The sequence below is a fragment of the Pseudonaja textilis genome, chromosome 5, assembly GCF_049901715.1.
Source record: "Pseudonaja textilis isolate UNSWEBS1 chromosome 5, rPseTex1.2, whole genome shotgun sequence".
NCBI lineage: Eukaryota > Metazoa > Chordata > Lepidosauria > Squamata > Elapidae > Pseudonaja > Pseudonaja textilis.
In genome coordinates, this window is record NC_141994.1 from 73,302,686 (window position 1) to 73,373,750 (window position 71,065).

At 45.6% G+C, this 71,065-nt stretch overlaps 2 protein-coding genes across 2 annotated transcripts in view; both read right to left on the reverse strand.

The window, feature by feature from the left end:
• The window catches only part of LOC148125704 (calmodulin, striated muscle-like), a 4,699-nt gene extending 614 nt beyond the window's left edge, over positions 1-4,085 (reverse strand). The window contains exon 1 of the mRNA XM_087935360.1: positions 2,597-4,085. Coding sequence (XP_087791486.1) covers positions 2,621-3,067 — 447 coding nt within the window. The 5' untranslated portion in view covers positions 3,068-4,085 and the 3' untranslated portion in view covers positions 2,597-2,620. The remainder of the gene's footprint in view (positions 1-2,596) is intronic.
• Positions 4,086-17,751: 13,666 nt separating this feature from the next.
• On the reverse strand, positions 17,752-43,322 carry NET1 (neuroepithelial cell transforming 1). The gene is made up of 10 exons (XM_026722894.2): positions 43,018-43,322; positions 32,730-32,837; positions 29,740-29,907; positions 28,116-28,178; positions 26,618-26,714; positions 25,524-25,600; positions 23,976-24,233; positions 22,935-23,105; positions 20,484-20,670; positions 17,752-20,019 (listed from the first exon to the last, which is right to left on the reverse strand). The coding sequence occupies exons 1-10, from the start codon at positions 43,108-43,110 to the stop codon at positions 19,622-19,624; spliced, it is 1,620 nt and encodes a 539-aa protein (XP_026578679.1). The 5' UTR covers positions 43,111-43,322; the 3' UTR covers positions 17,752-19,621.
• Positions 43,323-71,065: the final 27,743 nt, after the last annotated feature.

Sequence of the window (71,065 nt, forward strand, 5' to 3'; positions counted from 1 at the left end):
GGAAAATTTCCAACCCCATTTTCCTACCGATCGATCGTTCTTTATTTGGGATCGCAGGATAGTTTTTCCAGCTCCATTCTCAGGGAGAGAGAGAGAAAGAGAGAGAGACTTTTGGCTTCATGCAAGAAAACAGAAAGCAGCAGAAGCCGCAGAAGTCTTTCTTTCTCTCCCCCAAACGCTGCCAGAAATGAGTCTTTGCCGGCGCATCCTCTTGGAGCAGGAGGCCTTGCACAGACTCACTTCTGGCAGAGTTTGGGGGAGAGAAAGAAAGACTTTGGCTGCTTCCCTTGCGTGCAGCCAAAAGCAGAAGAAGGAAGAAAGAAGCAGAAAGAAGCAGCCCGGTGGACAGGACAGGCCCGTGGGGCACATGGTTCAAGTTCTCCCCCTCCACCCTTTCCCCCCTCCCCTCACTACCTCATGTTGTTCGCAATGCAAGCCTTGTGTTCCCACGGAACATGTGGGCGGCACAGCCTTGTGTTCCCGCGCAGCCTGGATTAATTGCTTTGGTGGTGACATTTCTCTGCGGACCATCAAAATTTTCTCATGGACCACCAGTGGGTCTCCAGCCCACTGGTTGGCAGCCACTGGACTAGAAGATCTCTGAGGTCCCTGTGTTCTACGTTCCAAATCTAAGTACTGTTTCTCTGTCCTGGGCAATGTTTTGGAATCTGGGCAACTTTTAAGATGTGTGAAAGTTCAATCCCACCATTCTGTGGGAATTGAAGTCTACACATCTTAAAGTTGCCGAGATTCGGGGAAAAAAATGATCCAAGATTTGTTCCTGAAACACAGCAGTTGCTAGAATTCCTTCATTAGAGAATAGACTAGAGTAGAATAGAATTGGAATAAAGATTAGAATAGAATAGAATAGAATAGAATAGAATAGAATAGAATAGAATAGAATAGAATAGAATTAGAATTAGAATAGAATAGAATAGAATAAGAATAGAATAGAATATAGAATAGAATAGAATTAGAATAGAATAGAATTAGAATTAGAATAGAATTAGAATTAGAATAGAATAAAATAGAATAAGAATAGAATAGAATAGAATATAGAATAGAATAGAATTAGAATAGAATAAGAATAGAATAGAATAGAATTAGAATAGAATAGAATTAGAATAAAATAAAATAGAATAAGAATAGAATAGAATAGAATAGAATAGAATAGAATAGAATAGAATAGAATATAGAATAGAATTAGAATAGAATAGAATAAGAATAGGAATAGAATAGAATAGAATAGAATAGAATAGAATAGAATAGAATAACAGAGTTGGAAGGGACCTTGGAGGTCTTCTAGTCCACCCCCCTGCTTAGACAGGAAGCCCCACACCACTTCAGACAAATGGTTATCCAACATCTTTTTAAAAGCTTCCAGTGTTGGAGCATCTATAACTTCCGGAGGTAAGTTGTTCCACTGATTAATTGTTCTCACTGTCAGGAAATTTGTTCTCAGATAAATTATAGTATCCTAATTTTTCTTCGCTATATTATTGTTCTTTCCACCTCGTGCACTTGACAGATTTCTTATAGTCCTGCCTGCTGTGTGAATGTTGAGATTGCCCTACTATGTCTCCCTTCTGGATTGCCTTTGGCTTACAACCAAGTGTTGGATGGCACACCGAGGTGTTCAAAGCATTTTTGAATATGAATCACGTTGAGGTCAATGTGTATTGGAAGTTTCCAACTTTAATGGAAGAATCCCGGCATTGTTCTGACTACGGAAGAGTTCCGTGCCTGCTGGATGCGCGTTTCAAATTTGAAACGTTTCGAGTTCAAATCATCTTTTGTAAACAATTTGCATTTATTTATTCAGCATATTTATATACTCCACGAATACCTCACAATCACGTGACTCGGGAGCATACAACACCACAACAGTGTAAAAACTCCATAGCAAACCAATCATCTGCTTTGATAAAAGAAAAAGAAACACAATTACATTTGCTTCTCCTTGGAAACCGCTTCTGGATTTTGTGCTCGGGGGGGGGGAAGAAACTTTGATTTTGGGTTTTACTGATTAGATAGATCTCTTGTTAAAGAAATGGGTGCCTTATCACTGGAGGTTTTTAAAGAAGAGATTGGACAGCCATTTGTCCTGAATGGTATAGAGTCTTCTGCGTGAACATGGGTTAGACTAGAAGATCTCTAAGATCCCTTTCAGACATATGAGTCTATTACAAGGAAGGAAGGAAGGAAGGAAGGAAGGAAGGAAGGAAGGAAGGAAGGAAGGAAGGAAGGAAGGAAGGAGAGACAATGGATGGAAGATCACTAAAGACAGATCCAACCTAGAACTAAGAAGAAACTTCCTGACAGTGAGAACAATTAATCAGTGGAACTACTTGCCTCCAGAAGTTGTGAATGCTCCAACACTGGATGTTTTCAAGAAGAGACTGGACAAGCATTTGCCTGGAATGGTTAAGGTTTTCCTGCTTGAGCAGGGGATTGGACTAGATGACCTCCAAGGTCCCTTCTAACCCTGCTATTATGTACTCTGTAGTATACGTTGGACTTCTCCTCTAATTATTGGACATAAGGTGGCCATTCCAAACATCCGTTTCACAACAGCACCTTTGGAAGAATCACCAACCTGAGAAGAAATTGTACCTTGACGTTACTTCTCCACCATTATTCGCGCAAATTCTTCATAGTTGACCTTCCCGTCCCCTTTCCTGTCCATCTCCTTGATCAACAGCTTCACCTCTTCGTCCGTCAGCTTCTCCCCAACGGCGGTCAAGACGTGTCGCAGCTCTGCCGTGTTGACGTAGCCGTCTCCATTCCGGTCAAAGACGCGGAAGGCAGCTTGGATCTCTTCCTTGGTGTCGGAATGCCTTGTCCTCCTGGCCATCACGGAGAGGAACCTTGGGAAATCTACTTTGCCCTTGTAGGCCTCGATCTCACCGACGATGCTCCGCACCTCAGATTCCGTGGGGTTTTTCCCGAGAGATCTCATCACGGTCACCACCTCCTTGGAGGTGATCAGCCCGTCGCCATCTTGGTCGAAGAGCGCAAAGGCATCCTTGAGTTCTCTCAGGTCTCCCTCCGAGAGCCGGTTGGCCATGTTGCTTCTCGGATCCCACACGCACGTCAGTCATTCTTCTCAAACACAACACACACACACACACACACGTACAACTCATCCTCCTTGGAGAAACAGGAAAAACTGGTGGAGGATGTGGTGAAGGAATGAGAAGGATCACTCCTCTCGCCCTGCAGGCTTGGATGTGGGTCAGTCAGTGTGAGAAAAACATCACTTAGGGAAGGTAGGCCTCCAGAAATACGTAGAAGTTAGTTTAGTTAGTTCATTAGTTTACTTTACTGTCATTGCACCTCATACAATGAAATCAAACACCATCTTCGATGCACACCATGACCATGAAAATAAACACAAGCACACCTCCTTCACACTCCACATATTGAAATGAAAACCCCTGATATCGCACCAACACTACACTATACAGCAGAATTCAACAGAGCTCCTGCCCTGGGATAGAAGCTGTTTTTCAGCCTATTTGTCCTTGTTTTTATTATTCTCCTGTACCGTCTTCCAGAGGGTAATAGTTCAAAAAAAAGGAGGTGCCCAGGATGAGATGGATCTTTGAGGATGTTTTGAACTTTCTTAAGGCAGCAGGAGCTATGAAGCTCTTCCAAAGAGGGGAGAGGGCAACCCATGATCCTCTGGGCAATGACATTAACTCTCTGGAGCGCTGTCCTATCTGCCCCGGTGCAATTGGCAAACAGGTGCAGAAAGTTAAGATACTCTCTCTGGTGCAGCGGTAGAAGGTCACCAGCAATTTTTCACTCAGTTGTTGTTCCCTGAGAAGTCTCAGGTAGTATAATCTCTGTTGGACCCTTTTGACCAGGGCTGCAATGTGAGCCCCCCAGGTCAGGTCCTCTTTTAGGGTAACACCCAGAAACTTCAAACTGGCCACTTGCTCCCCTCGGTCTCCCTTGAGAAGCCAGGGCTGGAGGTCTGATCTGTTCCTTCTATATAGTCCACTATCAGCTCCTTGGTCTTATTGGTGTTGAGGACCAAGTTGTTGTCTCCACACCACGAAAGCAACTGGTCCACCTCATCTCAGTAGCCAGACTCATCCTCCGTGGAAGTGAGTCCCACCACTATTGGATCATCTGCAAATTTAGCAATAGTATTACTAGCATGAATGGGAAAGCAGTCATGTCCATAAAGAGTATAGAGTAAGGGACTCAACACGCAACCCTGTGGTGTACCATTGTTAAGAATAAGGGCTGAAGAGGTATGATTACCTAATCTGACCCTCGGTGAGCGGCCAGACAGGAAATCCATAATCCAAAACAGATTGAATAAGGAAGTCCACTAATCTATGTGGAAGGTACCCCGTGCTAAATTTTCAAGGTCTTTCACTTCATTCCACTTCATTATTTGGATATACAAATAATCCTCAATTTATGATCACAGTCTAGCCCAGAATTTCTGCTGCCAAGTCAGACAGTTGTAAAATGAATCTTTTCCTCATTTAACAACTTTTCTCACCATAGTCGTTAAGGGAATCAAGGCAGTTGCTCAGTTAGTAACATGATTGTTAAGTGAATCCGGCTTCCTTATTGACTTTGCTTGCCAGAAGGTCGCAAAAGGGGGCCCGTGAAACAATGCCGCTGTCATAAGTACATGCCAGTTGCCAAGTGTCTGAATTTTGATCACGTGACCAGTGGTGGGATGCAAATTTTGGAACAACTGGTTCTCTGGCTGGGTAGGCAATGTGTGGCCAGTTGGTCATGTGACTGGATGGGTGATGTCACCCATCACACCCAGCCCCGGTTCTCGGCCACCCGCCTCAAAGGAAGAGGGAGGATTCAGCTGGTTGGGGCTAATCCCACCAATGGCTGGCCTGAAAACGACTTTAAAAATGGCCAGAAAATAACCTGGAAATAGCCAGAAGGCCTGAAAACTGCCCCCAAAATGGCCTGAAAATGTCCAGGAAATGACCTGAAAATGGCCTGAAAAATGGCCCCCAAATGACCTGAAAATGGCTCAAAAATGGCCTGAAAAAAATGGCCTGAAAACAGCCTGGAAATGGCCCAAAAATGGCCAGGAAATGACCTGAAAGTGGCTCAAAAATGTCCTGAAAAATGTCCTGAAAGATGTCTTGAAAAATGGCCTGAAAATGGCCTGAAAATGCCCCCAAAACAACCCCCAAATTGCCTGAATATGGCCCGAAAACTGGCCTAAAAACAGCCTAAAAACAGCCTGTTTTTCAGGCCTTTTTCAGGTTGTTTTTCACCTGAAAAACAGCTGAAAATGGCCCGAAAAACAGATGGGGCGGGGCCAGACGGTGGTCCGATTTGCCGATTATCCGAACTGCTCAGAATTGGAACAAGGGGTTCCGGCGAACCCGTCCGAACCTGCAGCAGCAGCCCACCTCTGCACATGACCTTGGAAGATGCTAGAATGGCTGTGTGGAAAAAAAGTTCTTAAATCGCTTTTTTAAGCGATGTGGAAACTTCGAACGATCACTAAACAAATAGTAAATGGAAGAGTGTCCGTAGTTTGGGCTTTATGTTTTGTCAGTGGTTCTCCTAACAAAATTATCTTTCCCACGCAGCAGCAAATTGGTTAAAAATAGATCTGAAGAAATGAAAAGTTCTCCAAAAAGAGGCCAAAGTTTGAAGCTTTCCATGTGGATGCAAGATGGAAAAAGCGAACAAGTCAGCAATGGGCATATCGGCGTGTTTAAAATTCTTCGAGCGCTGTTCTAATTAAAAACCCATTGCGCTTAATTTTGCCTCTTCTGTTTTCTCTTGCGTTCACTTTCCTTTGCAGAAAAGCAATGTTGCTTGCAAAGATGCAGCTGCAGAAATGATCCAGATAGTGTTAAGTATCAGGGGGTGCAGATAACTAACAATCAGAACTAGTCTCTCTACATGTTGTCCTTTGTGAAGCGTGCAAACCAGCGCCTGCGTTTCCTGCGTCGGATGAGGAGACCACCTCTTTCTTCTACTGTCCTGGCTACTTTTTACCGAGGCGCGATGGAGAGCGTTTTAACCAGGGGTGGGATTAACTGGTGTTACAACCGGTTCGGTGAGAGTGCATTTTGCGTGCACATGGACAGCGTTTGCAAAAAAAATCATCAACTGTGATGCTCGGATAGCTGACAAGCACCATGCGCAGGTGTGCAGCATTTGAAAATCCACTTCTTTCCTGCTTTTTCAACCTCTGCTGTGCCACGTAAAGCAGTTGAGGTTGAAAAAGCGGGAAATAAAGGACAGCCAAGAGCCCGGGTAGGCGGGTGGACCAAACAGACAACCAGAAAGTCGTTGCAGTGAACCGGTTTGGTGTCAGCTGCTCTTTGAAGCTACCGGTTCTATAGAACCGGGCCGAACCAGTAGCATCCCACCCCTGGTTTTAACAAAACCACATCCCTGTTTGGTTTGGTGGCAGCAGTGCCTCAGATCAAAAGTCCCTACGGAAAGTGGTGAGGACAGTGGAGAAGAGTATAGGAAGCCCACTTCCCATTATTCAAGATGGAGCTTATAAGCGCTATGCGCTTAGAGCTTGAAGCATTGTTAGAGACCCCGCACACCCACTTTATGGCCTATTACGGTCTACAGTCCACTTTACGGAACTGCTAAGTTGGCAGAAGCTGGGACAAGTAACGGGAGCTCACTCCATGACATGGCGCTTAGGGATTCAAACCGCTGAACTGCCGACCTTTCTGATCGACAAGCACGGCGTCTTAGCCACTGAGCCACCAGGTCCCACACTACATCACACTGTATCACACTATAGCCATGTCAAATTTAGTTCTATAAATATAAAGCATAGCATGAACTAGCTTCAACACCCAGAATATTTTTGCAATTTCACACTCACGACTGTCGTCGCATCCACGCGCTCATGTGATCAAACGGGCAACTGACTCGTATTTACGACGGTCGCAGCGTCCCAGCCATGTGACTGACTTGACAACCGTGGTGCTTCACTTAATAACCGGGGCAAGAAAGGTTTTTCCAAGGGAGGGAAATTCAAGTGACTATTGTCTCAGCAACAGAAACATTGGGGTCCTTTGTGGTCATAAGTCGAGGACGGACCAAGCTTCTGTTTTTTGAGGAATTTTCCACACAATGGGCAAGTTCTCCCCTCCAGACAAAAATGGTTGGACATAATAAAAACAGGGAAAGTATGCTTGCCAGTGGAGATAATGTTCCACGCCGTTGTTTTACTTTTCTTTGGAAATTCCTGACCTTCGCTCTCCGTTTTAATGAAGGCCACGCTCACTTCTTTTCCAAAACGTGAGCGTGCCAGGCATTAAAAAAAGGAGGAAAAAAAAAGAGAGAGAAAGGGAAAAAAACTGGGGTTTTATTTTTCCGACATGGAAAGCTTCAGGCAGACCCCTGCCTTCCATTTAATTCCCTCCAGATGTATTAAATCATGTCCTGGAACCGCTCACAGGCTGAGGGAGAAAAATATGACATTTCTCTCCCCCTCCCCCCAGAAAAGTTTCCCTTACACCCCCCAAAATGATTGCAGTGGGTCCCCGAGGAAGGAAAAGGTCTGGGGTAGCAGCAAAAGAGAGTAGAAATCACATCCACCCAACTCGTGGCCGGGAGCCAAATGACCTCAACCCAACCGTAGACTTCCTTCCATCTCTCATTGTGGATTTGAGACAGGTTTAAAAATGGGGGACTTTGGGGAAACAGAGCATCAAAAGTTCTGATTTGCACATTTCCACGGCTTATTATTTTTTTAAAAAAGAGATAAAAGTAGAGGCTCCCCTTGTAGATATGTGCTAGTTATTTCTGGCTTTAGGGGGGCGGTGCTCACCTCCGTTCCAAAGCCAGAGAGCCGGCGTTGTCCGGAGACATCTCTGTGGTCATGTGGCCAGCAGGACTCGACGCCAAAGAAGGCAAATGGAGGAACGCTGTTACTTTCCCACCAAAGGGGTCTCTATTTTTCTACTTGCATTTTTTTTACATGTTTTCGAACTGCTAGGTTGGCAGAAGCTGGGACGAGTAACGGGAGCTCACTCTATGATGCGGCGCTAGGGATTCGAACCTCCAAACTGCTGACTTCTCTAACAATGCTTCAAAACTCCTGAGCTGCTCAGGCAGGGAGAACATGGATGCAAAGAGAAGAGGAGGAGGAGGAGGAGGAGGAGGAGGAGGAGGAGGAGAGAAGGAGGAGGAGGAGGAGGAGGAGGAGGAGGAGGAGGAGGAGGAGGAGGAGGAGGAGGAGGAGGAGAGGAAGAAGAAAAGGAGAAGAAGGAAGGAGGAGGAGGAGGAGGAGGAGGGAGGAGGAGGAGGAGGAGGAGGAGGAGGAGGAGGAGGAGGAGGAGGAGGAGGAGGAGGAGGAAGAAGAAAAAGGAGGAGGAGGAGAAGAGGAAGAAGAAAGAGGAGGAGAAGGAGGAGGAGAAGAAGAAGAAGAAGAAGAAGAAAAAGGAGGAGAGAAAGAAGAAGCAGAAGGAGGAGGAGAAGGGGAAGAAGAAGAAGGAGAAGGAGGAGGAGGAGGAGGAGAAGAAGAGGAAGAAGAAAGAGGAGGAGGAGGAGAAGAAGAAGAGGAAGAAGAAAAAGGAGGAGGAGGAGAAGAAGCAGGAGGAGGAGGAGGAGGAGGAGAAGAAGAAGAAGAAGAAGAAGAAGAAGAAGAAGAAGAAGAAGAAGAAGAAGAAGAAGAAGAAGAAGAAGAAGAAGAAGAAGAAGAAGAAGAAGAAGAAGAAGAAGAAGAAGAAGAAGAAGAAATAATAATAATAATCTAGAATAGCCAACAAATATCATCCGATAACGTTGAATTCTCGGCACCTTCCAATGACATATAAGAATGCTTTTTTAGTCAGAGCCTGGTGCAGATGCCAGGAAAAGCAAAGACTACATACAGTACTTTGAGTACAGCTTCCATTTCTGGCTTGCTTGCTAAATAAAGAGGTGTGGGAATCTGACAGCCAGGCCACCGGGCGCCTCTTAATGCGGCTGCAGGTCTGGCTCTCTGGAGGGAGCAAGGAGGGTGAGAAGGACCACAGGCAGTCATTCTCCAGGGGAGCAAAATTCCAGATCTTTTCTGGGAAAAAGGGGTTGGGAATGCTTGGGAAACTGCAGAGGGGAGAGGCGCTTATCTGCCGGCCTCTCCTTTTGAGTCAGATTTCCCAGGGTGGCTGAAATTCTCCGCTGCCAGAATAGCCACTTGCGGCCACGAGGTTCAATTATGGCAGTTCCGAGCTCCGATGGGCTTTATTTCCTTTCGGTTTAGCACAAAGTTTCTCAACGTTGGTAAGGTTGAAGACATAGGGACTTCAACTCCCAGAATTCCCCATTCTGGCTGAGTTGAAGTCCCACCCACCTCAAAGCCTGCTGGCAGGGGAATTCTGGGAGTGGAAGTCCACCCGTCTCAAAGCATTTTGGTTGGGGGATTCTGGGAGTGGAAGTCCACCCATCTCAAAGCATTTTGGTTGGGGAATTCTGGGATTGGAAGGCCACCCGTCTCAAAGCATTTTGGTTGGGGATTCTGGGACTGGAAGTCCACCCACTTCAAAGCATTTTGGTTGGGGGATTCTGGGAGTGGAAGTCCACCCACCTCAAAGCATTTTGGTTGGGGAATTCTGGGATTGAAAGTTCACCCGTCTCAAAGCATTTTGGTTGGGGGATTCTGGGACTGGAAGTCCACCCACTTCAAAGCATTTTGGTTGGGGGATTCTGGGAGTGGAAGTCCACCCGTCTCAAAGCCTTCTGGCTGGGGAATTCTGGGAGTGGAAGTCCAACCATCTCAAAGCCTTCTGGCTGGGGAATTCTGGGAGTGGAAGCCCACCCATCTCAAACATGCTGGCTGGGGGATTCTGGGAGTTGAAATCCATTCCTCTTAAAGCATGCCGCCATCTTGACTTGCAAGGCACCATCTCGCTGCCTTGTGGTGGGGACGTATGAGCGTTTCAAGATCAAAGATGGAAGCCATTGATCTTAGGTTTTTCAAACTTGGCAACTTAAAGATGAGTGGACTTCAACTCCCAGAATTCCCCAGCTGGCTGGCTGAGGGAATTCTGGGAGTTGAAGTCCACTCATCTTAAAGTTGCCAAGTTTGAAAAACTTTGTAATAAGGTACGCAGAAATAACTTCCCAATTTAATATGCACCCAGGTCCAGATTTAGGCGAGTCAAACAGCAATGAAACCCTCAATTTAAGGTTCATCAACAAATTAGCAACAGTCACAAGGCAGGAATTTAAATAATCGATGTTGTTGAAGACTGTTTATGCCACTGGCATCTGGAACATCACAACTTCACGGTTACATAAGTGGAAGGTTAGGTTTGTAAACCATACCTCCCTGCTGACAAGCGATTTATACCTTAAATAAACGAATAAAAACATGCCAGAAAATTCAATAACTATGTCATAAGATCATGTCCAGGCATTTATTTGTTTATTTATGCATGCCAGAAGCCTCACAATTCAAATCAGGCATCCTATAGGATATAACATTTAAAATACAAGATGAAAACATGTGCAAGTTAAACAGGTCTCCGCCCAGAAATTAATAAACATAAATTACATTTTGTCACGTTGCCATGAAGTCCTCAAACAATACACTAGTCAGGACACAAAAAGCAGGTATACCAAAGTTGAGAAACATTGTGCTAAACTGAAAGGAAATAAAGCCCATCAGATTCCCAGAAGGGCAGAAGCCATCGGATCGCCCCATTTATTCAGAGGGTTGAACCCGTTGCACAATCTATTCAACATCTACGGAGATTCTCAGTCCTCCAAAAAGATGCTTTTATTTTTTTTCTTCAAGAGGCAACTGGACTTTTTTGTTTTTTCTTCTGAAGACCTTTCGCTTCTCCTCCAAGAAGCTTCCTCAGTTCTGACTGGATGGTGGGGAATGGAAGGACTGATACTCCTTGCAGACAGCTGGTCATTTGCATCCTTCTAGAGGGTCATTGAGGCCTCTTGGAGGTTTCTCTCTGTCCTCAGGGTCACACCTGAGTGGTGCAAATGGGTGTGGAGCCTTCTTGGAACTGTGGAAAGGACTGTGTTGTAGACTGGTCACAGATGTGTCACATCCCTCCTCCTCTGTGGAGGGAGGCCTGTTCAACTTTGAGCTAGATGGCCTCTTTGATCCTCTTTCAAACCAGTGGTCCTTTCTGATCCAAGCTCTGGATCATCAAGCTCATCTCTAATGACCGAAGTGCTAGAGCCCACTGTAACTACATAGCCAAAAAAGGCATGAAGAGTTGTTAACCTAATCCTACGTAGCTTTTTTCTCTGGAAATATACAAAACATTTGTATATTACAAAACATTTGCTAGACCAATACTTGAATACAGCTCATCAGTCTGGAACCCACATTACGTATCGGATATTAGCACAGTTGAGAAAGTCCAGAAATATTTCACAAGAAGAGTTCTCCACTCCTCTACTCGTTGTAGAATACCTTATGCCACCAGACTTGAAATTCTAGAACTGGAAAACTTTGAATTACGCCGTCTTCAGACCGATCTAAGTATGGTATATAAAATCATACATTGCAATGTCCTACCTGTCAATGAATACTTCAGCTTCAACCATAACAACACAAGAGCACACAATAGATACAAACTCAACGTTAATTGCACCAAACTCGATTGCAGGAAATACGACTTCAGCAACAGAGTGGTCAATGTCTGGAATCCTCTACCTGACTCTGTGGTTTCGTCCCCAAACCCCAAAACTTTTAACCCTAGACTGCCTACTATTGACCTCCCCACTTTCCTAAGAGGTCTGTAGGGGACGTGCATAAGTGCACCAACGTGCCTACCGTCCCTGTCCTATTGTTTCTTTTATTTTTTATTTTTCTCATATGCATCCATTTCATGTATTCATAACTATGTATACACTTATACTTATTATCTTGTAAACAATTGACAAATCAAATAAATAAATAGATAAATAGAGATAGATAGATAGATAGATAGATAGATAGATAGATAGATAGATAGATAGATAGATAGATAGATGGATGTGGTCTTTGCTCTCTTCCAAAGAGCATCCTTTGTCTTTGAAATTCAGATGGACTGCTGAATCTAGGCCTGATAGTTGACCCAAAGAAGAGGTGGTATTCAGCCGGTTCTGACCAGTTCTGGAGAACTCGCAACGGAAATTCTGAGTAGTTCAGAGAACCAGCAAAGACCACCTCTGACTGGCCCCGCCTCCATCTATTCTCCGCCTCCCGAGTCCCAGCTGATTGGCTGGGTCTTTTTTGGTTGCCCTGCACAGGAGAACGGAGCTGGAAAGCAGGTTAGTCGGGTGGGGAGGGAAGGGGCATTTTGGAGTAACCTTCCCCTGCCACGCGCACCAAGCTACGCTCTGCCCACCAAGCCACGGCCACAGAACCAGTAGTAACATTATTTGAATCCCACCACTGTCCCAAAGGTGCTTTTTTCAGAAGGCAACTGGACTTCCTTAGCTTTTCTTTGAAGACAGAGAACAGATAATCAGAGTTGGAAGGGACCTTATAGGTCATCTAGTCCAACCCCCTGCCCAAGCAGAAGATCCTACACCATTTCTGACAAATGGCAGTCCAATCTCTTCTTGAAGAGCTCAAGTGATGAAGCTCCCACAACTTCCGAAGGCAACTTCTGTTCCATGGGTTGATTGTTCTCACTGTCAGAAAATTTCTCCTTATTTCCAGGTTGAATCTCTCCTTGATCAGTTTCCATCCATTATTTCTTGTCTCTGGGGGCTTTCAAAAATAGCTTGACCCCTTCCTCTCTGTGGTGTTTCGCTTCTCATCCAAGAAGCTTCTTCGGTTCTGACTTGGACGGTGGGAACGGAAGGATTGATCCTCCTTGCAGACAGCTGGTCATTTGCATCCTTTTCAGAGAGCCGTTAAGGCCACTTGGATTGAAATGTCTGCAAGAAACAACCAAGGATCTGCCCCCATCATTTCAACCCCGAGCTACAAATATTCTACTTTACCAATTAGCTCTTGGATGGAAGGACCATCGTGAAAATTCCAGAGCTACGGACAAGATGGCTGGAAGTTTTTGAGTCTGGAATATCAAAACAAATTTCTCTCACTGAGAAAGCCGCCCCGTTCCATAACAATTTGGAGATACAGTTTTCTCCTGAAGGTTGAATATCGAGGCTAAGGTTTGTTTCTCTCCCCCGGCCCGGTAAAACCAAGTTTAGTCATGGTTTCATGAAAAGCAAAAATCTCTGTTTTCTGGCATCAACCGAGCACCGTCAAGTGGGGTCCCTTCTCATTTTATGTCCTGTCTGACGTGCGGCCCAGCAGCTGGAGACAATTACACTTTGGATTGTTTCAATTTCATTTCTTTTTCATACAACATGTCGGGTCTGCGCCAGATGTTTTCTGAAGGCACATCACGCACAGCCAGACACGGAAAAAAAAAACCCAGACGTTTTGCTTTGAACAGCGTTTCTGAATCCAGATCGGCTTGAACAAAATAACTTTGCGAGGATCCTGCGAGCTTTTGTTGAAAGGCCGCTTGAAAACAGAGCTCATTCTTTCTTTCTTTCTTTCTTTCTTTCTTTCTTTCTTTCTTTCTTTCTTTCTTTCTTTCTTTCTTTCTTTCTTTCTTTCTTTCTTTCTTTCTTTCTTTCTTTCCTTCCTTCTTTCTTTCTCTCTTTCTTTCTTTCTTTCTTTCTTTCTTTCTTTCTTTCTTTCTTTCTTTCTTTCTTTCTTTCTTTCTTTCCTTCCTTCCTTCCTTCTCTTTCTTTCTCTTTCTTTCTTTCTTTCTTTCTTTCTTTCTTTCTGTCTTTCTTTCTTAATACAAAACTTATTAAGTAAATTATTAAAAACATTGGATGCGGTGTAATCATCCTGACAATCCTTGTTGTCACACATCTTATGGCATAAAATACATACTTTAAATACATTTATACAGCTATATATTTCTATAGCATTTCTGTTTTAGTCTTCCGTTCTGACATCCCTATTCTCTTTCGATTTTAGATCCTTCCTTTTAAAAAATAGAATAGAATAGAAAATAGAATAGAAAATAGAATAGAGAGCAATCACTGCTCTCTTGTCTTCCCTGGTCTTTCTCTTCCCTCGACTAGCCACCGTTCATTGTATGTTTGAGCCTCCAATCCCCTCATCATCCTGGTTGCTCTTCTCTGCACTTTTTCTCAAGTCTCAACATCTTTTTTATAGTGTGGTGACTAAAACTGGATGCAGTACTCTACGTGTGGTCTTACTAAGGCTTTATAGAATAGAGTAGAGTAGAGTAGAGTAGAGTAGAGTAGAATTCTTCATTGGCCAAGTGTGATTGGACACACAAGGAATTTGTCTTGGTGTAAATACTCTCAGTATACATATAAGAAAAGATACATTCGTTAAGAATCAAGAATCATAACATACAACACTTAATGATAGTCATAGGGTACAATAAGCAATCAAATCATACTAGGAAACAGTCGATATAAATAGTAAGGATACAAACAACAAAGTTACAGTCATGCAGCCACAAGTGGGGGGCGGGGTATGGGCAATAAGGAGTGATGAGAAGATTAACAGTAACAGTAGTGCAGACTTTGTAAATAGTTGGACAGTGTTGAGGGAATTATTTGTTTAGCAGAGTGATGGCGTTCGGGAAAACCTGTCCTTGTGTCTAGTTGTTCTGGTGTGCAGGGTGCTATAGCGTCATTTTGAGGGTAGGAGTTGAAACAATTTATGTCCAGGATGTGAGGGGTCTGTAGATATTTCCACAGCCCTCTTTTTGACTCATGCAGGATACAGGCCCTCCGTGGAAGGCACGTTGGTAGCCATTGTTTTTTCTGCAGTCCGAATTACTCTCTGGAGTCTGTGTCTGTCCTGTTGGGTTGCAGGACCAAACCAGACAGTGATAGAGGTGCAGATGACAGACTCCATCATTCCTCTGTAGAACTGGATCAGCAGCTCCTTGGGCAGTTTGAGCTTCCTGAGTTGGTGCAGGAAGGACATTCTTTGATGTGCTTTATACTTTATAGAGTGGTATTAGTTCCTCCCTTGATCTGGATTGTATCCCTCTGTTAATGCAACTTAGGATTTCATTAGCTTTTTGGCTGCTGCTGCACATAATTGGCTCCTATTTAGCTGGTTGTCCACTAAGACTCCAAGATCCCTCTCCCAGTTCCTGCCATTAAGCCTGGTTTCACCCAGTCTATATGTATCCTTTGGGTTTTTCTTGCCTAAATGTAGGACTTTACTTTTCTCTACGTTGAAATCTCTACATTGAGTGGTCTTTAGTCTTATAAATGCAGATGGACAGCTGAATCTAACTCTGATGGGCTTGTTTTCTCCTAGGTTGCGCCATGCGTTTGTGACATGGCTGTTTTGTTTACCCAATGTACAAATCTGGCCGTGGCTCACTCCATCGTACTATAGGCCACGTTGCTCCGTTTGTGATGAAAAAGCAAAACGAAGATTAACAAGACCCCAGTTGCCTCTTGAAAAAGCTCCTTTGGGTACAACTATGACCTGGCTCATCTCCGTAGACGTTAACATTAATACTACAGCAGACCTGGGTGCTTCATAACCCCTGGGCCACATCTGTTCCTTTGACCCTCCCTGTCTGGCTTATGTGAGGTCAATCGGAAATCAGAAATCAAATGTAAATAAGTATATGCCATGAGTGCAATAATACAACTGCATCAGGGGTGCAATTCAACCGGTGTAACAACCAGTTCGGTGAGCATTTGCTACGGACTGCTCTGACCGAGGCTTCTGAGACCATAATTACACACACACTTATTTTAAAAACAAGTCTTGTTTTATTGCAAACGCTGGCAATTTATTTTCATTCCCAACCGGTAAGAAATCTCAAACAGTCCCTCGAGATCAGCACCCACCTTTCTTTTCCTGTGAAGTGCTGCCAATAACAGAAGAGTCCACTGAACTAGGAAAAAAAAACCCAACCAACCAAGTACAAAGAGCTTCAAGCATGAATCTGAACCGAGAAAATGACTTTGCTTCCTGCAAAGGTTTCGTCATCTTGGCCTGACCTTTATACCTTACGAGAGGGGCAATCACCTCCCAGCCTATTCTATTCTATTCTATTCTATTCTAAATTCTAAATTCTATTCCCTCTCTATGACACACCTCTATTCTATCTTCTATATCTATCTTCATCTATCTATCTATCATCAATCTATCTATCATCTATCATCAATCTATCTATCATCTATCTATCTATCATCAATCTATCTATCATCTATCTATCATCTATCATCAATCTATCTATCTATCTATCTATCTATCTATCTATCTATCTATCATCAATCTATCATCTATCTATCATCATTCTATCTATCATCAATCTATCTATCTATCATCTATCTATCTATCTATCTATCTATCTATCTCCCTATCTATCTATCTATCTATCTATCTATGACCAAGTCTTATTTTTGGAGAAACACAGGTAAAAGAGAATGTTAAACAGACCTCATCATTGAAAGTTCAAAGGAAAAATAAAAATAAAAATGGATCGGATAAAATCTAGTAATCTCAACTCCGTATCCAGAAAGGGGATTGCACAACGCCTATTGAGCAATTGGGCTTAGCGGATATTTGCCTACATTTCTTATCAAGATGGACATATAATAAAAAAAGTTTTCCGGGGGGGGCTGACAATTGTCTGTGTATTTGGATGACGCAACAGGCTTCACCCTAAATCCGAGTTAATGAATCACCGCAAGGTTTAAAGAACACGCTCTCCCTAGCAGGAGAAATAAACCGTATGCTAACGGTGGGCCTTTTTATTTTATTTTTCTCAATTGCAAACGGCCCAACCCATTTGAATTCCGTGTCTGGGACCAAAATCCCTCTGGATTTAGGGCTTTTAAAGCAAATCTGCCTTCGTGGTTGGCCTTCAAACAACCAGAATCAATACAGGCAATTCTCGACTTATATAACGATTCGTTAAGCAGCCTTTCGAAGTTACGACTGCACTGAGAACAGGGACTTGAAACCAAGTCCTCATTCTTACGACCATTGTAGCATACCGACAGCCAAGGGATCAAAATTTGGGGGCATTTGTCACCTTCCTGGCTTGCTTCGGACAAGGAAAAGCCAATGAATTTTTTTAATGTCAGCATATACAGGGAGCCCTCCGATTTACAACCAACAAATTTTTGTTGCTAAGTGAAACATTCCTTCAGTGAGTTTCGGGGACATTTTACAACTTTGGGGGCTATGTTTGTTAAGTGAAACACTGCAGTTGAATCCGCCTTCCCCGCTGACTTGGCTCGTCCGAAGGTCACAAAAGGGGAATCACATGACACCCACCCCCTCCGGGGACATTACAACCGTCATAAATACGGAGCCAGTGGCCAAGCATCTGAATCTCGATCCCACGATCGTGCCAAGGTCGTAACGGTGAAAAGCGGCCGGAAGTCACGTTTTCACATGCTTCAAACTTTGAAAAGGGTCACTGAACAATGTTTAATGTTGTAATGTTGTTCTGTTGTTTTTGTTATAAAAATTAAAAGAAGTGAGAGCTACACCGTCCCGCATTTACCAAGGAGGGAACTTAAGTTGCGTTTTTGCTTCTCGCGTTGAACGACAAGTTGCAACTCAACCCGAGAAGCAAAAAAAAACAACCCCCTCACAACTTTTTCAGTTGTAGCTAACAACTGAACGAATCCTCCCCTCAAAAGGCTCGGCGCTGTGCCTTGGCTCAGTCGCCGCGACCCTAAAATTAAAACATGCGTCGCTTTGAAGAGCTTTGGGACATCTGAGCCGCAGGCGCCCGTCCCTTCCCATTCATTCCTCCCAATCAAAACAAGCCACACAATGAGGAATCAATGCAATACGAGCTTTAATCTCCAATTTCACGTGACTGTACAAGGAAACATTTACAGTGCTTTGGTAATTCTCTATTTACATTTGCTTGCAAGGGCGGTTCATCCCCCTATCCTCAATGCTGGCCAGATGCGTTTTTGCACCAGAACAAGAAAAAAAAAAAAAAAAAAAGGCAGAAAACTCTGCAATTATCATTATTTTTACTTCTTACTGGGCCAATTTGGGGGAGGGTCGTTTTTCAGGTGGTTTAAATAGCTTATTATGGCAGCTTTAATTATTATTATTATTATTTTTGGGGGGAAAAACTCCTTGCCTCTTGAGCAAGGGCCTTCTTCCCACCTGGAGATCAATCCTCAAAAGAAAATTGCCATTAAACCCAACATCCATATTTTATCTTCCCCGTTCCCAACACAGCAACAAACCCCCCACTAACCCTCTTCACCGACTTACTACATGCTTCTTCTGCGCTTCCCACCGTGACTGCGTCTTTCGATGCCTTTCAAAAGACTTCGTCCTTTCTCTCGCAAACTGTCCCCTTTTTTTTTTATCCCTTCGTTTTATCCTTCTTCCTTCTTTCTCTTCCAGCAGTTCACATTCAGACCGCTGGGGTTATTTTTCTCCCCCCCACTGCTATTCGTCCCAACAAACTTCGCTTTTCCTCCTTATTTTTAAGAGAGCCGATTCCCCGACCACCGGAGCTCCACTTTTTGACAACCGAGAGGCAAGTTTCTTTCAAGAGATTCCCCGAATCCCGGATCCGTTGGGAAGGTGGGATCCACCGGCCTGTTTTTTTCCCTCCTTCCCTGCGACTGCAGTGCCTCCCAGTTAATCTATGGCTTGGTTTCGACCGGATTTCAAAGGGTCTGAATTGGCTTTTCGGTTTGGAATCACAAATAGTATACATACCAGCACTCATGCATCAAGAAAAGGGAGTGGGGAGACGGGGGGGGAAAGGGGGGGCGAGGGTCCCGTTTCGAGAAAGAAACGACACAGGACTCAAAAGTACAAAAGGAAGGGTCTACAAAAGTATTCAAATAATATTTAAAAAAACAAAACAAAACAAGATTAAATACGTGGCGTAGCAATTCCGCAGAAGGGAAAGCACACCACCGAGTGTAGAATTCCAGTCGTTCAAATGGAAACGCGTTGAACCTGGGGTCTTTCTGGGTGGAACGGTCCCGGCCCTTGAGAGCGGAGGGTTTTTTCTCAACCGTGGCGATTTTAAGACAGGTGGACTTCAACTCCCAGAATTCCCCAGCCAAAGTCGCCACGATTGAGAAGCGCTGCTTTAGAAGAAAAGTGGACAATCAGACGACTTGTGTTCAAGAGAATCGAAATCATCAAGAGCCACAAAGCTTTCAAAATTCCAATTTTCCCTCCCGATGAACTGTTGTTGTTTTTGAATATATAAAGAGCTGATTTGTATCCAGAAAGCAATTTTACCAACGCTTTGCACTCCTTTGGAGAATGCTTTTTCCTTCCCGATATTAACAGTATGTACAGAAGGATCGAGACCTCCGGAGTCGGCTGTTGCAATCCAGAAATCCAAAGCCCTTAATTTCGACCCCAAACCCCCAGGGATCAGACGCCGGGTTCAACAACGTTTGCGGAAAAACCAGTAGCTGCCTTTAAAAGAAAAAGGAAGGGAAAAAAGGAAAGGGAAGGAAGGAAGAAAAGAAAGAAAGAAAAAAGAGGAAGGGAAGGAAAAGTAAAAAAGGAAAGGAAAGGAACCATGACTCACATGTAACAACACAAAAAGACCAACAAAGAGAGAAGGAGAGTCCCTTCACCATTCTCACATTACAGGAAAGAAAATGTACACTTTTATTTATAAATAAAAGAGCGAGGAGGCCGCTCGCTCCGGCTTTTTTAAACCAGAGTCTCTTTCCGCTTGACGCTGATCTGGTTTTTGTCCCTGCTCCTCCTGAGCGCCGAATGCATCCGGTAGATTTTGACATTCTTCGGCTCTCCCGCCGCGTCGTCTTCGGCGCCGTTCTCGCCCAGCTCCAGGCGGAAGCTGCCCGAGGCGGAAGGCTGCCTCCTTTGGATCTTGGCGTTGGAGCCGAAGGGTTGGTGGTTCTCCTCGCCTTCCTCGCTCAGCTCGGGCAGGTCCTTCATCTCGAAGGGCACGGGGCACGGCTGGAAGGGCGCGACGGCCGCCTGGATGCAGTTGAACCACTGCTGCTTGTGGAAAATGTCGTTGGCCTGCAGGGTGTGGGACTGGCCCGAGGAGGAGTCCCGGAAACGGACCCGGAAGATGTTTTTGGCTGGGAAAAGAAGAAGCAAGGAGAAGGGAGGACGTCTTACGGAGATGGTTCCATCCGATCCAGGTCAGGGATGTCCCTAAGGGGCTTCCAATCTCTTCCCCACCCGCCCCGTCCTCCCCCACCAAAAAAAGCCTACTGGGCTTCCTTTGTTATGTCCTTGTTCTTCTCCTGTTCTGACCGGTGCTGGAACGGAAGTTCTACAACTGGTCTTAGAACTGAAGGAGCTTCTTGGATGAGAAGCAGAACGTTTCGAAAGGGAGAGACTGGTTGGAAAACATTTCACTCCTCATCCAAGAAGCCTCCTCCGTTCTATCGGATGGCACAACTGAAGAAGTTCTAGAACCAATATTACTACGACAAGCTTTCCACCTGGCTACTTCTTATCCTGCCGCCTCTCTCAGGTGTTTTGGAGAATAGGCTGACCCACCCACCCCCGCCCCAAATATTGGAACCTTCCTTCCTACCTTTATCCGAATTGCCGAATGCACCTCGGAACGACCCGCCCATTTTGACGTCCCCATCTTGCAAGTCCTCCAGCACCAGGTCTTGTACCGGGATCGGCTGCCGATACACTTGGTAAGAATGGCGCTCGTTCCGCGTCACGGGCCGGGTGAGGACCAAGATTTCTTGGAAAAGGAAGATGTAAAGCTTCTGGAAAGGAGGAAGAGGAGGAGGAGAGGAAGTTTTAAGTGGAATTCAGCCCCAATCAAAAGACAGGGAACTCAAGTTCAACATATATATATATTTATATTTAATATATATATATTTCTATGCAAACTGAAAAGTTTGGGGGCATTATGCTGCCACACACAACCCACCAACAAAAAAGCGCCATATTTTAACCACAAAACATTGGTTTTAGATTCGGGGTGTCCAACCTTGGCAGCTTTAAGACTCGTGGACTTCAATTCCCAGAATCCCACAGCCAGCAGACACATAGCCATGCTACCAAACGTCAGGAATGGATGGGGAATTCTGGGAGTTGAAGTCCAAAGTATGCTGGCTAAGAACTTCTGGGAGTTGAAGTCCACTTGTCTTAAGGTTTGCTGGCTGGGGAATTCTGGGAGTGGAAGATCACCCATTTTAAAGCATGCTTGACTGGGGAATTCTGGGAGTGGAAGTCCACCCGTCTCAAAGCCTGCTGGCTGGGGAATTCTGGGAGTGGAAGTCCACCTATCTCAAAGCATGCTTGACTGGGGAATTCTGGGAGTGGAAGTCCACCCGTCTCAAAGCCTGCTGACTGGGGGATTCTGGGAGTGGAAGTCCACCCATCTCAAAGCCTTCTGGCTGGGGAATTCTGGGAGTTGAAGTCCACCCATTTTAAAGCATGCTTGACTGGGGAATTCTGGGAATGGGAGTCCACCCATCTCAAAGCCTTCTGGCTGGGTAATTCTGGGAGTAGAAGTCCAAAGTATGCTGGCTAAGAACTTCTAGGAGTTGAAGTCCACTTTTCTTAAGGTTTGCTGGCTGGGGAATTCTGGGAGTGGAAGCCCACCCATCCTGCCAAAAGAAAATGTGCCAAAATTGACCCATGTTTTCCCACTAGCCTTTGGCTGCCAGTTCTTGCTCAATAATTTGTCTAAATATTTTTGTTATGATAAAGACCAAAGGGAAGGATTTAAAAAAAAAAACTATCATAAAAGACATGAAGGTGACCAACGAGAACACACATTGTTTATAGCCGAGACAAAAGATGTTTAAAAATGACCCTCTGAACTGCCCATCTTTTATTCCTGCAAAGCAGTCCTAAATAAATATTGATGCAACAGTCATTAATTTTCCTCCCACCTGACGCCCAGGGGGTCACTTAATAAAGTGTATTACCCCCCCAGGAATGCATCTCCGCCCCTGCAAAAATCCAAATTGTGAATTGTATCCCAGCCACCTGGAAACTGGACAGCTACCAGCTCCGCTCTCCGAGGACCGGCTGGTGTCTTTAAATTGACTTTCTTAAGAACAGCTCAGGGTCAAGTGGCGCCAAGGCTGACAAGGGGAGAGAGGTCCCTCTTTTAGTTTTTATGTAAGAGAAGAAATAAAGGGCACCTGGTGGAAGGCCTGGAATCCTTGTTTGCCTTCGATTATAGATCTTTGATGAGAGATTGAGGAATAGAGGCCTTTTTTCTGGGCTTGTCCGCAAGAATTTATTCTATTTTTTTAAAATCCTGCTTTTATTATTAATATGTAATTCAAGGCAGTTATTGATTGATTGGTCCAAAGTCACCCAGTTGCCTTTCTTGCCTAGAACTCCCTGTCTCCTAGTGATTGGCCCAAAGTCACCCAGCTGGCTATCACGCCTAAGGTGGGACTAGAACTCACAGCCTCCTGGTGATTGGTGCCAGTTCACTCAGTCAGCTTTCATACCTAAGGTGAAACTAGAAATCCCTGTCTTCTGCTGATTGGCCCAAAGTCACCCAGCCGGCTTTCATGCCTAAGGTGGGACTAGAACTCCCCGTCTCATGGTGATTGGTCCAAAGTCACCAAGCTGGGTTTCGTGCCTAAGGCGGGACTAGAACTCCCATTCTCCTGGTGATTGGCCCAAAGTCACCCAGCTGGCTATCATGCCTAAAGTGAGACTAGAACTCACAACCTCCTAGTGATTGGTGCCAGTTCACTCAGTCAGCTTTCATGCCTAAGATGAAACTAGAACTCCTTGTCTCCTGGTGATTGGCCCAAAGTCACCCAGCCGGCTTTCGTGCCTAAGGCAGGACTAGAACTCACCGTCTCCTGGTGATTGGCCCAAAATCAGCCAGCTGGCTATCATGCCTAAGGTGGGACTAGAACTCACAACCTCCTGGTGCCAGTTTCCCTAGTCAGCTTTCATGCCTAAGGTGGAACTAGAACTCCCTGCCTCCTAGTTTCTAGGCCACGCCCTCTTAATTCCTAGAGGTTTCGCAGTTCCCCCCATTTCTACTTACATGGCCGTTCTTGTTCTTCAGCTCCCCGTGACAAAGCAAAACTTTGCTCGCTTCAATCCGTGGATCCCGCTGCTTCTCATCCAGGTATTCCAGCTTATCGATGTAGTATTGGCATTCCGACTCTCCTTTCTTCAAGTTGATGTCCGAGAGGACCCCTTGGATGAGGCAGATCTAGGAGGGAAGCGCCCGTCGGTAAGTAGGGGGGAGATGCGGGGAACGGAAGCGCCGCTAGGCTGAGCCCTGAACCGCCGGGATGACCTTCCCTAGTTTGGCCGTGAAATGTCTGCAAGAGGACAACCAACCCCAGTCGCCCTCCTCTCCTTCCTCCCCTCCATTCCTCCTCTTTTTCTTCCTCTTGCTCCATCGCCTCCTCCTCCTCCTCCACTCCACAAACCCAACTCCCTTCCAGCACTGATGATGTTCCCTAGTTGGGGTGATGAAATGTCTGCACCAAACTCAGAGAGCACCAAGGAGCTGACAGTCCTTCCTTCCTTCCTCCTCCCTCCCTCCCTCTCCTCACTTCTTCCCTCTTTCTCTCCTTCCTTCTCCCTCTTTCTCCCCCCTTTCTCTCTCCTTCCTTCCTTCCTTCCTCCTCCCTCCCTCTCCTTACTTCCTCCCTCCCTTTCTCTCTCATTCCTTCCTTCCTCCTCCCTCTTTCTCCTCCCTCCCTCTTTCTGTCCTCCCTTCCTCCCTCCTTCCTCTCCTCCCTCCCTTTCTCCTCCCTCCCTCTTTCTGTCCTTCCTTCCTCCTCCCTCCCTCCCTCTCTCCTTCCTTCCTTCCTCCTCTCTCCCTCCCTCTCCTCACTTCCTCCCTCCCTCTTTCTCTCTCTCTCCTTCCTTCCTTCCTCCTCCCTCTTTCTCCTCCCTCCCTTTTTCCTTCCTTCCTTCCTTCCTTCCACCCCACTCCCTTCTAGCACTGATGACGTTTCCTCATTGGGTCATGAAACGCCTGCAAGGAACCCACCAGTCTGAGAAGAGCACCCAGGACCCCATTTCCCCCCCTCTACCTGACACCCAGAGGGAGCCGAGCCGAGCCCCTTACCGCTTCTTCCAGACTCTGGACGTCGGGGTGGTCGTTGGCCGTGTGCCGGAGGATCTCCTTCAGGAGGAGCGGGTACTTGACCAGGCGACTGCGAGGAATGTCCAGGAAGCTCCAGAGGTCCAGCTTGCGGCTGAAAGGAGACTCCAGGCAACGCTGCAGGAAGTCCTGGACACGGGCGTCCTGCTTCTTCTGGTCCAGGAGGGCTTTGGCTGCCAGCTGGTTGCTGCAATAGGCCTTGTAGGCGTTCAGCCCGGGGAGCTGGGGAAGGAGAGAAGGCCCTGCTGGTTAGAAGGAGCGGCCTTGGCTGCAGAGGGAGGGACCCTGGCTCTTTCTCTACCTGGGGCCTCGCACGTGAAGCCAAGCCCCTGCCCAAATTTAGGTGGAGGTGGAGGAGGAAGAGGATGGGAGGAGGAATGGGGGCAGGAGGGAGAAGGAGAAAGAAGAGAAAGGAGCAAGAGGAGCAGAAAAAAAAACAGAAGAGGAGGAAGGAGGAGACAGGGCAGGAGGAGGAGGATGGGAAGGAGGAAGGGAGGAGAGAGGAGAAGAAAAAGAGAAAGGAGGAGGGGGAGAAGCAGGACAGAGGAGGAGGAAGAGAAAGGAGAGGAAGAAGAGGAAAAGGAAGGGAGAGAGGAGGAAGAGAGGGAGGAAGAGAAAGAAGAGAAAGGAGGAGGAAGAGAGGAAGAAGAGGAAGGAGGAGAAGTGGAGGGGCATGAGGAGGAGGATGGGAGGAGGGAGGAAAAAGGAGGAGAGAAAGGAAGAAAAGAGCAGAGGAAGAGGAAGGGGCTCTTAATGAAGAAAGTGAGCTCAGGGTTCTAACTATTCTGCATTCTTTTTTTTTTTACCAACAGGGATCGGGTCCCCACAGGAAAAAAAAGGGCCATGAAAGGGAGACCCAGCTGGAAGACGCGTTAGGTGGTGTGGATTGCAGTCTGGATTCCCAGGAGGGAAGGGCTGTGTTCCAGAGGACCAAGAGATGGCAAACTTTAGATCGGACGGCTAGTAGTAATGCAGCCCCCCACAAGGCCGTCAACTTTTAACCCTCTTTATATCTAGATATACCGTACAGCACATTAGCGGGATTATGTGTTCTATATGCGGCCCAGGACAATCCCTCTTCACGCAATGCTGTCCAGGCGAGCCGAAAGGTTGGACGCACCCGGTTCAGATAGTTTGGGAGGAAGAGATTTAAAGATGGCTCTTCCCTAATTCTCGGAGTATTGTGTTTAAGGATGCAAGTAGTGGCTTTAGTTCGGCAAGATTCAGACTATCGGTTCTGGGATCTTAACGGATCAGCGGGACGGGGGACAAAGTCACAATCTGTAAGCCAACCGGAGTGGAGGGAGGTGGATTATTGTTTTTAAAATTCTTTTTATTATTATTATATATTTCTTGTTTGCAAGCTGCCTGCAGTCACTGAGAGTGAGTGGGTGGCAGGTAAATCTTCTCCATAAATAAATAACTAAACCGAGCAGAAAGGCCAGAGAGATCTGGAAACCGAATAAAACTGTGAATAAAATAATGACTGGCGGGAGGAAAGGATTCACTCACCCATTCCACAAGAATGGGTCCGATTTGTTCCACCGACCCATCCGGCCGGGTCACCTGCCCCAGTTTTTCCAAGAAGTCTGTAAGGGAAAGGCGAAAAAGGAGAATTGGCAAAAAGGCACACACGTGGAAAGAGATTCAGTCAAGCCCTCTCAAGAGAAATGGAACTTTTTACATTTTATTTTATTTTTAATTTTAAACCTTTATTGAAATTTGAAACATTAAAATACACAAGTAAATGTAAAAATAAATAAATAAATAAAACATTTGCACCAAGACAAAATCCTTGTGGGTCCAATCACACTTGGCCTATAAAGAATTCTATTCTATTCTATTCTACTTCGTTCTGTTCCATTCCATTCCTTATTCTCTCTTCTCTTCTCTTCCCTCTCCTATTCCATTCCATTTCATATTTTCTATTCTATTCTATTCTATTCTATTCTATTCTATTCTATTCTATTCTATTCTATTTTCTCTATTTTATTCTCGATTCTATTCTATTCTCTATTCTACTCTACACTACTCTATTCTATTCTTATTCTATTCTACATTCTCTATTGTATTCTATTCTATCCTCTATTCAATTCTATTCTCTATTCTACTCTTTTCTCTATTCTATTCTATTTTCTATTCTTATTCTTATTCTATTCTGCTCAATCTCCTTCAACCATCCATATCTTGGAAGATAAAATTGAATGTGAATAATTTTATTTGGCCAAACACAAGGAATTTATCTCCGGCAAAGAAACACGATCATACCAATGAAAGGAAAGGGGAACTGGGGGTGTTTAAAAAAGATAACAACGATCAATGATAATAAATAATAATAATAAAAAAACAGCTGGAGGAGCCACCATTGATGGTCGGTTGCCAGGTGCACAACCCACCGAACTCTTGGAGTTAATTTTATCCATGACTAGTCTAAGGTTGTTTCTGCTTTTTTTGATAGGAACATTTTCAATTGAGCAAGAAACTGTTTGTGCAGTGATACATGTTCCTGGGTCCACGTTCCTCTTTCTGAGTCATCCTGGGTGGGTCTGGCCTCGAGCTATTCGGGACTTTGGAAGGAATCCTGAGTTTGCGGGGAAGTGATTTACCTTCATGCAAGGGGATGTAGGAATCCAGGTCCCCAAAGATGTGGCTCAATTCCTCTTCGGACATGATGGACAGCTTCAGCATGGGGTCATGGTAAGCCTGGAGAGAAAGAGAGAGAGAGAGAGAGAGAGAGAGAAGGAGGGAGGGAGGATTACCTTCTTAGCTGAAAGTTGGATTTTAAAAAAAGCACAAGAAAGAATGTTTTTTTTTTTTTTGAGCCAACTCAGGAAACTCAAACTGCCCAGGAAGCTGCTGATCCAGTTCTACAGAGGAACGATGGAGTCTGTCATCTGCACCTCTTATCACTGTCTGGTTTGATTCTGCAACCCAACAGGACAGACACAGACTCCAGAGGGTAATACAACAATGGCTACCAACCTGCCTTCCATGGAGGACCTGCCTTCCATAGAGTCAAAAAGAGGGCTGTGAAAATATCTACAGACCCCTCACATCCTGGACATAAACTGCTTCAACTCCCACCCTAAAAACGACACTATAGAGCATTGCACACCAGAAGAACTAGACACAAGGACAGTTTTTTCCCAAATGCCATCACTCTGCTAAACAAATAATTCCCTGAACACTGTTCAACTATTTACAAAATCTGCACTACTATTACTATTCATCTTCTCATCCCTCCTTATCACCCATCCCCTCCCACTTGTGACTGTAGGACTGTAACTTTGTGGCTTGTATCCTTATGATTTATATTGTCTCCTGGTATGATTTGATTGCTTATTGTACCCTATGACTATTATTAAGTGTTGGACCTGATGATTCTTGACTCTTGACGGATGTCTCTTTCCTTTTATGTCCGCTGAGAGCATTTGCACCAAGACAAATTCCTTGTGTGTCCAACCACCCTTGGCCAACAATGAATGCTAATTCTTTATTCTAATTCTAATAAAGGGGAACACTTGGATCTCCAGCTGGGAAACTTCTGATGGAAATAATAGAGAGGTGTCTCTCAACCGTGCCAGCTTCAAGATGGGTGGACTTACGACGGTTGCCGGAACCCCGGGGCTTATGTGACCACCATACAGGACTAGTGACAAACAGAGTTAACTGGGGGGGTGGGGAGGTGAGGGGGGGAAGAGCCAGATTCGTTTAATGACAGCGTGATTTACTCAACAACTACCAGGATTGGTTTCACAACAACAACAAAAATTCAGCGAAAAAAAATATATCGTAAAATCAGATTCGCTTAATTGACTGCAGCAAAGAAAAGAAAAGATAAAATCGGCTGTGAATCAATTCATCGCTCTACTTAGCAGGGGGAATTCTGCTCTCCCTTGCGGTCCCAAGTCGAGGACTCGCTGTAGGGTCAACAGCCTCTCTTGCTGCTATTTGGAAGAGGAGGAGGAGGAGGAGGAGGAGGAGGAAGGCCGAGTTGTGGGGGAAAAAAACAGTTTTAATCGGCTGCTTGGGCATCTCTGAAGGAAGTGAGTCACCTGCAAGGTTATCGGTCCAAGTCAACAGAGCAGGGAGAAAGACCCCTACCTTTCTGGCAAGCTTCAGGTCTTCAATCAAGTCCTGCTCTCCCCGAGAGAGTTCGTAGATGGCCTGCAAGCGGAAGGAAAACTGAATTATAATAAGCGCCGCGGCCGCCGCCTTTGGAAGAATTCACAAACCGCTACGTTTCTTTTCAGTTCTTTGTTAAGACTGCGGAGCTGCTTTCTGTCAAGCCCCGAGAGCCACCAATGGGGTTACTTCTGGGTTAGAAACAGAATCGTGGAGTTGGAAGGGACTTCGGAGGTCTTCTAGTCCAACCCCTTTGCTCAGGCAGGAGACCCCCCGAAACCGTTTCGGACCAATGGCTTGTCCAGTCTCTTCTTGAAAACCTCCAGGGGTGGAGCGCCCACAACCTTGGGAGGCAAGGGGTTCCCTGGATTGATTGTTCTGTCAATTAAAATGTCTTCTTATTTTTATATATTTCTTTCCTTGATTCCGTTCCCGGACTCTTATTCTGCCTATCGGAGAAATAGGCTGAACTCCCCACTCTTCTTTGGGGCAGTCCCTCAAATATTAGAAGAAGGCTTTTATGAGTAAGACGGGACTAGAACTCACCGTCTCCTGGTGATTCGCCCAAAGTCACCCAGTTGCTTTTCATGCCTAAGGCAGGACTAGAACTGACCGTCACCTGATGATTCACCCAAATCACCCAGTTGGCTTTTATACCCAAGGCAGAACTAGAACTCACTATCACCTGGTCAGTGGCTCAGTCACCCAGTTGCTTTTCATGCCTAAGGCAGAACTAGAACTCACCGTCTCCTGGTCATTGGCTCAAAGTCACCCAGTTGCTTTTCATGCCTAAGGCAGGACTAGAACTGACCGTCACCTGGTGATTCGCCCAAATCACCCAGTTGGCTTTCATACCCAAGGCAGAACTAGAACTCACTGTCACCTGATTAGTCCAAATCACCCAGTTGGCTTTCACACCCAAGGCAGAACTAGAACTCACTATCTCCTGGTCAGTGGCTCAAAGTCACCCAGTTGCTTTTCATGCCAAGGCATAGCTCAAAGTGGCTCAAAGGAACTAGAACTAGAACTCACCGTCACCTGTGATTAGCCCAAATCACCCAGTTAGCTTTCATACCCAAGGCAGAACTAGAACTCACTATGTCCTGGTCATTGGCTCAAAGTCACCCAGTTGCTTTTCATGCCAAAGGCGGAACTAGAACTCACCGTCACCTGATGATTAGCCCAAATCACCCAGTTGGCTTTCACGCCCAAGGCAGGACTAGAATTCCCCACCTCCTGCTGATTGGTCCAAAGTCACCCAATTGGCTTCCATGCCTACTAAGGCAGAACTAGAACTCACCCTCGCCTGGTTTCTAACCCGATTCCTTCACACTAGACCAAACTGGCTCTCTGAATTACTTAGCAGCACGAAATTACCATCCTCTGCAGATGAGAACATCTCAATCAAGACATAGGATGCCATGCCTTGGGGGCGGTGGTGGAAGGATATGCAGAAATACTACCACTTACTGACCGGAGCTCTACTCCTTAAGCCGCCTTCTTGCCCTCCAATAAAAATGCTTCTTGTTCGTTTTTCGGACAGCATCCTAAACGTGTCGTCCGTGAACCCAGGAGTACCTGTGGCTCAAGAGCCCAGCCTCACCTCTTGGCGTTTGATTTCCTTGGCGCTCAACGTCTCCTTCATTGTGACATCCAACGTCTCGGACCAGAGGACACTGTTCCTTCTTTTGGGAGGGGTGGGGGCCGTTAACCGGCCACAGGGCTTCTGACCACTCGCTGGGGATTTGGTGTCGCCGCGAAGGGAGAACGACTGGAGGGAAGAGATGAGGTGAGGAGGGCGGAAAAAAACGAAGGGTCCGTTAGCATCGATGGGCGTGAGAAATTCCATTTTATTGTCAACCTTTTGCATTTTGTGCTACCTGCAGAGGCGGTTTCGGTTCCTGTCCGAACAATCCCCACCTGGGCAGGTAAAGATAGATGGGACAGGACAGGGGGAAACCTCAGCCCTGCCCCATTTTCAGATTCCTTCAAAAACACCGGCACGGTTTCTCGAACCAAACAAAATCCATCCTAGGTGTAGTCAATTGGATCCCGGTTCAGGAACAGTGTCTGTGTGGGACTCACTACGGGTCACTTTAGAGAAAGTTAGGATGGACACCTCCTCCCCTAAAAGGTACATAAAGGTAGTCCTCAACTTAAGCTCCCCATTGAGCCCAACATTTATGCTGTTAAGTGAGAAATGTGTTAAGTGAATTTTGCCCACTTTTCTTAACACATTTGCTAAGTGAATCTTCTGCAGTTGTTAAATGAGTGAAGCCCGCTTGCTAAGTGAATCTGACTTCCCCGTGGATTTTTTTTTATTATTATTACATTTTATTTAGTTTTCAAAATTTAAAAGCATAAAACTTTATACATTATTATATCGACATCAAGACATCTTTTACATTTCCTTATCATCTTTCTATGTACACATTTCTTTCATTATACAATTTCAGCGAAATATATAAATAAATATAGCTATGAATATAGATATAAGTATTCATATAGTTTCTTATTCTTTACCTAATTGTCATTTTGATTTCTTTTTATTCTTAAACCTTTTATACCAGGCATCCCAGACATTATAATAATATATCGACTCTTCTTTGTCTCTTAATTTCATTGTTAGTCTGTCCATCTCTGCACAGTCAATTTTTTTTTTTATAACAACAACCTCTGGTGGTACATTTTATGGCATCTTCCTCCTGCTAGACTAGCAAAAATGTTCAATCTAAGCCCAAGCTGTTGGAAGTGTAAAAAGGAAAAAAGGTACGTATTTTCATATGTGGTGGACCTGCCCAGAAATCAAAAAATATTGGAATGTAATTCAATTGTGGCTAGAAGAAATAACAAAACAGAAAACTGAGCCTAAACCAGGATTTCCCAGTGGATTTCGCCTGTCCGAAGGTCGCAAAAGGGGATCGTGTGACCACCAGGGACACTGCAGCCGTCATAAGTGTGAGCCGGGTTGTGTGAACTTTGATCACTTGAGTATCAGGGTGCTGCCAGAGTTGGGTGAAAATTGGTCCTCAGTCCCTTTTTTCAGCACCGTTGTTAAGTTTGAATGGTCGCTAAACGGGTGTTGTAAGTTGAAGGCCACCTGTATCAGCAATAACGTCCTAGCAATGCTCGGTAGTGATTGCCTCTAGGGCAGGCCTCTCCAAAATGGGCCACATTTAAGACTCGTGGGACTTCAACTCCCAGAATTCCCCAGCCAGGAACTCTGGGAGTTGAAGTCCACAAGCCTGAAAGTGGCCACGTTTAGAGACCACTATTCTAGAGAAAGCAGGTTGGACACCTTACACAAAATCAGAAGAAACTTTCTGACAGTGAGAACCATCAACCCATGGAAGAGAAGTTGCCTTTGGAAGTTGTGGGAGCTTCATCCCTGGAGGCTTTCAAGAAGAGACTGGACTGGCATCTGTCAGAAATGGTGCAGAGCCTCCTGCCTGGGCAGGGGGTTGGACTAGATGACCTACAGGCTCCCTTCCAACTCTGATTATCTGTTAAAAGGTTCTGCTGAAGATACATCCCTGTGGTGGACAACCAAGTTGCAATCCCCTGCGACAATATGTCACAGGTGGTTTTCCAGTCTCCACGCAGGTAGCAAACAAATGCACTCACATTTCTCCCTCTGGGCCTGGCCCAACGTGAGGTTGGCCTGGACTTTTGATGCGTTTAGGCCAGTGGTGGTTATTCTACCGGTTCGGCCCAGTTTGACTGAACTGGTAGCTCTGACGATCAGCTGCTGGGCCTCCCCACCGGCCCCAGCTCTATTCTGATCTTTATTGCCTGGTTTTGAAGCTCAGCTGCTTCGCACAGCAAAGCGAATAGCCACCCTTCAGGCGTGGAAGAGACAGGGAGGGTGCAGGATTGCAGGAGGAGATCAGTAGCAAAAAACCCTCTGCGCGCGCACAAAGCCCACGGAACCGGTGGGAGCAGAATTGGAAAAACCACCACTGGGTTAAACCTACAAAAGGGATGCAGCCGGAGGGGAACCGACGTTCCGTGACTCTCATCTACTCCTTGCAAATACTGGAGTTTTATTTTCCCCCTCCAGTTCTGCACGGAACGGTGGCCCAAAGAATTCGAAACCAGCGGTGTTTATAGGAAGGCGGAAATCCCCGTTTGCTTCTCCGATGCTCCTGAAAACCTAATCTTCCAAAACAGACCGACGATATTCCGGAACATTTTTTTTTTTCCCCAAAAAAACTTGGCCGCTCTACCAGGTTTTGGTGCAGGGGAGGGCAGCCTGCGATGCTCTGGGCGGTTGTTTGTGGTGCATTTTGTTCCAACACATTGAGGATTTTTTTTAAAAAAAAGAAAAAAAAATGGGCATTGTTCTTCTATTTTTAAGTGCAAGCGGCTCAAGTCGGAACGGGCGGCTTCGAAGCCAATAAACAAACCCACATCCTCAACTTGGCTTCGGTTGTTCCTCCCCTCTTCAAAAAGATGCCATGAGGGATTTAGGAAGCTTCCCTTAACGGGGAAAACGTCCCGGCACGGGGGAGATGGGCACCCCAAAGTCCTGTCTGGATCCAGAAGATCCTTCAACCACCCACTCGTCTTCTCCCCGTTCCTGGGCCCACCTACCTGTATGGTCTGCCCGAAGCGACGCACTGCACCATTTCGTACAGGCGAAATCAGGTTTGCCAAGGAAGTGACACGGGCCAGAGATCGGACACGTTTATTACTAGGCTCCTGCAAAGAGATAAAAGGAGAGAACAAGTTGTACCACTGGTTTACTCAGGATTTAAGAGTGCTGGGGGGTGGGTGGGGGGGAGGAGAGTGCAACATCAAATACCGTTGGCCGTTTCTTCAAGGCACCCTGACCCAAAGCACAGGGGGCCCTTTAAAAGAAATTTATATATTCCTTCCTTCCTCTTTCTCTCTTTCTTTTTCCTCTCTTCCTCCCTTCTCCTTCTCCCTCTCCTTCTCTCCTGACTTCCTTCCCTCCTTCTCGCCTGCCTGCCTCCCTTCCCTTCTCCTTCCTTCCTTCTTCCTCTTCCCTTCCTTCTTTCTCTCCCTTTCTTCTTCCTTCCCTCCTCCTCTCGCCCTGCTTCCTCCCTCTCTCCTTCCTTCTCCGTCTCCCCCTTCCTTACCCCTCCTCTCCTTCTCTCTCTCTCTCCTCCTTCCGTCTCTCCCTCCCTCCTTTCCTTCCTTCCTATATACAAACACATACCCAAGAGACCATTAATCAGTGGAAAGACTTTATCTCCCTTAATTATGGGTGAGGCATCACTGAAGGTTTTAAAAAAGAGACTGGACAGCCATCTGTCCGGAATGGTATAAGGTCTTCTCATTGGGCAAGGGGTTGGACTAGAAGACCTCCAAAGTCCCTTCCAACTCTGTTATTCTGTTATACACACAGCCACCCATTCATGTATCCATGCTTCTATCGCTATCCATCCACTCACCTCCCTTTCTCGCCCTCTGTGACACATACACACTCCATCTGTGTTTCTATCTCTGTCCATTCATCTCTCTCTCCCTCTCCTTCTCTCTCTTTCTCATTTTAAACCAGTCATCCCTCTCTCTCTCTCTCTCTCTCTCTGCATATTTTTAAGCAATGGCCTTAGAAGCAAACAAGAAGCAACGCTTCTTGGTCTGTTAACCAAAATAACAACGTCCACAGGAGCGAGGAGGAAGGAGGAGGATTATTTCAGGCTACAGGTTTCCAACTTCTTCCTGAAGCTTCGTGACGCGTGTAAGTTTTCAAACTACGCTGCCTTTAGGCAAATATTGGAGAATTGATAACATCCACACACCGCAATACTTCTAGGTATGTGGCAAACAAAACAGGTTGCAGGAAATCGTCGAAGGCACTTGGAAGGAGATGGGAAAAACAGCAGAAAATACGTTTCCCCCTGTAGGGAAATAATGCCCTGCGTAAAAAAAATGAAGGAATATGGGTCATCCTCGACTTACAACCATTCATTTAGGGACCGAAGTTACAACGGCGCTGAAAAAAGGGACTTGTGACCTCGTCTCACACACACGCACATGATCCTTGCAGACTTCCCTTGCGGTCACGCGATCACGCTTCGGACGCCGGCATGCCCTTACGGCGGTTCGCAACGCGGCGATTTGCTGAGCAAACGGCGGTGCGAAAGAAGGGTGGCCAAAACGGGGCAAAAACGTGACTCGGCCCGCCGCCTCGCTTAGACACCCAACGTTTAGGGCTCGACTCTCGACGTTAAATCGAGGGCTCCCTTCGAGTTTCCAAAGGCGCAAAAAAAAATAAAGATAAGATGGAAGGACGGAAGGCAAGTGGCACAAGAAGAAAGCCCAACCTTAGAAAAAAACGGACGAGAATCCAACGGCCAAGCAAAAGAAAGAAACTCAAACCGCCCGTTATATCATATCGGAGGAGGAAGCTTTACTCCAGGGAAAGTGTTTTCTCTCGCGGTGCCCTTGAGAATCTAATCTGGGTTATTTTATTTTTCTCACCCCCCTTTCGATCTGGTTCTCCTTTTGATTATATTTCCTGGTCCCAGACTCCAACTCCTTTCCCCGTTTCGATTACAAAACCTTGCTAATCTGCGAGTAACCATTGAGTTTCCGCTTGCACCGAGGTGGCAAGGACACGAGAGCGCCCCGGTCCCTGCCTCCCAAGATGGTTTCGAGAACAACAGCCCCGAGAGGCAGGCCGGGCTAAAGGCAACGATCCTGGCCCAAACAAACCTGGTTGGGGATACAGGCCTGACCTTGGTTCTCCTTCTGTACCGCTAGTCCTCGGCGTACAACCACAATTGACCCCCTGATATTTATCGAGAACTTTGTGAAGTTGAGTTTCGCCCCCTTTTCACGACTTTCCTTGCCACGGTCGTTAAGCGAACCGCTGCAGCTGTTAAGGGAAGCTGGCTTCCCCCCACCCATTGACTTGTCGGAAGGTCGCAGAAGGGGACCCCCGAGATCCCCGGAGACTCCGGCTGTCGTAAATGTGAGTCGGTTGCTGACTGTCTGAATGGTGACCATGAGGTTGCGGCCACCGGTTGTAAGTGTGAAAAAAAAAACAACAACGGTCACCGAGTCACTTTTTTCTGGGTCGTGCTGACTTTGAACGGTCGCTAAATGAACGGCTGTACATCGAGACTCCCTGTAATCCTTCCCTGCACGGATATCTCGGCAGCGGTAAGGAATATTGTGTGCTTTTGTGCTGCTCCCCGTGGGCGTGGGTTGCGTTACTGCACGCTATCTTTGTTTGACTTCGCCACAAGACGGGTGGCGTCAGATAAGAGGGAGCTCAAAAACAAGCCAAAGCTTTCTTCAGTTGGGTTCCTCACACACACACACACACACACACCGGTTACAAGCATCGTGCCCAGGCAGTTTGCAAACCATAGTTTACGACAGGAGGATGGGGCGGGAAGGTGGCCAATGACAGGTTCTTCAATCAGGGGGTACGAAGCAAAATCTCGGTGGAGCAGACTGGGTGAAACACCACAGGGTGTGTGTGTGTGTGTGTGTGTGTGTGTTGTTTGATTTTTCTTCACAGCTTATGCACAGCTTGTGGACTTCTAGAAACCTCCCAAATTTCTCTCCTCCAGAGCCCAGAAGGGGGGATGGGATGCCAGCATCCACAGTTGATGGGGGAGGGTGGGCTTTCTGCCTCCCTTCCCTATTCCCTCCCTCCTTCTTTCCTCCTCTCCCCTTCCTTCCATCCATCCATCCCACGTTCCCATCTCCTCTATATCTTTGCTTCCTTCTCTCCCCGCTCTCCCTCCCTCTCTTCCTTCTTTCCTCCCCTTCCTTCCTTCTCTCCCTTATTCTCTATTCTTCCTTTCCTTCTCTCTCTCCTCCCCTTCCTTGTCACTCCCTTTCCTTCCTTCCTCCTCTCTCTCTCTTTTCCTCTCTGTCTCTTCCTTCTCTCTCTTCCTTTCGTTTTCTCTTCCTCTTTCCTTCCTTCCTTCCTCTCTCCCTCTTCTTCCTTCTCTATTCTTCCTTCCTTCCTCCTTTTCGTTTTCTCTCCCTCTTTCCTTTCTTCCTTCTCTCCCTCTTCTTTCTTCTCTCTCTCTTTTCCTTTCTCCTGTCTCTTCCTTCTCTCTCCTTCCTTTAGTTTTCTCTCCCTTTCCTTCCTTCCTCCTCTCCCTCCTTCCTTCCTTCTCTCCCTCTTCTTCCTTCTCTATTCCTCCTTCCTCCTTCTTTTCCTTCTCTCTCTCTCCTCCCCTTCCTTCCTTGTCATTCCCTTCCCTTCCTTCTCTTTTTTCCTTCCTCCTGTCTCTTCCTTCTCTCTCTCTCCTTCCTTCCCTTCTCTTTCCCTCTTTCCTTCCCTCCTTCTCTCCCTTCCCTCCCTCCCTCCAAGGGGGTCCTTTTTCTTTCTGTTTTTAGTGCACCCCCGTCTGGAGGAGCCCAACGACCAGTTGGGGACAAATTGAAGCGGGAGGGATAAATTGGTGGTCCAACCGAGAATCTTCAGAACTTCTTGGGGGTGTGTGTGTGTCGGTAGCCGAGTGTGCAAACAGGAAGGTGTGTTTTTTTCTTTCCACGCTTTCTTAATTCCTTGCAGGAAAAAAGGAAGTGGACCAAGGAGGAAAGTCCAGCTGAGAAAGGCTGAGCGATGCAGGAGGAGCTCAGAAATGAGTGAACAAAGAACAGAGACCTTTGCTTCGGGTCGGGTGGGGGGAGATGCCAAGGAATATTAAGGAATGAGGTCATGCATTCCACTTATTTGGGGTGGGGGGGGAGAGAGAGAGAGCAGGGACCAGGGATCGATTCCTCTTCCTGGGAGATAAAAGGAACCACAGTCCGCTCACCCCCAAAGGAAAGTTAACTTGGCTACGGAAGGGAAAATGGGTTTGTAATTCTATGAGAATTCGGAACAGAGGCGTCCAAAACTTGGGCAAAACTTTTCAGACTTGGGGACTTCAACTCCCAGAACTCCCCAGGCAAGCAGGATAAGGGTATCATATTATAAATCCCTAAACCAGGGGTGTCCAGCCGTGGCAAGCCCGGATTTGGAATTTGTAAGTTTATTCTGTATTTTAAAAGGGTAGGTAGGAAAAAAAAAATGCCCTTTCTATAGATAGAAAGCTAGTTCTTGACTTATGACCACCGTAATTGGGCCCACGGTTTAAGAGTTGTAAGTCGTGCTGGTCGGGATATGGACCGCGCCTGATTTTGCAGTCTTTTTGCTGGTGGTCATTAAGTGAACCACTGCGGTCGCTAAGCGAAAGCAGCAGTCGTTAAGCGAACCCAGTGCCCACAATGGGTACATTTTGGCAGGAAGCTGGAAATCCATGTGTGTTTCTGGCCACAAAGTGTCAAAATCGCGGTCATGTGACCTCGAGATACCTGAAACAGGTGTGAGCGGCAGTTGCCAAGTGCCCCAAATGTAATGTAGCATGTGTGTATGTGAGAGAGAGGGGGGGGAGGGAGGGAGAGGGAGGGAAAGAGAGGGAGAGAGGGAAGGAGAGAGAGGGAGGGGGGGAGAGAGAGAAAGAGAGAGAAGGAGAGGAAGGGAGGAGGAAGAGAGAGGGAGAGGAGGGGGAGAGAGAGAGAGGAGAGATAAGGAGAGAGAGGGGAGAGAGGGGGAGAGAGAGAGAGAGGGGAGGAAGACAGGGGAGAGAGGGAGGGAGAGAGAGGGGGAGAGAGAGAGAGGGGAGAGAGAGAGAGGGGAGGGAGATAAAGGGAAGGGAGGGAGAGAGAGAGAGAGGGAGGGAGAGAGAGAGGGGGAGAGAGAGAGAGGGAAGGAGAGAGAGGGAGGGGAGAGAGAGAGAGAGAGAGAGAACAGGGAGGAGGGAAGGAGGAGAGAGGGGGAGAGAGAGAAGAAGAGAGAGGGAGGGGGAGAGAGAGAGGGAGAGATAAAGGAAGGGAGGGGAGAGAGAGAGGGAGGGAGAGAGAGGGGGGAGAGAGAGAAGAAGAGAGAGGGAGGGGGAGAGAGAGAGGGAGAGAAAGGAAGGGAGGAGAGAGAGAGAGGAGGGGAGAGAGAGAGAGAGGGGGAGAGAGAGAAGAAGAGAGAGGGAGGGGAGAGAGAGAGAGAGAGGAGGGAAAGGGAAGGAGGGAGAGAGGGAAGAGAGAGAGGGGGAGAGAGAAGAGAGAGAGAGGGAGGGGGAGAGAGAGAGAGAGAGAGAAAGGAGGGGAGGAGAGAGAGAGAGAGGAAGGGAGAGAGAGAGAGAGGGGAGAGAGAGAGAAGAAGAGAGAGGGAGGGGGAGAGAGAGAGAGAGGGAAACAGGGAGAGAGGGAAGGAGAGAGGGGGGAGAGAGAGAAGAGAGAGGGAGGGGAGAGAGAGAGGGAGTGATAAAGGAAGGGAGGGGAGAGAGAGAGAGGAGGGAGAGAGAGGGGGAGAGAGAGAAGAGAGAGGGAGGGGAAGAAAGGGGGAAGGGGAGAGAGAGAGAAACACACTTCAGATCCGGGTTGCAAGCAGCCCATGGAAAATCCATATTAATGGTTGCTAAATGATGGACATAACTCAAGGACTACCGGTGTAAGTTCTGCAAAGAAATAATATTCTTATTTAATGGCAGAAATGGATGGAAGAGAAGAGGACACCTAAGAGCTGGAATTTTTCAGAAACGGGGAAATTCACATAGTCCTCGACTTATAACAATTCATTTAGCGACTCTTCAAAGCTACAACAGCACTGAAAAAAAAAAGCGACTTAGGACCGTTTTTCACACTTCACGACCGCTGCAGCCTCCCCGTGGTCACATGATCAAAATTCAAGACACTCGGCCACTGGCTCATACTTATGACAGGTCGCAACATCCTGGGGTCTTGCGACCTTCTGACGAGCCAGATTCACTTAACGAAACCGTGCTGCTAACTTTTAACAAGGGCCGCGATTCACTTAACCACCAGGGCAGGAAAAGTCGTAAAACGGAGCAAACCCCACTTTACAACAAATGTCTCACTTAGCAAAAAGAAAAAAACAACAACAACAGAAATTCTTGGGCTCAATTAGGGTCGTAAGCCGAGGACTGTGTGCACGTGTGCTATAATAGCAGTTCAACAAGCTGGGATTTCATTTCTGTAGATATGAACCTGGTTCCATGTCTGTTTAATGCCGTCAGGAGCTGTTTCATGACCACTTTCTCCTTGCAATCCAAAGCCCATCGAGAAAACTATACCCACCTGCCCATCGCACCCAGCGTCAAGCCGCACAATGCCAGTACCACAACGGACGATTGCCACTTTTTTTGTTTTTTTAAAACTTTGGAGGGATTTTATTCAACATTTCCCATTAGCAAAAAAAAAAAAAAAAAAAGAACAGCAAACTTTAGGACTTTCGACAGCCACGAGCCCAACCATTTCAACACTTAAACCAGTTTTTCAAGTCAAGCATCAGCGGAAACAAGGGGTGGGAGAGAGGAAAGATCTCTGTGTAAGCTTTGGCCAGTTTTTCAGTAAACCAAACTTTCACTTTCCAATGAAGAAGAAGAGAAAAAAGAACAATGGGGAAGCGGGGAAACCACAGGGGGAGGTTTAAAAATATGTATTTTTCCAGAATTTCTGCACTACGGAGGACACGCCCATCGGGTTCGAAAGAGGCTGAAGCGAAACAATCATGCGCGTAAACACACACCGGGAGGTGGACAAACACCTGACCGCCCGGCCTTTTGAGAAGGATGACGTAAAATAACAAACACGCCAACGAGCCAGAGGCACAATCCGACACTCAACAACATACTTGGGAGCCAAACCGCAATCCCACAATGATTAGGCGACGGCTGGCATAGGCTGCGCACTTTGCACAGATGCCAAGGTGTTTACTTGGCTTTGGACGAAAGGTGTGCTTCGCCATGGGTGGTGTGTGTGTGTGTGTGTGTGTGTGTGTGTGTGTGTGTGTGTGTGCGTCCTTGGTGTTCTCTGAACTTGCTTTGTTTTCTTGCAGACGTTTCACGGCCCAGCTAGGTAATGTCATCCGTGCTAGAAAGGAGTGGGGTTTGCTCTCTTTTTATATACGAGCCCCTTTCTAGCACTGAGGATGTTACCTAGTTGGGTCGTGAAATGTCTTCAAGAAATCACCAAGCACACAGAGCACCGAGGACCCCTGAGTCGTCCTCCTCTCCACAAACCCTACGACCTTTCTAGCACTGATGATGTTCCCTAGTTGGGTCATGAAACGTCTGCAAGAAAAACGCCAAGCTCAGAGAGCACCAAGGACCCCTCAGTCCTCCTCCTCTGAACAAACCCGACTCCCTTCTAGCACTGATAATGTTACCTAATTGGGTCATGAAATTGTCTTCAAGAAAATCACCAAGCTCAGAGAGCACCAAGGACCTCACAATTCTCTTCTCCACAAACCCTACGACCTTCTAGCACTGATGATGTTGCCTACTTGGGTCATGAAATGTCTTCAAGAAATCACCAAGCTCACCAAGGACCCCACAGTTCCCCTCTCCACAAACCCTACGACCTTCTAGCACTGATGATGTTACCTACTTGGGTCATGAAATGTCTTCAAGAAATCACCAAGCTCCCCAAGGACCCCACAGTTCTCCTCTCCACAAACCCTACGACCTTCTAGCACTGATAATGTTACCTACTTGGGTCATGAAATGTCTTCAAGAAATCACCAAGCTCACCGAGGACCCCACAGTTCTCCTCTCCACAAACCCTACGACCTTCTAGCACTGATGTTACCTAATTGGGTCATGAAACGTCTGAAAGGAAACCACCCAGCTCAGAGAGCACCAAGGACCCCCACAGTCCTCCTCTTCCTCTCAACAAATCCCCCGTCTTCTAGCACTGATGATGTTCCCTAGTTGGGTCATGAACGCCTGCAAGAAACCCATCAAGCTCAAGAGGGCACCAAGGACCCTGAGCTACAAATATTCCCTTTTACCGCTTAACCTGTTTAACTGGAGGATCGACTCTCCCAGACACCCAGAAAGACAAACAGAACAAAACAAAAGGCAGAACTTACGGAGAGAAATCCTGAGGTTTGTCTTTTCCTCGCCAGCTTTCAAAAATAACACTGAGAGGGAAGCCCGGAGAAGTTCCACCTTTCTAAAGAAGAACTTGAATCATAGGGAAACTAAAACAGACGCCGGACAGGATGTCTGTCACAAGCTATCATTTGAGGGAGATTTTTTTTTCGGGGACTCCGGCGTCCTTGTGACTCTGACTTCAGATAGTACCTCCGGGCGATGCATTTTGTGGGATTCAAATGATTACATCACATGTTGTATCCACCGGGGCACGTGTGTACACCCACAACTTCCCCCAAAAACGTTTTTAACGGGGGTGACATCATGAAGAGGAGGAAAAAAATATATGTATTGCCACTTTTTGTGCATTTCCATTTTTGTAGTATTTGTAGTTTCATTTTTTAAAAAAATATATTGTAAGCCACCCTGTAAGAAGGGCAGGCAATAAATTTATTAAAGTATGAATGACTAAACAAATAAATAAAAATGAGGTGGCTTTTTGGAACAGGACGCTGTGAAAGAAGTAGCTTGCATTCATCCAGAATAAATAAACCAACTTACAAAGAAATCAAGTCATCAATACTTGAACGTAAGTTCATTTGCGGAGAAATCTTACAAGACTTACAACACATCAATTCTTGGATTTAAGTTCATTTGCAGAGAATTGGTTCATTTGCAGAGGAAGTCCAAGAAACAAAAGTTTTTCCCCCCTTTCTATTTTAATTGTATGAATGATACACGATGAGCAGAACACAAGCACAACTCCAAAAAAAAAAAGTTTTAGAGGGGTGACGTCATAAAAGGGAAAGCAAAAATAAGATCTATATTTTTGTAATATTTATTTAGGTTATTTTATCTTCTTAAATATTGTAAGCCGCTTAAGAGTTACCCTGTGGCAAAACATTTAACAAATTAAATAATTTTATCTTTGGAGAAGGGATTGCTCTCATTTACCTGTATAAATAAGTCAACTTACAAGTCAACCAAGCATTGTTTGAATTCAAGTAAGCAGCACATGAATTGCAATGAATTGGTTCTTTTACAAAGGGAAGAAGCCAAGAAACAAAAGTTCTCCCCACCCCCATTTTAATTGCAGGGATGATACACGATGAGCAGAACAAGAGAAGGGGAACAAATCATAACCACCCCAGGCTGCTGACTAAGGCTCACTTGCTTCCAAGTTCCTTAAAGAGGCAATATAAAAGCAACATAAGAAAAACCCTCCTTTTCAGACACCCTATCTAGCCTTTTTCCAAAGCAGTTGCAGCTAATACCTTTCTAAACACACCTTTCTAAAAAAAAAAAAAAAAAAGCCAATTTTAACACTTTAAAACAGAGATCATCTCTAAACTTGGCAACTTTTAAAGGCTTGTGGACTTCAACTCCCGCAATTGGCTGGAGAATTCTGGGACTTGAAAAGTCCACAAGTCTTAAAAGTTGCCAAGTTTGGGGACCCCCCCTGCTTTTAAAAAGAAAAAGAAAAGGGGGGGGAGAGAAACCCAGGTGGGTTTTTTTTTAAAAAAATTCTCCTTTTTAACGAAAAGAAAAGAGAGAGAGAGAGGAACAGGGATCCACGACGGGCAAAAGTCACACAATGCAACGAACTTGCCAGCCGCCCCAGAGAACAGAATAGAAACTTTAGTGCAACTTTTAAACGCCAACTCATCGGCACACGTTGGAAATGAAATTTCGTGGCATTCCAGCTCTCTCTCCCCCCCACCTTGCACGAGCGCTGGAATGTAATAAAATCATAAAATAAAATAAAATAAAAAATAGAACCCCCCCCCCCTTTTTTTTTTTGCAACCAAGGGCCGTCTCTCTCTCTCTCTCTCTCTCCCCGCGCCCGAAACTTCCCACGCGTCCTGCACAGCCCCCGGCAAGCTGAGTCAGCAGCGCCGGCTCTTACAAGGCGCGGCGGCGGACGGCTGCACGGCAGCCGGTCTGGCTGGGACGAGCCCCGGGAAGGGGGCTTTGCTTGGGTGGGGTGGTGGGTTGTACGTGGCTTTTACCTCCTGCTCGCGGAAGGTCTGGTTCTGCGCGTCGATCACCCGGATAGTCCGCTTAATGGGCAGGAGCCCGCCGGCGTCATCGTGCGCTACCATGTCCTACGGCTTGCCCGGCGCTGCCCCTTCCTTCCCCGCCTTAAATCCACCGGCTGGCGAGAAGGGTTACTGGCCCGAGACGATGCCCGGCGCTTCTCGGCGGCCGGAGCCCGGCTGACCGAACGGGAGCGGCATAACTTCCGCTGGGCAAATCCCTCGCCGACTGAGCGCCAGCGGTGCCGGGAGTCGGGACGCCAAGCGGCTGCGGAGGGAGGGGGCGTGGCTTCGGCCGCCCGGGGCTGCCATTGGCTGAGCGCGCGAAAAAGGCCCCGCCCCGGGCTCAGGTTGCCCGCGCACCTTGGCTTGTGTGTGGGGGGGCGCTGAGGAGGTGGGGGGGAGGAAGTGGGAGTGGAGTTGCAACCTGGCGCCCGCGGGTCAAGGGAGCGGCGCCGCCCCCGCAAGAGGCGGAGGAGAGCTTGCGAGCCGCGTGTATTGCGATTGTGGAGCACTTGGCCCTTTGCAAGACGCGTGTTCAGAAGGGGCTTGGCGAAAGGTCCCCAAACTTGGCCGCTTTTTAAGACTTGTGGACTTCCAACTCCCAGCATTCTCCAGCCGGAAAGTTTGGAGACCTCTGGGGTTAGAAGCTGACCGGCTCCTGCACCTGTTCCCTAGTTTGGGGCATGGAACCATCTTGCAAGCAAAGGGCCAAACTCAAGAGAGCCCCAAGGACCCCAAAGTCCCCCTCTTTTCTCCCTCCCTCCTTCCTCTCCCCAAACCCCACTTCCTTCTGACAATGATTACATCACCTTGTTGGGTCATGAAACGTCGACAAGAAAATCACCAAGCTCAGAGAGCCCCGAGGACCCCACCGCCCTCCTCCCACCACTGCCGCCGCCTCCTCTTCTCCACAACCCCCCACCCTCCCTCTCCTAGCACGGATGATGTTACCGAGTTGGGTCATGAAACGTCTTCAACGAAACAAGCCCGGCCAACAGCAAGGACCCCGACAGTGCTCTCCTCCTCCTCCCTCTCCGCACACCCTTTTAAGCACTGATGGTGTTACCTAATTGGGTAATGAAACATCTGGAAGAAAACCGCCAAATTGAGAGAGCACCATTGGACCCCACAGTCCTTTCCCCCCCCACTCCTCCTCTCCACAAGCTCCCCTCCCTTCCAGCACTGAGGATGTTCCCTAGTTGGGTCAAGAAACATCTGGAAGAAAACCAGCAGGCTCAGAGAGCAGTAAGGACCCACAGCCTTCCTCCTCCTCCTCCCTTCTAGCACTGATGTAACCTAGTTGGGTCATGGAACGTCTGCAAAGAAACCACCAAGCTCAGAGACCGCCAAGAACCTCACCCTTCTTCCTGCCCCCCTTCATTCCTGCCCCACTTCATTCCTTCCCCTTCTCCCTCTTGGAAACCCCACTCTCCCTTCCACGGATGATGTTCCCTAGTTGGGTCACGAAACATCTGCAAGAAACAACCCTCCAAACTCAGAGAGAACCCAGGAGCCCTCCTTTCAACCCTGGGGCTACCACCGTTCTCCTTTTTGGACCCTCGGTTCCCAGATGGTGGAGGTGGGGAGAAATCCCTTCTCTGCAAAGACCCCACGGCAGTTGTCGGTCTTACCGGGTTTTCTGGCACGACTCAAGAACCGCGTGGAACATCAGACCGGCAACCTGACTTGGTCCCCCCAAAAGTGCCCTTGCGACTGGCTGGTGCAGGAGCAGCCACTTTAATGGGATGGAGGCCTCCAAAACCTCTCTGGATGGGAGACAGACACCTGTGGGACCCCCCCTTCTCCTCCCCCCCCAAGGGATTTGCACATGGCGGCCCTGGTTTCCCTATTAAAAGGCTGTTTTAGGGATGGATCCTGTGATTGGAAGCCTGGTAGCCATTTCTAATGAAAGCCTAGCAAGGCCTGGAAGCCCTAGAAGAGGGGGTTTCCAACCAGGACAACTTTTAAGACTTTATAACGGACAATCAGAGTTGGAAGGGATCTTGTAGATCATCTAGTCCAACCCGCTGCCCAAGCAGGAGACACTACACCATTTCTGTCAGATGGGAGTCCAATCTCTTCTTGAAAGTCTCAAGTGAGGAAGCTCCCACAACTTCCGAGGGCAACTTCTGTTCCATGGGTTGATTGTTCTCCCTGTCAGAAAATTTCTCCCTATTTCCAGGTTGAATCTCTCCTGGTTCAGTTTCCAGCCGTTGTTCCTTATCCTTCGAGTGCTTTGGAAAATAGCTTGACCCCTTCCTCCTCTCTGGGGCACCTCCTCAAATACTAGAAAACTACTATCATGTTCCCCCCTTGCCCTTCTCTTCCCTAGACTGCAACCATTCACCTTATGTTTTAGCCTCCAGTCCCCTCATCCTCCTGGTTGCTCTTCTCTGTACTTTTTCTAGAGTCTCAATATCTTTTTTGATAGTGTGGTGACCAAAACTGGATGCAGGACTCTAGGTGTGGCCTTACTAAGGCTTTATAGAGTGGTATTAGTCCCTCCCTTGATCTCGATTGTATCCCTCTGCTTTAATGCAACTTAGAATTGCATTGGCTTTTTTGGCTGCTGCTGCACACGGCTGGCTCCTAGTTAGCTGGTTGTCCACTAAGACTCCAAGATCCCTCACAGTGACTGTTATTGAGCCTGGTTTCACCCAATCTGTATGTGGACTTTTGGGTTTTCCTTGCCTAAGTATAGGACTTTACATTTCTCTACGTTGAATTTCATTTTGTTAGATAGGGCCCAGTGTTCTAGTCTGTCAAGATCCATCTGGATCTTGAGCCTATCTTCTTGGGTGTCAGCTGTTCCTGCCAGCTTAGTATCATCTGCTAAAGTCAATGGGGGAAGCCAGATTCCCTTAACAACCAGGTTACTAACTGAACAACTGCACTGATTCACTTGGGTTTTCTTTGCCTAAGTGGAGGACTTCACTTTTCTCTAAGCTGGCTGAGGAATTCTGGGAGTTGGAGTCCACAAGTCTTAAGAGTTGCCACGGTTGGAGAACCCCGCCCTAGAAAACATCACATAAACCGGCTTTTTCCAGATGTGCAACAGCTGGGGCAGCCGGGGTTTTGCTTTGTAGAAAGTACACCGGCTCTCCTTGAGACAAAACCAGCAAATATTCAATCATTGGAGCAGTTTTTTTCCATTCCACTACAAGGTTCCAGATGTTGGGGGTCAGTCTGATGCACAGTTTGGGCTAATTAACTGGAAATGACTTCTGAATGTGGAATGGGTGCTCCACAGGAGGGGAATGATTGAAATTCTAAGGAAGAATTCTTTTTTTTTTTTTGACCTTTTAGGGATTTCTTTGTTTTCCAGGGAAAATGTGACTGAGGCGGGTTGTGGCGGACAATTTGTGCAACAGCATGTCACAAAAATCCAGACGACGACGAATATTGTTTTGAATAAGTTATTGGGCGGGGGAAATCTATTTTATGCATATAGCTCTACGGGGACCTTAGTTCTCGACTTGAACCATTCACTGAGGTTGCAACGGCACTGGAAAAAAGTGACTTAGGACCAATTTTTCACACTTAACGGCCGTTCCAGCATCCCCGTGGTCATGTGATCGAAATCCAGACACTTGGCAACTGACTCGCATTTATGACAGTCGCAAGGTCCCTTTGGCGGCCTTTGGACAAGCAAAGTCAACGGGGGGGGGGGGAGCCGGATTCACTTAAGGACTGTGTTACTAATTTAACAACTGCTGTCATTTGCTTAATCGTGGCAAGAATAGGGCAAAATTTGCTTTACCGCTGCTAAGGAAGAGAAATGTTGGGCTCCATTGCCGTCGTAAGTCGAGGACCGCCTGTGCTTGAGCACCCAGCTTGGTTCACAAACTGACACAGCGAAAAATTGACAGATTTATAGCCGAAGGTGTTGTGCAAATCCAGCTCTCCAAAGAGTTGATAAGGACTAAGGTTGGCCCTTATCCAGAAATGAAAAGACTTCAGCCATCTGGCAAGGCTGTGTTTGCACAATGTAATTTAATCCACTTCAATTTATGGATTTCCCACACCCCACCCAAGCACCCTAAACTCTGATTAGGTTAGTTCAATTTAGTCAGTGCCATTTAAAGATAACCAAACGGAAGACTCAGATGAACAGAACAGAGTAGAGTAGAGTAGAGTAGAGTAGAGTAGAGTAGAGTAGAGTAGAGTAGAGTAGAATAGAATAGAATAGAATAGAATAGAATAGAATAGAATAGAATAGAATAGAATAGAATAGCTTTTATTGGCCAAGTATGATTGGACACATAAGGAATTTGTCTTGGTGTAAATGATCTCGGTATACATAAAAGATAATTTTGCACCTTGAAAAAATAGATCGTTCAATTCTTCTGCAAGTATTTCTCCTGTTTTCTTTGGAATTTACTACAGGTTTTGATCCTACCTCACACAGACTTGTCTATTTCTTGGAGAAAGGGAGAGGAAAAGGGGGGGTGGGGGATTTTAAAAGTTTAGATAACTGCCAAGCAGTGCCCAAGGCCATTAAAACAATCCCCCAGTAAAGGAATATATAGCAGTGTGTCTGTTGTGTGCTTTTGGTGAGCCAGCCAGCTGTTCTTCCCTTGATCTGAAGAATTGACGTAAAAGGGTAAACATTTCGGCTCCCAAGGTTTAAATTTGCCAAAATCCGAGCTGGAGGACAATTATTTGTTCTGCTTAGGTTCCCTTTTGAAGTTCTTTGCTTTTAACATTCTTCCCTATTACAGTCATGTCAAGCCGAAGAGGAGGAAATGTAATAAAAAAAAAAAACAGCATCCAGGAGAAAAGATGTTTTTTTTAAAAAAAATGTATGATTGTATTTTCTTTTTTATGTATATAAATTTTATTAATGTTCTATTGTTTACATTGATTAGTGCTTAAGAAACATTGTGTTTTCTATGAAACACTAATCAATGGAAATTATAGAAAATTAATATGAAGCACCAATAAATGGAAATCATAGAAAATCAATATGAATCACTAATAGAAAATTAATTTGAAGCAGTAATAAATGGAAATAAATAGAAAATTAATATGAAGTACTAATAAATGGAAATAAATAGAATATTAACATGAAGCAGTAATAAATGAAATAGAAAATTAATATGAAGCACTAATAAATGGAAATAAATAGAATATTAATATGAAGCAGCAATAAATGGAAATTATAGAAAATATGAAGCACTAATAAATGGAAATCAATTGAAAATTAATATGATGCACTAATAAATTGAAATCAATAGAAAATTAATATGAAGCACTAATAAAAGGAAATAGAAAATTAATATGAAGCACTAATAAATGGAAATAAATAGAAAATTAATATGAAGCACTAATAAAAGGAAATAGAAAATTAATATGAAGCACTAATAAATGGAAATAAATAGAAAATTAATATGAAGCACTAATAAATGGAAATCATAGAAAATAAAATTTATTAAAGAAAAATACGATCATGCAATTTTTTTTTAAAAAAAATCATTTCTCAATTTTCAGTAAAGGTTGTCCTCGACTTACAACCGCAACAGAGTGCCAAATTTCCACGATGAAAAGCGAGGCTGTGGGGAAGTGAGTTTGGCCCCGTTCTGTGGCCTTGCTCACCGACCAGCTGTTAAAGTGAATCACTGCAGTTCTTGAGTTAGGAAAATACCGTTGACGTCGCCTGTCAGGCCGTGAAAAGGAGACCACATGTCGTCATACATGATTTTACCTCATCAATTCAGGCAGTCCTTGACTTAACAACAGTTCGCTTAGCGATGGTTCAAAGTTATACCGGCACTGAAAAAGGTGACTTATGGCCGTTTTGCAGTTACGACCCTTGTGGCATCCCCACGGTCACCTGATTTACGTTCGAATGGATGGCAAGTGACCCGTATTTATGACGGTCGCAGAGTCCCAGGGTCATGCAGTCCCCTTTTGCGACCTCCTGACAGAAGCCAGATTCACTTAACAACCGTGGGACTGACTTAACAAGATTCACTTAACAACTGTGGCAAGAAAGGGCAAAAACTCACTTAACAAATGTCTCAATTAACAACCAAAATGTTGGGCCCAGTTGTGGCCATAAGTCGGAGGACTACCTATATTGGAGTCTTTCTCTACCTCAGCACCAGAAGACTTCAATTCCCAGAATTCCCCAGCCAGCCATAAGCATGCTTGAGAAATGAAATAAAGCATCTGAAATAAAACACTCAGAAAAGATGCTACCAGACACCTCCTGGTTTGGCTTTCCGGTTTTTGCTTTTATCTATCCGGCAGCATTCTTGCATCATTCTTTCTCTGATTTGATTTGCTGCTTTTCCACGGATAGAAACTTCCTTTTTAGGTTATCTCCTTTGTTGCTGGTAAACGATAGAAGGAACAATGCCGGGCAAACCTCTGGCTCCTGCAAATCAGGAATTAATACCAAATTGCATTTTCTCCTGACCTCCTTCCTCCCCGTTTTCATTGGAAAGAGGAGATTAAGAGGAGGCTGGGCGGCCATTTTGTCTGGAACGGTACAGGGTCTCCTGCCTGACTAGGGGGTTGGGCTAGAAGGCCTCTAAGGTCCCTAATTATTCTGTCTATTTTCAAGCCATCCAAATCTAGTCTTGCGGCAAATTAATCATCCCAGTGCGGGAGAAAAAAAAAATCACAGTGCCCCTGGTTTGCTGCAAACAGCCATTCAGGGTTTGCAAACTACAAAATGGAGGACGGGAATGTACCCCTTGCATGGTAAGGAAGGAGTGAAGGACACGTGTGGCTCCGAGGTCTTGAACAGATCATACTTGGCTCTGATGAACCGAGTTCTATCAGTTTGCGTAAATCAAGAGCGTCCAACCTTGGCAACTTTAAGACTCGTGGAGTTCAACTCCCAGAATTCAGAAGGAAGGAAGGAAGGAAGGAAGGAAGGAAGGAAGGAAACGGGAAAGAAGGGAGGGAGGGAGGGAGGAAGGAAAGAAAGAAAAAGAAAGAAAAAGAAGGGGAAGGAAGAAATGGGGAAGGGAGGAAGGGAAGGGGGACGGAGGGAGGGCCGTGATGGCGCAGTGGTGAGACTGCAGTATTGCAGGGTAACTCTGCCCCTGCCAGCAGTTCGATCCTGACCGGCTCAAGGTTGACTCAGCCTTCCGTCCTTCTGAGGTGGGTAAAATGAGGACCCCGATTATAATACTTCATATTATAACTGCTGCTAGAATTTCCTTCGCCCCAAACTGGGAACAGGCTACAACATCCCTCCCCCACCAGAAACCGCAGTAATTAACAAGATATTTGAATGCGCCGAAATGGTCAGACTGGTGATGTTAATTAAAAAATAAGGAAGGAGGAGGATATTACAAGATATGGGATGTTTGGTACAAATGGCTAAGGAAAAAACGCAAAGGCGTCCAATGATAATGAATGAGAAATCACAAAGCAATATCGTTTATGTGTAAATATATATGTACAAAAAGGTTTAGAACAAGGAAGAATTTAATATAGCTATGGGTAATATACTGTACTTATGGATGTTATTAACCAATGTAAACACTGTTACAATATCATTGCAATACGTGGAAATTTGTTTTTAATTGCTGAAACGTTGAATAAATAAATTTATTAAAAAAATAAAAAAAAGGAGGACCCCGATTGTTGGGGGCAAGAGGCTGGCTCTGTATAAACCGCCTAGAGAGGGCTGTAAAAGTGATATAAAAGCCTATGGGTTAGTGCTAGAGCTATGTGCCTACTGCTGTTGGGTTCCCAGAACCCTTGGATGGCTCCTGACCTGCCTTGGTCTGACCCAGCACACCTTTGTCTTGGGATTCTCAGTGCACATCTGCTAAAAGTGTTGTCCCTTTACGAGAATACGGTTTCTCCTTTTCTGGGGACATGGATATAAATACCTCCGCGGGAATGTCAAAGCTAGATGGCACGCAGGAAGAAACGTGGCCGGACTAGTTATAAGGGAACCAGCCCAATCTCCGTTGCAAAATTCAGGCCGTGGTGGATTTTCCCAAGTGGTCATATATTCTTCTGAAATTATATTGCATGTTCGTCATGGTCATTAATAAGATGGCTTTGCAGAAGGTGCTAGCCAAAACCAGTTAGGATTCCCCCAAATCTGACTACAGAGAAGGGCAAATCTTTTTTTTAAAGCATCTTTCCTGAGTGTATAATAGGAGTCCATTTTGTCCCTGAAGTTGCTTTCTTGGGGGTGGGTTGCAAAAAGTTCTCACTGGAGGAATTTTCCCACTTCAAAGAACAAAAAAAACCTCACAAGACTGCGGAAGAAACAGAACGATTCTAGTTTTTGCTCGCTACGGCGTGCTTATTTTTCATCTGATGGGACTACAAAAAATTTTTGTAAGTTACAACAGGAACTTCCAGTTGCGCCTGGAAACAAATCCAAGGATTCGCTTAACCACTGTGAGAACTCACTGGAAGGGGACAAACGTCACTTACCAAATGCTGCACTCAGCAACATCAACGTTGGGCTCCGTGGTGGTCGTAACTCAAGGACCACCTGTCGAGTAAAGCAAAGCCAGGGAGAGTCTATGGCAGTCTGGCATTCAGGATGGCAAAAGCGGGAGCGAAGTGGTAGTCTATTTCCTTTCATACGTTTAAAAATTTTTTTTAAATTCGTTTGCAGAAGGCCGGCATCTCTTATTTGTGTCAGTGGACTGAAGAAATAATTCCTTCTCCATCGCCCTCAACGAGCAGTCAGGCAGCTGCTGCAGAAGGGAGCTGCAAAGTGAATGAAGTGGGAGCAGCCAGCAACTTCACCTGCCTCAGCGAATTTGCTCGAAGTTTCCTTCGGGCGCCTAACATCTGTGTGCAATTTTTATTAAAACTTTGAAAACAAGAAGCTAAAACCTAACAGGAACGCATATAAAAGAAGGAAGAAAATAGAAAAGGAAAGAAATCGAAGAGAAGAGAAGAGAACAGAAGAGAAGAGAAGAGAAGGGAAGGAGGGAGGGAGAGATGGAAGAAAGAAAGAACGGAAGGAGAGGAGAAGGAGAAAGAGATGGAAGAATGGTAGGAGAAAGGAGAAGAGAGAGATGGAGAGATGGGAAGGAAGAGATGGAGGAGAGGAAGAGGAGAGGAGAGGAGAGATGGAGGAGGAGAGAGAGAGAGAAGAGAAGAGAAGAGAAGAGAAGAGAAGAGAAGAAAGAGAAGAGAAGAAAATAGAAGGAAGGAAGAAGAAGAGAAGAGAAGAGAAGAGAAGAGAAGAGAAGAGAAGAGAAGGAAGAAGGGAGAAGAGGAATGGGAAGGGAAGAATGGAAGAAGAATGGAAGAAGAAGAAGAAGAGAAGAGAAAGAAGAGAAGAGAAGAGAAGAGAAGAGAAGAGAAGAGAAGAGAAGAGAAGAGAAGAGAAGAGAAGAGAAAAATAGGAAGGGAAATATATCCGGTATTCTACACAGAACTTATAAGAACACATATATTTTAACTTCTCTCTCTAATGTAACATCATATTGTTTTTCTTTCTGTAATCCATCTTGTCTAATAATCCAAACTCTAAATTGCATTTCTTTTTTTATTTTTCATAAAAAGCCTCATCTGAAGCTGGCTAACATCCAAAGGTAGATTTAAAAAAAAAAAAACAAGTCACAGGCCTGGTGTGTCAGGTTCTTGAAGCAACAGAGACAATCAAACCAACTTTAATTTTTGACGGCACGATATTCAACTAGAGCCTCGATTAAAGGGATTTTTGCTCGTAGAGAAAAGCCCTAAATCTGTGCTTCGAAGTAAGAAACAAAGGATATACCTTAGCACAGGTAGCAGTAATGACAATGGGGACTGAAACGTCCATTGCAAAGCGAGAAGGGAGTTGCATCCATTTGATATCCTGTTTTGCAATGGCCGTTCAGTGAATTGCCACAGCCGTTAAGTGAAGCACACGGCCATTAAACAGATCCAGCTTTCCCCACTGACTTTGCTTGTTGGAAGCTGGCTAGGAAGGGCGCAAACTGTGACCCTCAGATGCGGCAACCGTCCTAAATCCAGGCGCTTGGCAACCGGTACATATTGATAAATTGGTGGCGGCATCCCAAGGCCATGTGTGACTTACCGATTGGGACCATCTGACAAAAGGGCAGGGTTCACTTAACGACCGCCTTGCTTAGCAACGTAATATGCTGGTCGAAATTGTGATCGGGATTTCAGGACTACCCTGTACCGCCTTTCATTTCTTTTACTCTTTTGTTTTTCTCTTCTTCCTTTTTTTCCTACCGGGCTCCATCCAACCCAACATTTCTCGTTCCTTCCCGTTCTCTCAAGCTTTTTCCTCTTCTCTTTTCTGGGATTTGGTGTTTATTCGTTTTCTCTAAATAACCAAACCACAATATACATTTTTTTCACGCCGGTTACTGAAGTCCCAGCCCCATTCAAGCTCTTCGTGTTACCCCGTCCGCTTCTGGAGAATTCATTCATTTCCTCTGTGGCGCTCTTGATGTATCCATCTTCCGCGCACCTGTCTTCCACTTCCCTTGTCGAGTAACCACAAGGACGATTCTTTCTACTCCTTGCGACAGAAATCCATCCTCGGCCTCACCACATCCTTTCTACCAGCATTCGCACCTTCACTTTTCATAATCCGTTTCCCCCGCCTTTAGCAAACTTCCTGAAGGACAGGTGGTCCTCGACTTATGACCACAATAGAGCCCCACATTTAGGTGGCCAAGTGAGAAATTTGCCAAGTGACTTTTGCTCCGTTGGACGACTTTTCTTGCCAAGTTTGTTAAGCGAATCACAAATGTTATGTTCATAACCCGGTGGTTAAGGAAAGCTGCAACCGCCATAAATGTGGAGTCAGTTGCCAAGCGGCTAAACTTTGATCCTGGGACCATGGGGATGCTGCAATGGTCATAAGTGTGAAAAATGGTCATAAGTCCTTTTTTTCAGTGCCGTTGTAACTTCGGTCATCCACTGACTCAGCTCACTTGCGCATGTCGCTCCCGGCCTCCTTTTCGCGGCCGGCAAGGTTTTCCTGAAGGCCTCTGCAGCCTTCAGGATCGATCCAGAGCTTTGTTCTCAGCTCCAGAGGCCTTCAGGAAAGCCTTGCCGGCTGCAGAAGAAATGGGCCGGCCAGGCAGGTGTCCGGGTGTGTGAGGCCTGGCTACACCTGTCCAAAGGTAAGTAGTAGGGCAGCTCCACCACCTCCAATCCCCACCTTAGCTTAATTTTTACCTGTCCACTCTGGAGTGGGCCGATCTTAATTAGGGCTTATTTGGGGGATAGGGCTTATATTGGGTGTATGTGTAAAAAAATCAAGCTAGGACTTACTTTCGGAGTAGGTCGTATTTTTGAGGAAACAGGGTAACATTTACTGCAGATTGTTCAGTTCTCAGGCAACCCTTGCCTCCACAGACAAACAACACCCACATTCATATCCCAGACATTATAAGCTTTTCTTATCCATGACAAATGGCACGTAAAAATTACACAGGTTGTCCTTGACATGCAACAGTGACAGTTTGAAAATATAAAATAAAATAAGAGGTAGCTATGGCTTAACAGCCAAACAACATCTAGAGAAGGTTACCAGGCTGAGAAAGTTGTTTCTAGCTCATGCCTTCCTTGTTGATGCTGTCTCAGCACTAATCCTGCTCTCGTCTATATATAAATAAACATATACGGATCCGTTGTCAAGCTGTCAAGAGTGTATTCAGCGAAAGGGTGGGCCCGGTGTCTGTTAGCAACCAAATTGTGGTGGCTTGTGTATCCAGTGACAGGTGTGGGCAGAGCACTGTGTAGCTTGGCAGGGCCGGGGTGATGCTGGATGAGTAAGTTACCTGGACTCACCCAAACTTTCGTTTCTCGTCAGCCAAGCACAGGCTCTGAAAAGAAGAACTTGGCATCTAGAATGTCTGATTTTTTGTTTTAAAGAAAGTGTGGTTGTTTATATAAGTTAAAAATTAATCACTGTCTACAGGTAGTCCTCGAAGGAGCCTCTCACACAGCTGTCGTAACTTGAGACGGTTGTAAATCAGGTCTCTCTCTCTCTCTCTTTCACACACACACACACACACACACACAACTTGACTTTAATTTTTTTGCAGTAGTTGTTAAGCAGATCGGCGGTTGTTAAGCCTACTCCTGGTTTGCTGTGGGCTGGTTTGGGCAAAACCCAGAAGCGAACGATGGTTTTGGGCAAAATTACCTTGGGATGAAGCAACGGTCATAAGTACGAGTCAGTTGCCAAGCATCTGAAATGCGATCGCACAGTCATGGGGATGCTCCAAAGGTTGTAAGTGTGAAAAACGGGCATAAGTCCCTGCTCTTCAAGCCTTTACAGCTAGTGATGCTTTTTAAAGCTTCCAGGCACTTCCAGGGTTGAACCCTGGTTTACGCTGCGGATGACAATCAACACAACCGTTGAAATAACAACTCTGTAGGTATTAGTTAATTTCCCAACTCAAAGAATGGTTAACAGTTTAGTAGAAATAGAAGAGTCTCAAAAATCCCAAGAAAATTCAGAAATGTTCTGGTTTTAGGGTGAGACCAGCCATTGTGGTATCTCAAAAACAACAACAACACCCCACTGGATTCCTAAGACTTAGGACAAAATTATCTATCTATCTATCTATCTATCTATCTATCTATCTATCTATCTATCTATCTATCTATCTATCTATCTCCATCCATCCTACCCATTTATCTACTCAACCTACCTACCTACCTAACCCCATCAATCCAATCTATCCATCTACACACACTCTCTCTCTCTCTTACATCCATCCATCCAATCCTTCCATTTATCTACTCAACCAACCTACCTACCCATCCACCTAACATACTTATCTACCCATTTATGTAACCATCCATTCTATCCACCAAATCTATCTATAGTATTTTATACATAGCTGACCCATATATCCATCCATCCACTCAACCTATTTAGCCATCTGTCTACCCAACCAACCATCTACCTGCCTACCTACCTACTTATTTCACCAATGTACCTACCTACCTATCTTTCCTATCCGTTCCTTTGCTTTGTCTTACAGGGCTGCTCATCTTGTAAAACAGAACTCTGGGCAGCTCACAACCGTACGAAAACCAAGTCCCTGGCCCTCAACCTTGACTCTAGCCTCACCTGATCCCAGTGCTTGATCCCAGCCAGCCCTAGAAGATTTTCTGGATTTGCCAGATCCTGGTGAAAAAGGTTCCTCCAGGGCAGAGGATGGCAGGGCTGGGAACTGGAGCATGCAAACGTTTTAGCTTCTCTGCGGGGAGAAGAGGCCCTACAAATAACCTGGCTTTCTGCCACATAGGGCTATAAAGGTAATAACTACCACCTTGAAGTGCACCTGGAAAGAAGCTGGGACCCTATGAAGCTCATGCAGCAGTGGTTTACCTGGGCAACAGGTGAGGGGGGCAGCCCTTGCAAGCTGTTACTTTCTGGCCCAGTTATGACTTTAAATGATCCTTAAGGGGGGGTCTATTTCGAATCTGCCTCCCGATCCCATCCGTCAGAAGATATTCCCTCCGTCGCAATTCCACTGAAACCTGAAACTATGCACACCCTGCAGGCTGAAGCCAGGTCTACGCTATCAACTAGAGTGTGAGTTTACACATTTAATGAGGTTACACAAAGCATTAATCTCCAGTTGAGCTGTTTAAGAAAGAGAAAGAAAGAAAGAAAGAAAGAAAGAAAGAAAGAAAGAAAGAAAGAAAGAAAGAAAGAAAGAAAGAAAGAAAGAAAGAAAGAAGGAAGGAAGGAAGGAAGGAAGGAAGGAAGGAAGGAAGGAAGGAAGGAAGGAAGGAAGGAAGGAAGGAAGGAAAGCTACTAATTAGTCCCCTAAATTTCTAACAAAAAACACCTGTGGAGAAGGCAGGACTTCAAAGACCTCCAAAAGGCTAACGGGGTTAGGGCCAGCCACAGCTCCAGAGGGATACCACTCCATCGTCTGCTTAATTCTGCTTAATTGAGTAAGCCAGGGTTAAATTCACCGGGAGAAAACATGCCACATGCAACCAATTTGTTTCACTGTGGATCACATTTGCTGGATAAAGGGAGGGGAACAGAGAACTCTAATAAAAGACGTCATTGTTATTTTTCTTATTTTCTGACAGTTGATGAGAGAGGCAGTTTGGTCTGGCATCGGGCTTGAAATCAGGAGATGGTGAGTTATAGCTCTGCCATAGGACGAAAGGCAGCTGGGTGACTTTGGGCCAATCCCCAGGAGACTGGGAGTTCTAGTCCTGCATGAAAGTCAGCTGGGTGACTTTGGACTACCCACTAGAAGAATGTGAGTTCTGGTTCTGACTTAGGAAAGCCGACTGGGTGACTTTGGGCCAATCCCCAGGAGACGTTGAGTTCTAGTTTCATCATAGGATGAAACCCAGTTGGGTGACTTTGGATCAATCACTAGGAGACTGGGAGTTCTAGTTCCACCTTAGGAAAGCCAGCTGGGTGACTTTGGGCCACTCACCAGGAGACTGTGAGTTCTAGTCCTGCATGGAAGTCAGCTGGGTGACTTTGGGCCAATCCCCAGGAGACATTGAGTTCTAGTTTCATCATAGGATGAAAGCCAGTTTGGATCAATCACTAGGAGACTGGGAGTTCTAGTTCCACCTTAGGAAAGCCAGCTGGGTGACTTTGGGCCAATCCCCAGGAGACTGGGAGTGCTAGTCCTGCATGGAAGTCAGCTGGGTGACTTTGGGCTAATCCCCAGGAGACGTTGAGTTCTAGTTTCATCATAGGATGAAAGCCAGTTTGGATCAATCACTCGGAGACTGGGAGTTCTAGTTCCACCTTAGGAAAGCCAGCTGGGTGACTTTGGGCCAATCCCCAGGAGACTGGGAGTGCTAGTCCTGCATGGAAGTCAGCTGGATGACTTTGGGCCAATCCCCAGGAGACTGGGAGTTCTAGTTTCATCATAGGATGAAAGCCAGTTTGGATCAATCACTAGGAGACTGGGAGTTCTAGTTCCACCTTAGGAAAGCCAGCTGGGTGACTTTGGGCCAATCCCCAGGAGACGTTGAGTTCTAGTTTCATCATAGGATGAAAGCCAGTTGGGTGACTTTGGATCAATCACTAGGAGATTGGGAGTTCTAGTTCCACCTTAGGAAAGCCAGCTGAGTGACTTTGGGCCAATCCCTAGGAGACCGGGAGTTCTAGTCCTGCATGGAAGTCAGCTGGGTGACTTTGGGCCAATCCCCAGGAGACTGGGAGTTCTAGTCCTGCATGGAAGTCAGCTGGGTGACTTTGGGCCAATCCCAGGAGACTGGGAGTTCTAGTCCTGCATGGAAGTCAGCTGGGTGACTTTGGGCCAATCCCCAGGAGACGTTGAGTTCTAGTTTCATCATAGGATGAAAGCCAGTTTGGATCAATCACTAGGAGACTGGGAGTTCTAGTTCCACCTTAGGAAAGCCAGCTGGGTGATTAGGCCAATCACTAGGAGATGGTGAATTCTAGTCCCGCGTTAGGCTTGGAAAGTAGCTGAGCCACATTGGGCCAGCCCCTCCCTCTCAGCCCTACCTACCTCACAGGGTTGTTGTTATGGGGTAAATAGAAGAAAGGCGTGATTAGGTATCTTCGCTGCTTTGAGTTGTTTATAAAAATAATAAAGGCGGGATTAAAAGCATCTGAAATGGAAAATAAAATCCCCTAAATCCAGCCATCCGAATGTTAGAAGGAAATGCCAATTACCTGAGGACTGGCAGAACTTGAAATGCTAACAGTGAAGGCCCCAATTTGACTTTTGAGTGCTAAAGAGGTGGATTGTTCAGCTATTAAAGCTGTTCAGTGGGTTTTCCACTGTTTTAATCTGCCTTACTTAATCACAAGTGTTGCATTTATCAGGAACTCTGTTTACATGGAGTTCCTGCTTGTTCAAAGTACACATAATTTAATCTCTTTTTTACAGCCAGGTACAGACTGCCCCGAGAACCCCCCGGTGAATAAGTTTACCCGAGTACATTTTTTTCTGTTTAAAACAGCAGATTTTGTTTGGTAATCTTTTGCACAAACCCATTTTTTGTAGACTTAAGCTTTCTAAAGTTAGGAAGACAAATTAAACGCTGCTTTTTTTTCTTTCGGCAAGATAGCAGCTGTGATGAAACCTTGACTTTGGGCCAGTCCTTCTCTCTTTTGGCCCGACCCCCACCTCACAGGGTTGTTGTTGTGGGGAAACGAGGAGGAGGAAGCTGAATTGGATATGTTGAGTTATTTTTTAAAAAAATAATAAAAATAAGCTACAGATAGTTCTCGACTTACAACCATTCATTTAGTGATCATTGGAAGTTACAACAGTAAGGGGGGGAAAAAAAAGATTTTTCGCGCTTACGACCGTTGTAGCATTGCCCATGGCCATGCAATCAAAATTTGGGTGCTTGGCAACTGCTTCGTATTTATGACGGTTGCCCTGTCCCCGCTAAGGCAAGCGAAGTCAAAGGGGAAGCTGGATTTGCTTAAGAACCAGTTACTCGATGGTTAGAAAAAAACCATGAAAGCTAGATATATCTAGTAAGAGTAATGAAATAAGAAAAATATCTTAATAGAATTAAACATAATAAGAGGATTGTTATAATGACAGATATGTTATATTATATTATATTATATTATATTATATTATATTATATTACACACACACACACACACACACACACACACACACACACACACACTAATAATAAGTGAAGATCTAAACATGTTATTGTTATAGTCCAAGTGTCTTCAAACTTGGCCAGATTAAGACTTGTGGACTTCAACTACCAGAATTCCTGAGCTAACATGAGTGAAGGAGGAATTCTGGGAGTTGAAGTCCACAAGTCTTAAAGCTGTCAAGTTTGAAGACCCCTGATCTGTATCTGTCTGTCTCTCGTCTATCCATCCATCCATCCATCTTCTATCACAAGAATCTTCAAACTTGGCCAGTTTGAGACTTGTGGATTTCAACTCCCAGAATTCCTGAGCTAAGGTGACTGGAGGAGGAATTCTGGGAGTTGAAGTCCACAAGTCATAAAGCTGTCAAGTTTGAAGACTCCTGTTATAGTGTAAGAGACATTATGTGTATTAATAGCAAGATAACAATAGGGAACTAGTATCAGTGTAATGAATACGGTAGTAATTTTGATTATTGTCGCACAAGGTATCTCTACCCAGATGACACACCATTCAATGGAAGATGAATTGTTGGTACTGATAAAAAAAAACACTTTTATTAAAAAAACAACACCGTCTTACTACCGTGTCGCAATGGTAATGATTCACTTAGCAGCCGTGGCAAGAAAGCTCGTAAAACGAGCCAAAGCTCATTGGACAAGTGTCTCGCTTAGCGGCGGAAGCTTGGGTCTCAATGGTGGTTGTTAAGTCGAAGACTGCCTCTACCAATAAATAAAAGTTTTAAAAGGTACAACTGGCTTCAAGGCAGCTGTGACAAGACCAAAAAAGGAAAAATAATAATAACCAAGAGATCTGAAAAGGGCCAGGTAGCGAAGTTGGGGCAGGCCCAGGAAAGGGCAGGTGAGGTGAGGGAGAAGGTGTTGATTTAGGAGAGGCGGAGGTGGGAGAAAGGCTTGGCGCAGAAAACGGACATTTTAGGGAGTGCCGCAGCAGCAGCAAGCTTGAAGACGGGCATGGCTGGAGAGAGGAAAAGGTTGGCTTTGGCTGGCCTTGGTAAGCAGCATCGTTGGCTAAGAGGGGTATCTCCCCCAGGTGAAACAAACAACCACGTTTTCTTCTCATAAAGGAGGATGTTTGTAGCTCAGGGGTAAATAAGGGATCTTTGGTGCTCAGTGGTTTTCTTACAGACGTCTCATGACCCAACTAGGGAACATCATCAGTGCTGGGAGGGAGTGGGTTTGCGAGGAGGGAGGAGGAGGAGGAGATGATGATGGTGGTGACTATGGGGTCCTTGGTGCTCTCTGAGATGAGTGGTTTTCTTGCAGACGTTTCATGACCCAACTAGGGAACATTATCAGTGCTGGGAGGGAGTGGTTTGCAGGGAGGAAGAGGAGGAGGAGGAGGAGGAGATGGTAATGACTGTGGGGTCCTTGGTGCTCTCTGAGATGAGTGGTTTTCTTGCAGACGTTTCATGACCCAACCAGGGAACATTATCAGTGCTGGGAGGGAGTGGTTTGCAGGGAGGAAGAGGAGGAGGAGGAGGAAGGAGGAGGAAGAAGAAAAAGACTGTGAGATCCTTGGTGCTCTCTGAGTTTGGCTGCTTGCTTGAAAATGTTTCATGAACCAACTAAGGAACATCATCAAAGCTAGAAGAGAGGAGGAGGAGGAGGAGGAGGAGGAGGAGGTGGAGGAGGAGGAGGAGGAGGACTCTTGGGGGTCACTGAGCTTGGTAGTTTTCTTGCAGATATTTCATGACCCAACTAGGAAACATCATCAGTGCTAGAAGGGAGTAGGGTTTGTGGAGAGGAGGAGGAGGAGGAGGAGGAGGAGGAGGAGGAGGGGAGGAGGAGGAGGAGGGAGGAGGAGGAGGAGAACTGTGGGGTTTTTGGTGCTCCATGACCTTGGTTTCCTGGCAGATGTTTTACACCCTCAGTGCTAGGAGAGAGGGGTTTGCAGGGAGTGGGCAGAGGGGGAGGACAACTGCTTGGGAGTCCTTGGCACCGTCTGAGCTCACTTGTTTTCCTGCAAGCACTTCATGACCCAACTAGTTAACATCATCAGTGCTAAGGGGGTGGGTGGGGGCGGAGGAGGATGATTGTATGGGGCCCTTAGTGCTCTCCGAGCTTAAATGATTTTCTCGCAGGCATTTTATCACCCAAACAAATTACATAACCTCAGGAGTGCTAGTCAACTGGGAGATCAGAACTGATGATGTTGCCTAATTTGGGTATTGAAATGTGTGGCAGAAAACCACCCACAGCTCTGAGAGCACCAAGGACCCCTCATTTAGTCTACAAAAGAGAGTCAAGATGACAGTGAAATACATGCAATTCCAGGAAAGAAACGCAGTTATGCTTGTTTTCAAACCTCAAACCCTAACATCAAAAACGTCATCAGAAAAGCCCAACGAAGAAGGTTCTTTCTGCACCAACTCAGGAAGCTCGAACTGCCCAAGAAGCTTCTGATCCAGTTCTACAGAGGAACTATTGGGTCTGTCATCTGCACCTCTATCACTGTCTAGTTTGGTTCTGCAACCCAACAGGACAGACACAGACTCCAGAGAGTAATTAGGACTGCAGAAGAAACAATGGCTACCAGCCTGCCTTCCATGGAGGACCTGTATCCTGCACGAGTCCAAAAGAGGGCTGTGAAAATATTTACAGATCCCTCACATCCTGGACACAAACTGTTTCCACTCCTACCCTCAAAACGATGCTATAGAGCCCTGCACCCCAGAACAACTAGACGCAAGGACAGGTTTTCCCCAAATGCCATCACTCTGCTAAACAAATAAGTCCCTCAACACTGTTCAACTATTACAAAGTCTGCACTACTATTACTATTCATCTTCTCATCACTCCTTATCACCCATCCCCCCCCACTTGTGACTATAGGACTGTAACTCTGTTGCTTGTATCCTTACGATTTATATTGACTGTTTCCTAGTAGGATTTAATTGCTTATTGTACCCTATGACTATTATTAAGTGTTGTACCTTATGACTCTTGACAAATGTATCTTCTCTGAGAGCATTTGCACCAAGACAAATTCCTTGTGTGTCCAAGGAATTATGTCACACTTGGCCAATAAAGAATTCATTCATTCATTCATTCATTCATTCATTTCTGAGATTTACTTCCCGTGATCTGAAGCCAGCTAACCAAAAATCTAAGACCAGGAAAGCAGAAACCTCTTCTTAGGAAACGAAATTTTTCTGAACGCTTAGATGAAATCATCAGTGGCCAGATGATTCGATAATAATGGAGAACTGACTTTCTAAGAAAGAGACGGTGCTCTAAAACAACAACAACAAAAACTTTTAGGTTTTCGTCATATAATTTCCCAGAAGAACTGTGTCTCCTTTTCAAGGTTTATTTTCTTACAAAATCTTGAAAGGAGTAGAAGCAATATAATATTAAAAACACACACACACAATTGAAGTACCCCATATTTTCCAAAACCAGATAGAAGGCTGTCCCTGACCTAAATCCCTCCTAAGTACCAAGGGGCTCAGTGGATTCAAATCTCACAATATTTACTTTTTCGAATATTGCCAAGGATATGCAGCCTTACGTGCAGGGAAAAGATGAGGGCTGTGCACAGGTAACAGAAGAATAGAGTTGGAAGGGGCCTTGGAGGTCTTCTAGTCCAACCCCCCGCTCAGGCAGGAGACCCTATACTATTCCAGACAAATGGTTATCCAATCTCTTCTTAAAAACTTCCGGTAATGGAACGAACGCCCACAACTTCTAGTGGCAAGCTGTTCCACTGGTGGATGGATGTCACCGTTAGCAAATGTCTCCTTAATTCCACGTCGCTTCCCTCCTTGGTGAGTTTCGATCCTGTGTCTTGCCCTACTTTGAAGAATAGCTTGACCCCTCCCTCTTCTTTGGGGCAGCCCCTCAAATATTGGAAGACCGCCATCGTTGTCACCCTAGTCTTTCTTTTCATTCGAGTAGACGTACCCAACTCCTGCAACTGTTCTTCGTACGTTTTAGCCTCCGCTAATCCTCTTTTCGTTGCTCTTCTCTGTCCGCTTTCCAGAGCAGAGGTCTCCAAACTTGGCAACTTTAAGATTTGGGGACTTCAACTCCCAGAATTCTCCAGCCCACAAGTCTTAAAGTGGCCAAGTTTGGGGAGCCCTGTTCCAGAATCTCAACATCTTTTGTTTTTGCTTTTTTCACACAAGGGCTGCTGAGGAAAACTGTGGTGTGTGTGCCATTCTTTCCCTATAAATACAAATTCGGAATCCCCTATTAAAGGGTTATATAGCTGGGTCTTTTGACTTGGGACTGAAATTAGAACTGGAACCTCCGTCGCTAAGTGATATGGTCATTAAGTGAGGCGCCAAATGATTGTGCCTGATTTTGTGACCTTTTTCTGTTTTGCTTCGCTTGTCAGACCCCAGCTGGGAAGGTTGCAAATGGTGAGAACGTAAGGAGGCTACCAGTGTTGTTACACGCATGTCGGTCGCCGGGGGCCCTGGAATCACGATCCCGTGACCGTGGGGATGTTGTGACCGTTATAAGGGCGAGGACCTGGTTGTAAGTCACATTTTCCAGCGCTGCTGTAACTTCAAATGGGAGTGGTCCTAAGTAAAGAACTGCCCTAAAGAGAGCTAGTTTGGGGTGGTGAAGGCATCAAGGCTAGAAACCTGAGTTAGAAACTTAATTCTGCCTTGGGCACAAAAACACCTGAGCCAGTCGCTTTCTCTCAGCCCAGGAACAGAAGCAATGGCAAATCACTCCTGAAAAACCTGGCCAAGAAAACTGCACACATACATACAAATATCCTCACATTAATCTTACAAAAACACTTCAGACAAAAAGGTGGATGGCAGCCTAACCTGGCTTCTATATTTATGCCATATCTGGGAGGATTTCATCGTGAAGCCTGCATGGCAGGGCACAGGTGCTCTTCGCCTTTCAACTATTCTTAACCGCTGCGGCGAGAAAGTGGTCGTAAAAGGGAGCAAAGCTCCCCCCAAAATGTCCTGCTTAGCCATGGAAATGCTGGGCTCACTCATGGTCGTAAGACAAGGTCTAAACTCTAGAAAGCTTTGAGTTTATCTCTAGACCACAGGTGGGCAACTGTGGGCCCTTATATGACTTGCGGACTTCAACTCCCAGAATTCCTGAGCCTTGGGGTGACATGATAGCAATATTCCAGTATTTGAGGGGCTGCCTCAAAGGAAAAAAAAGGGGTGGCTGGATGGGTTTCAACCTATTCCCCCCTCACCCTCCCCAAAAAAGAAGAAGGCAGGACAAGAAACAATGGTTGAAAACTAACTAAGGAAAGAAGCAACCTGGAATTAAGAAGAAACGTCCTGACAGGGAGGACAATTAACCAGTGGAACAGCTTGCCACCAGAAATTGTGGGTGTTCCATCACTGGAGGTTTCTAAGAAGAGATTGGGCAGCCATTTATCCAGGATGAAATACAGTCTCCTGCTTGGGCAGAGGGGGCTGGACTGGACCTCCAAGGTCCCTTCCAGCTCTGTTCTACTTATCCTGGTTCAGTTTGCCATTAGATGTCAACTCGAGATTGTGAAGATAGATGGAAAGAATTCCGGCTTTTGTCTTGTCTGGTGAGCAAGATGAAAAAACAAGCCCGTGAATTTCTTCCCAGTCGGGTTCAACGGAGGCTGCCTTTTTAACGGGCCGGACATTCAGGCTAAAAACGTTTTAATTACCTTCAGATCGAAGCTACAAATACTGACTGCGTCGTCGTCTTTCTCCCTCCGCTTCCTTTTCTGCAAAAAGAGGAGAAGAAGAGAAAAAAAAACAGCCATTATACAAGACGCTTTGGAATCTACGGACAGGATCTGATTTGCTAAGTGTACCATTTTGTTGTAAAATGAAAAAAACCACCTCAAAACTCTTAAAAAAAAAAAAAAGATGGTTATAAAGCAGCGGGATTCCTGTCATCTTGGCCATGAATGTCATTCTGACTTGACATGGAAATGATAGGTTTCAAAACCTCCTTTTACTTGTATATAAGTGATGGAAAGGGTTTATGGAGAAAAAGAAGGAAGGAAGAAAACGAAAGGCAAGAGGCATATGTTAATATAACCCTGACACCTGGAATTACTTGAAAAACGTACTTCATGCAATAAGATACCTTTGCTGGGGCTCCTGAACTCACAATTATGTTTATTAATATTATAAAAGAAAAAAAAAGATTTTTTTTTTCCCCGTGAGCGATTGTGGAGGCGGGACTGTAACCCTCTCTTGCTGTTAGTTCTTGCACAGCAACAAAACTTATAATTATCTTTTCATCTTATTGCTTCTTGCTCTCCCGGAGAGCAAGTTTCCATTGTCCAGAAGGATATAATTTTCTGTCCTCCCTTCCTGGATAAAGTTCGTATTATACAAAGACTTCTTATTTATTTATTTGCTTCCCACCTTTATTGTTTTTTACGAATAACTCAAAGCGGGGAACGTATCTAACGCAACTTCTCCTCCTCCATTTTCCACGTAACAACCACCCTGTGAGGTAGGCTGGGCTGAGTTTTTTTTTAAAAAAAGTAATGCAACTGTATGATGTTGGCTACCCCGCTTTGATCCTGTGGTTGAAGAAATTATTCTTAAGGGAAGTGATCATAATTTATTGCCATACCCTGGGATAAAAGAAGAAATTATTCTTTTTTTTCTTCTTTTCAGAGGTTTTTAAGAAAAGAAAAAAAGGACAGACATTTTGTCCTTTGAAAGTCTTCTGCTCCAGTAAGGGGGTTGGACTAGAAGACCTCCAAGGTCCCCTTCCAACTCTGCTATTCAGAATCTCTCCCGTCCTCTCCTCTTTGTCAGGAAGAAGAAGCAAGGAAAGCACAGAGAGAGAAAAAATACAGGTAGTCCTTGACTTACAACAGCTCACCTAATGGCTGTTCGAAGTTACAACGGCACTGGAAAAAGTGACTTAGGACCGTTTTTCACACTTACGACCATTGCAGCATCCCCACAGTGACGTGATTTACATTCAGATGCTTGGTGGCTGACTCACATTTGCAGGGTCCCCGGGGGTCAAGCGACCCCATTTGGCGATCTTTTGTCAAAGTCCACGGAGAAGCCTTAACAACCATGTGACTCACTTAATAACTGCAGTGATTCACTTAATGAGCGTGGTGACAAAACTCGTAACAGGGGCCCAAATTCACTTAACAAATTTCTCACTTAGCAGCGTGATTGCTTACCTATGACTATCACTAAGTGTTGTACCTTAGGATTCTTGATGAATGTATTTTATTTATTTTTTTCTTTATGTACACTGAGAGATTATGCACCAAAGACAAATTCCTTGCGTGTCCAATCACACTTGGCCAATAAAAAAATTCTATTCTATTCTATTCTATTCTATTCTATTCTATTCTATTCTACTCTACTCCACTCCACTCCACTCCACTCCACTCCACTCCACTCCACTCCACTCATTTTCTATTCTATTCTCAATATTCTATTCTATTCGTTTTATTTCTATTCTCATTCTATTCCATTCCATTCTATTCTCCATTCCACATTCTATTCTATTTTATTCTATTCTACTGTTGTTTTATTCATATTCTATTGTTTTATACCTATTCTATTCTAAACCTACTTTCTATTCTATTCTTGTCTTTTTCCTATTCTATTCTATTCCTATTCTATATTCTGTTCTATATTCTATTCTGTTCTATTCTATTCTGTTCTATTCTATTTTATTCATGTCGTATATTCTATTCTATATTCTATTCTATATTCTGTTCTATTCTATTTTATATTCTATATTCTGCTCTATTTTATTCTAATTCTATTCTATTCAATTCTAAATCTACTCTATTCTAAATCTACTCTATGTTATTATATTCCCTATTCTATTCTATTATAAATCTATTCTATTATTGCGGGCTCCATTATGGTCGTAAGTTGAGGAAAAAATGGACAAGTGGAAGATGAGAGATAGGGAGGGAGGGAGGGAGGGAGGGAGAGAGAGAGAGAGAGAGAGAGAGGGAGAGAGAGAGATGGGCCTCTTAAACATTTTAAAATATGTATATATATATTTAGTCTTCTAGCTATTTTTCCACCGTAGGCGACTATACACTGCATTATATAAAGTCCCCGCCATTCAGTTTTTCCTCTCCGATTACAACGAGCTCTACTACCCTGTTCCAATTCCAGACTTGAAAGGAAGTTCAAAAGTTTGTTCTGTAAGACCGGCTAGACTTGTTTCATGGGGCTTGCCTCGACAGGACTCTTTAATTCTTTTCGGCACGGCTGAGGTTCCTACAAACAACCAAAACCCAGACGGCGAAGCCAGCTGGCTCTCCTCGGCTAAATCGGAGGCAGAAAATGAGAAAACCATCGACAGGCGAAGGAACAAGAGGCCCATCAGTCCAATTCTCCCAAGATCCGCTTGCCTGGAAAAATGTATTTAATTTGGAATACAGTCTGTGAGAAACTTGGGGTGTGGGGTGAAAACCGCTGTTGGTTACTGAGGACTCAGTAAAAGTGACAAAAAGCACTAACTTTATTATCGGGAAGGGGTGGGGAAGGAAATACAGATTCTTTCTTTCTTTCTTTCTTTCTTTCTTTCTTTCTTTCTTTCTTTCTTTCTCTCTCTCTCTCTCTCTCTCTCTCTCTCTAAAATGGCTCTCCACAAGGATGAGACAAGCTAGTATCTTCTAAAAAAAACACATGGAAATGTCTTTGGCAGAAGTTCAGAGTTGTTGCTTATTTTATTTTATTTTAACTTCAAGGGCCATTATTATTTCTGACAATATATCTGTCATTCCTCTTTTTTTTAAAAAAAAAAAGGCCCTTTGAAATCGCAGGCCTTATTAATGAATAGACGCTTTCCTGGCCCACCCACTCGGGCAGCTTCTGGGTGGTTTGCGATGAATCTGGAGATCACAATTAAAATCGTTGCAGAATGCAACAGCGCCAACAAAAACAGAGGCAGGAGGGCCAATGAGGCGTAACAGTCAAGGGAACGTATCCAGGGGGGGCCCTCGACAATTCGGCCCAAACTTTCTGTCGCTGAGCGAGACACTGGCTAAGTCAGTTTGGCCCCCGTTTCACCCCCTTCCTGGACGTTAAAGTGAATCGCTGCAGGTCGTTAAAGTTAGTCACGTGGTTGGGAAGTAAATCTGGCTTCCCCATGGGGCAGAAGGTCGCAAAAGGGGATCGTGGCTCCCCGGGACGTTGCAAGCGTCATAAATACGAGCATCCGAATTTTGATCAAGTCACCGCGGGGGATGCTGCAACGGTCGTTAAGTCTGAAAAATGGTCCCAAGTCTCTTTTTTGAGTGCCGTCATTAACGTCGAACAGTCACTAAAGGAATGGTTGTTAAGTCCAGGACTGCTGTAGTGGGGATAAGACAGGCGGAGCATTCGCATGTGTCGTATTGTGTCTGGGGGTCAAGGCCTAGGGGGAGGGGCTCTTGGAGGCACCCCGGGATGGGGAGCGGGAGTACGGTTTTCCTTGCAATCCACGGCTCCCTCTAGGCTGCCTCCCCCTCACCATCCAAGTGGCAGGCAGTTCCGTGAGTCAAGCATGGAGGAGCGATGGCTGATGCTCCTTGTTAGCTTCCGGCCAGCAAAGTCATTGGGGAAGTTGGTAGGAAGTCAAAAGTTGCTTTTACTCTCAACTGGCTTTTGACTTCCTACCAGCTTCCCCAGTGACTTTGCTGGCCGGAAAGTCATTGGGGAAGTTGGTAGGAAGTCAAATATTGCTCTCGCTCCCAACTGGCTGGCAGTGTCAGGTGTGAAAGATCAGGTCCTACCTGTCATGTCCTTGTCAGAATCTGATTCTGAGGGGGAGGCTGAGCAGCTGATAGGGAGCGGGAGTGTGGCTCCGGTGGCTGTGGAAGAAACTGGTGAAGGCCAAAGTCTGGCTGGGCAGAGCGAGGGAGAGGTTAGAGCAAGGCAGAGGGAATTCAGAGGAAGACCCAGGCCCACCCCCTCTTCATCCTAGGGCACGCAGGGAGGAACGGAGAAGGGAGCAACGTGGGTTGCCTGGCTTACGGGGGAGGAAAGGGCCCTGATTCCCTTTATTAGCTGCAGCTGGGAACCGTGTTTAAAAAGGGAGGTGATGCACAGCAACTTGTTGGAAGCAAATCGTGAGTTACCTTTTATTGTTGAGGCTTATCTGGCGTCTTCCCAACTGTGTGTGTGTTTTGTTGGCCTCTGAAGTCTGCAATTCCTTCTCCTGCCCTGTCCAGTTAATTGCTGCAGCTAGTGGTTTGTGTGGATTTTTATTTACAGTTTATATGTACTTTGTTTTCGGACTGAATTTCTTCCACTTAAAGACTGTTTGGGGGAGAGTTTTTTTTTTCTCCAGCCAAAGATAACTGGACATTCTACTCACCTTTTCTACTGAAATGAGCTTAAAATAGCTCCTTTTGCCATACGCCCTAGTGGTAGAATGAAATCCAGGCTGAGATTAAGAGTAAACAGAACAGTTCCCAAGAAAAGATCTTAAAGGGTACAGAAACAGACTAATTACAAGAATTATGAATTCCTTTATATATACAGATACCAAACAGGAATTTCTCTATTTAGAAATGCATGTGATGAGCAGAAGCTGCCTGGCCTGACGAGGTTTCCAGTTAACTGAGCAAGTCTATTCTCATCCTCAATTTAATTTCCTTTTTTTTTTTAAACAGCGGGTAGAGATTCGTCCCCAGTTCTTAATGAAGTCAAGGTCCATTGCAGTTGCTTTTGCCGTTCCATCATTAGGCACAGGCTGTAGTTTATACTGTTCCACACACCCAAGACCAGAGAGGCCAGAGAAAAAGGATCCTGTCTCCACCATCTGAGAAGGTGCGTCTCAGGTAAGACCCACGCTCCTTCTCCAGAGCGGTGTCGAGAGGATCCAGGTATGGGACATACCAAAGCAAATGTCCTACGGGGAAGGTTTTTGGCCGCTACTGTGAGTTTCCAGCAGAACTTTCTGTAATACCTTCTGCGTCCCAAAGCCCCATCAGCAGAAGCTAAGGAGTCAAGACGATGGGGTCTAATGAAAGGCGAATTTCTCGACATATTTCTTCCACCGAAGCCTCCGTGGTCCAAGTCGCGGTTGTGGCGGCGCTACGGGTGGAGTGAGCCGTGAGCTGTGTTGGACCCGGTAAACCTTGTTCCGCGTAAGCTATGGCAATGGTGGTTCTAATCCACCTGCCCATGGAAGAAGAATATACTTTCTGACCCAAGGAATTCTGAAGAAAGGATATAAACCTAGCCACCGTCTTTCGAAAAGTAGCCGTTCTCTTCAGGTATATGTGAAGGGCTCGCCTTACGTCTGACCTGTGCCAGAGTCTCTCTCTCGGGTGAGATGGATTTGGACAAAACTTTGGCAAAATGAGTTCTTGTCCAGGGCCGGAGAGGTCCACCAAAGATGATAACGCTTTTGGTGGTAATCTCACTCATACGGCCGAGGTCCTCTTCTTTGTCTTCTGATACGGGAGCAAGAACCACTGTTAACTCCCGTGAGCACATATGTGACTGGGGTAGCCCCTAACTGAGCTGGCGGG

Coding starts and splice junctions, on each gene's coding strand:
- NET1 (XM_026722894.2), bottom strand. CDS start 43,110: ATGGTAGCGCACGATGACGCCGGCGGGCTCCTGCCCATTAAGCGGACT. Junction 32,838..43,017: donor AGACCTTCCGCGAGCAGGAG/GTAAAAGCCACG, acceptor ATCTCTTTGCAG/GAGCCTAGTAATAAACGTGT. Junction 20,020..20,483: donor ATTCGGCAATTCGGATAAAG/GTAGGAAGGAAG, acceptor TTCTTTTCCCAG/CCAAAAACATCTTCCGGGTC.